Source organism: Ixodes scapularis, unplaced genomic scaffold (assembly GCF_016920785.2).
Source record: "Ixodes scapularis isolate PalLabHiFi unplaced genomic scaffold, ASM1692078v2 PGA_scaffold4__175_contigs__length_147842914, whole genome shotgun sequence".
Lineage (NCBI taxonomy): Eukaryota > Metazoa > Arthropoda > Arachnida > Ixodida > Ixodidae > Ixodes > Ixodes scapularis.
This window is the reverse complement of record NW_024609879.1, coordinates 115,806,437-115,878,525: the sequence shown is the minus strand read 5'-3', so window position 1 is coordinate 115,878,525 and position 72,089 is coordinate 115,806,437. Positions and strand designations below refer to the sequence as shown.

The 72,089-nt window shown below is 44.2% G+C and overlaps 3 protein-coding genes across 3 annotated transcripts; 2 read left to right on the top strand and 1 right to left on the bottom strand.

The window, feature by feature from the left end:
- Positions 1–23,417: 23,417 nt before the first annotated feature.
- On the bottom strand, positions 23,418–29,194 carry LOC115309289 (zinc finger protein 782-like; the record flags this gene model as incomplete). The annotated part of the gene is made up of 2 exons (XM_029967497.3): positions 23,418–26,703; positions 28,900–29,194. Coding segments are annotated over 2 exons (825 nt in total), but the record flags the coding sequence as incomplete, so codon positions are not given.
- Positions 29,195–37,985: 8,791 nt separating this feature from the next.
- LOC115327644 (DNA repair protein RAD51 homolog 4) lies at positions 37,986–39,614 on the top strand. Its single transcript, XM_029988681.3, has one exon. The coding sequence runs from the start codon at positions 37,989–37,991 to the stop codon at positions 39,162–39,164; it is 1,176 nt and encodes a 391-aa protein (XP_029844541.2). The 5' UTR covers positions 37,986–37,988; the 3' UTR covers positions 39,165–39,614.
- A 22,375-nt stretch (positions 39,615–61,989) lies between these two features.
- LOC121045658 lies at positions 61,990–62,821 on the top strand. The gene has a single exon (XM_040498702.2). The coding sequence runs from the start codon at positions 62,060–62,062 to the stop codon at positions 62,819–62,821; it is 762 nt and encodes a 253-aa protein (XP_040354636.2). The 5' UTR covers positions 61,990–62,059.
- The last annotated feature ends 9,268 nt before the right edge of the window (positions 62,822–72,089 follow it).

Sequence of the window (72,089 nt, the reverse complement as noted above, 5' to 3'; positions counted from 1 at the left end):
ATTTTTTTAGCGACTGCCCATTGCCTAGAAAGAAAAACTAAGTCAAGTTTATTCAGTTATTAACGTTAGTGAGTGATTTTAAGTAGTAATTGGCGAAGGTACAAAAATCGTTTCGTGGCTCCTTTGATGGTGATATTTATTTTATATTTTTTTGAAGGCGAGAATCCCGAGCTTTAAGCTTTATTTTTGGCAGTTGCTCCTGTTGATCGAGAGATCGCGCAACCGAGATGCATCCCTCAACGAATAGCTCGCTCTTGCATATTTCTCGAATTTTTTTAGCGACTGCCCATTGCCTAGAAAGAAAAACTAAGTCAAGTTTATTCAGTTATTAACGTTAGTGAGTGATTTTAAGTAGTAATTGGCGAAGGTACAAAAATCGTTTCGTGGCTCCTTTGATGGTGATATTTATTTTATATTTTTTTGAAGGCGAGAATCCCGAGCTTTAAGCTTTATTTTTGGCAGTTGCTCCTGTTGATCGAGAGATCGCGCAACCGAGATGCATCCCTCAACGAATAGCTCGCTCTTGCATATTTCTCGAATTTTTTTAGCGACTGCCCATTGCCTAGAAAGAAAAACTAAGTCAAGTTTATTCAGTTATTAACGTTAGTGAGTGATTTTAAGTAGTAATTGGCGAAGGTACAAAAATCGTTTCGTGGCTCCTTTGATGGTGATATTTATTTTATATTTTTTTGAAGGCGAGAATCCCGAGCTTTTAGCTTTATTTTTGGCAGTTGCTCCTGTTGATCGAGAGATCGCGCAACCGAGATGCATCCCTCAACGAATAGCTCGCTCTTGCATATTTCTCGAATTTTTTTAGCGACTGCCCATTGCCTAGAAAGAAAAACTAAGTCAAGTTTATTCAGTTATTAACGTTAGTGAGTGATTTTAAGTAGTAATTGGCGAAGGTACAAAAATCGTTTCGTGGCTCCTTTGATGGTGATATTTATTTTATATTTTTTTGAAGGCGAGAATCCCGAGCTTTAAGCTTTATTTTTGGCAGTTGCTCCTGTTGATCGAGAGATCGCGCAACCGAGATGCATCCCTCAACGAATAGCTCGCTCTTGCATATTTCTCGAATTTTTTTAGCGACTGCCCATTGCCTAGAAAGAAAAACTAAGTCAAGTTTATTCAGTTATTAACGTTAGTGAGTGATTTTAAGTAGTAATTGGCGAAGGTACAAAAATCGTTTCGTGGCTCCTTTGATGGTGATATTTATTTTATATTTTTTTGAAGGCGAGAATCCCGAGCTTTAAGCTTTATTTTTGGCAGTTGCTCCTGTTGATCGAGAGATCGCGCAACCGAGATGCATCCCTCAACGAATAGCTCGCTCTTGCATATTTCTCGAATTTTTTTAGCGACTGCCCATTGCCTAGAAAGAAAAACTAAGTCAAGTTTATTCAGTTATTAACGTTAGTGAGTGATTTTAAGTAGTAATTGGCGAAGGTACAAAAATCGTTTCGTGGCTCCTTTGATGGTGATATTTATTTTATATTTTTTTGAAGGCGAGAATCCCGAGCTTTAAGCTTTATTTTTGGCAGTTGCTCCTGTTGATCGAGAGATCGCGCAACCGAGATGCATCCCTCAACGAATAGCTCGCTCTTGCATATTTCTCGAATTTTTTTAGCGACTGCCCATTGCCTAGAAAGAAAAACTAAGTCAAGTTTATTCAGTTATTAACGTTAGTGAGTGATTTTAAGTAGTAATTGGCGAAGGTACAAAAATCGTTTCGTGGCTCCTTTGATGGTGATATTTATTTTATATTTTTTTGAAGGCGAGAATCCCGAGCTTTAAGCTTTATTTTTGGCAGTTGCTCCTGTTGATCGAGAGATCGCGCAACCGAGATGCATCCCTCAACGAATAGCTCGCTCTTGCATTACAAAAAGCTGGAAAGCAAAAAATAAAACAATACAAAGGGCAAATGAACACGGATAAGTTTAAACTATGTGGATACGTTAAAAGAGCAGAGGTACTTTTCGAGCAAAAATGAATCGACGACACGAGATCACTACGGCGCATGCCATGTCTAGCGGTCGAGACATTGGAACCGCGGGACTCGAAGCTGATAGCCTGCGGGCCGCGTGTTTGAAACCCCTGGCTTAGAACGAATCCCTGCACGTTTATGACCAATAAAACACGCGTTCGTCTTGCTCCGCACGAAATGAACGTCGCAGAAAAAAAAAAAAAAAAAAAACAGCGTTTATTCTTTTAACTCGCAGTCAGAACAAGCGGCCGAGTGATCTGGAGTCGATGATATGCCGCCAGTGTGGATCATAGCCACACGCTGAGGTAAAGCACAGGACACGCGCCGAGTTTCAGACATTATTTGGGTTCGGCGTCGTGATTGCCGCGATCGGACACACGAGCCACTATACCCGAATGCTTGTCGAGCTATCGATTATCACGAGTCCAAATCGAGTGCTCACGCGATGCTCGGGTTCAATCTATGAGCCGCATTTAAATATTATCACTAGGGGACTATACCAACACTGCGACCCCCACGCACGTCATCAAGTTTTGCGAAGGATAGACTGAAAGATCACGCTCGCTTTTATCCTTGAAATTACACTGCAAGAAAGAGGTTTCTCGGTCAGTGGTGTTGCGTGCGAGTATACATGGGTCCCACGAGCGCCAGTAAACTCGTGTAAAGTGAAACACATTCCAACTGAATATCCTTGCACCGCCCATTTGTAGGGGTAGTGCAACAATTTTAGTGTTAAAAAAATTGTCAGTTTTTTTTTTTTGCATCGCCAATCACTACGAATGACATGTAACAGAACGACGAATAACTGAGGAAAGTGAGACGTTTAACAAAACGAATTTGTACAAATCCACGATCGCGGCACGTCGCAGAACAAAGTTGTTTTTCCTGTCTCAAAAAAAAAAAAAAAAAAGAGAGATGCTTTTGATGGCATTGCGGCCATCTTAGTGGCATTTACAGTCAGTGCCTCCATCACGCGCTCTTTGTCTTTCGCAGCGCTTTGGCTAGAGTGTATTTTGGCTGCGTGTATAGGGAGTATTCACTGTCGGCCATAGCTGTGTGCGCGAATGCTGAGCGCGTGCTGATGCCGAGCTTCCACAGTTCTTTTGCAACGTGCATTCCGCACCATCAAGAGTGCCGGTCTTAGCAACCTATTGATGTGAGCTCGTTCTGAGCTTGCGCTCTAAACAGCACCCACAAATATGGCGTCCAGTGAATACTTCTTACAGCTGCGTGAGCACTCTTCCGCTTTCAAGACGAGAAAGCTCGCGCTGGAGGCGGAGCTTCGACTGCGCTCTTCGCCTGTCACCACGACTATTCGCCCCGAGATTCGATCGACACGGCTCATACGGTAAAAATCGGAACTATGCTTTGTTTTACACTTACTTGGAGCAAAAGGAATGCTACGCACGTGAGGCCGAACCCATGGGAGACGCCAATGCAGCGCTCGCGCACTGGGATCAAGTGCTAAGAGCTCGTGCTCTGTACCCTTGCCCGTGCTCTGTGCCGCTGGTGTGGATGCTTTGTCTCCACCCGCATTGTGGACAAATGGAATCACCACATGCCTCATAGAGAACCATAGATAAACAAAAGCACGCTTCCATACAATCCAATCTGGGTCTCGAGGCCAATAATGTTTGTTTTGTGCGCCATAAAGAGAGCAAGACGCGTTATCGGAACTGTCTTCTGACGCCTATAAACGAGACAAAATGCCTTTATATAAAATCGGCTTCGATACTTAGAGTGATGACATAACGAGGAAAGGATCATGCCGGCGGCATTGCTTCTTTCGCCTATTGTTCGTGATAGCCTAGATCAGGGGTCTCAAACACGCGGACCGCATGCGCCCGCGACTCGCCGAGACGCAGCCCGCAGGCAACCGGCTACGAGTCCCGGTTCCCATGTCTCAAGTACTAGAAATGGCCTGCGCCATCGTGATCTCATCTCGCCTATTCATTTTCGCTCGGAAATTGGCCCTCTTTTATCAACTTTTTCACATCGTTTTTACATACCGTATTTGTGTTCATTTGCCCTTTGTTTCGCTTTATGTTTTGCTTCCCAGTTTTTTGTAATGTACAACAATTCCGCGACTAGGCTGCAAGCGTGAACTCTTTCTTGAAAAATGCATCTCGGAGAACTCTCGATCAGCAGGAGCAATTGCTGCCTAAGATAAAACTACAAGCCCGGAATTCTCGCCTTAAAAAAAAAAAAAATATATATATATATATATATATATATATATTTATCGCCATGAAAAGACAAGTACATGGGTGTTGCAATGAAAATCTTCGGGAAAGCAAGAACTGCCAAATTAACTGATTCTTTCATAGAGACATATCGAGCTTGGTTAATTCGCGAGTGAATTGAGCAACGGGAACGACAGTGTACTTGCTCTCCTATTTTAAAAATGCGAGCACGTTGGCGGGGCGGTGTCATTTTAATTATCATTATCACATCAAGTCAGGGCCCAGAGTAGTCATATAAACAAATGAAATCTAAAAACGTCCCTCGGAAAACTGAGTTTACCTAGATTGTAGCCTAGATTGTAGAGAGGGTCCAACTCAAACTGTGGGGAGCGTTTGCCGTTTGAAAGCGGACGCTTCTATCGGAGATTGGTCGCAAGTGTATCTTGTTAGCTCCATAACCTAAAGGTGTACTTTCTGTTTGCAAGTAGAAAAATGCTCATGCACTCTTTGGTGTAGTGTCCTTAGGTATGGTGTAACTCTATTTTTTAACTGCTTTCGACAATGGCACGCCAGAAGTGATAGCATTCTGAGGGGGATGTTGAAAAGTGTTACTTCAACACCTCAGGTGATAACTTATTTAGTTTACTCAAATTGTCTTGTTTCTATTCGTTATTTATTCAGGCGGTTGATTTTTGTCACTTTCGATGCAGTGATTTTAAAACAGAGTTTGGCCCCACGTATATTTAGAACACTACTCGGCTTTGAAATTCCTCGTATCTATACTCATTATGGTGAAAGCATTAGGTAATTTTACGTGCCGAAGATTTTTAATGAGCTACCAGATAACTTATTCTAACCATGGGTTCAAAAAGAGTGAAAAAATTTATTACATGATATCACCAAGTGATAAATCTACAGTTAATATTTAGTGAGTTATGTTGCTACCTGCTATTTCTGCAAGGAATGGGCTGTACCGCAAGGTCATGCAACATAAGCCTCCCTTGGCTCACGCAGACCTGTATTTGTATTTGTTTATTGCTATGAATAAAAATGTATAATTATTATATTATTAATAGTATTATTACTAGTATTATTAAGTGCGCATGCACTGCGTTATCGCGTGACTATACCCTGTCTCACTAAAACTGTGCAGTACAGCCAAAGCTACAGGAGAGAGTGTACCCCTGACCTGTTCAAGAGGAGGGAAAGGGGGGAGGAGGGAATCCCGTTCCCCCGTTCCCTCCTCGTGAACAGGTTAGCACATGCTCTCTCCCCTGTAACTTTGGCTGTACTGCACGGTTTTAGTGAAATGGAGTATAGACACTTTTCACAAGGGCGCCCCAGTATCGACGAAAACGTTGTTTTGCCGTCGCTACGCCAATATAATATATTTAGGATATAAGTGGTAGCCGTCACACATTCTCGTTTTGCCGTCCCTCTATTTATTTATTTTTATTACTATTTACAGGTTGAAGCGTTTTATTATTTTTTCGTCGCCCATACACAAATATGCGGATGGCTCCGGTCAGCTGTGCCCGGAAGCAAAGCGAGAGGCGCCTTGGGGTCGCCAACGTGGCCTTCAACGAAGGATTATTGAGTTGACTGACGAAGTTCGTCCCGAGAGCCTTGGAGAGATTCCGCCTTCTCCTAGCTTCTGGCGCGTTTGTGGGATTATCCCTTACCGCATGGATTATCCTCTTCCTCCGTCCGGACTTCGATGGCGACACAGCGACGAAGGACGTCTGGCCCCTCGGCGCGGGTGTGGTTAACGCGAATGGCGGTGTTTGAGGGAGAAGGAAAGGCATAGCTGTACGTTGAGACAATGGCCCTATCGCTTTGGCCGGGGCATTGTCCATCGGGATTCCCTGCTAGCGATATGGAGAAATGTGACGTTATAAAAGGAGCGGCAGGCGGCTGCTAGCGTGGGTGCGATTGCGCTATGAGCAAAAAGTTTCCATATGCCGCCAACGAAGTTTTGACGCAAAAAAACCATCCTGTCGGCAAAAAAAAGCCGCTTGTAGTAAAACATTTACGATCTCGCGAAGTACTGGTAAGCAAAGTAAGGTTACCGTCATAATCTAAACCCTGAAAAAAGGAGAAAAAAAAATACTGAACAAGACGACTCTCCTTGTATCAAGGTTTAAATTATATTTTCTAAACAGCTCACGTGCACACTTTCGCTCCTTGCCAAGGTTATCGTGTCGCAGACGGCACAAGCCGATGCCCCGGCGGCGGCGTCTCTGTGAGCGTGCACACGGCGGCGCCGCTGACCGATCGCCGTCTGGCCGGGCAAACAGCCCAAATGTGCGCTTGAAGCGTGGAAACGGCGTGATGAAACGAAAGGCCAAGGGTATCCACAGGACGAACGGAGAAAGCAGAGGCAAAGGTGTGCACCAACGTAAACAACGGTAGAAAAGTGCGGTCGCTCGCCGCTATGAAATCCGTCCGCAAACTCAGTAATGCGCGCCCGCATTCCTTTCCTGCTGCTCGTACTTTTTCTCACTTGATGATTACTCTGTCGCGGGGCATGCCGACGAAACGCTGGGCGGGGCACTTAGCAATTGCTACAACCGAGCGCGGCGCAGTTTACCAAGGCTCTTGCCGCGAATCACCATCGACTCAACCACCAGCATGGGTACCTGTTACCGGTGTTCAACGTCGTCATGTGACGTAGGTTCAAGGCATGTATACAAATGACGAAGCAGATTCCACTGGAACAAAATGGCGCCATTCCGTTCAGTCTTCTGCTGTGCGCCGCCATTCGCTTCCTTAAAACTGCACCGTCAAGCAGTCGGCGCTTCAAAGAATGTCGCAGCTTGTAAGAGTTGCTCGTATGTAGGGACTTTGTAATACCGCGATGTCTTCTGCTCTGCGCGCGGTCAAGTAGTGCCAGGAGCACGTTGACAGGTGCTTTGGAAGCAAAAAACAAAACACGAAAAACCTCAATAAATTTTATAACTGAGCTCTAATAAACGGACGATGACGAGGCTTGTATTGGTGGGGAACACGTATCTAAGCACCACCGCGAAAAAAGAAAAAAAATTTCCAATCGGGCATTGTGGCGTGGGAGCCAGTTTTTCGCGCAGTGCAGCTGTTCCTTTATTTTTATTGTTTTCGCCTGGCAGCAGTTGCTACACTGCGAAGTTTGAAATGCTTGGATGATAGCTGCTCCGGTTTCTATTTCCGTGCTCGCTCGATTGGTTGATCCAGAGCCTTTTATACTGGGTTGATCACCTACACAAGTGGAAATATTTGTACTGTATTTTTTTTTTTCAGGTTATTGATACACTGAGTGAGAAGTTGTTTGATGGTGGGCGAGAGATGTGAACTAATTGTGCAGTCCAAAAAATTGAATATATGTAAAATTCTTTAACCCAGTCCCTGCTGCTTTGCGCCGTAGTGCCTTTTGGCTTGCTCGCTCCAATTTTGAGTCACAATACCCGTGCACAAACTAACAAACCTACGAAAAGAAAAAGAAATTTGTGAAAAGAAAGCAGGAATATCTGATAAGGAAATTCATTTCCCTTCGCAATTTACAAGCATTGCTTTTTCATGCAAAAATAACAACTTTATTACCGTTCGAGAGTTATTTCTGTTCCTCGCTTTCATCTCCGTTAATGCGAGGTCATGTACCCAGTGCGTTGTCTTTGTTTGTCTTGAGCCTTTCAGCTAGCAGACTGCTAGAAGAAAAGCAGTATTGATGCGACAACCAATGACCTAAAAATAGACGTCAAACTGTCTATCAATCAGGCATTGTTTTACGTATTCCGAATTACTTTCACAAGACCTCACTGCCATCACTTTTCAAATGTGTACACTCAAAAGCGCTAAAGAGCCCCGTCATCTGCAGTTTAAAAGCGCGCAGAAAAGTGAGCGCGAGTTCATCAAGTGACCTGCGCCATAAGCGCGCCCAGAGAGCGACGACGCGCGACCGAGCGCAGACCCGTCAAAAGCAAGCGAAACACGGCGGCGGGCCGCAAGAGCCGTCACGACAGCACGCCGGCGTCGCTAGTGCGACCGTGCGCCCGTTTCACCGCGTAGCGCAAAGGCGCACAACCGTCACGAGCGCATGGATGGATGGATGGATGAATACGGCTGAGCCCTTTGGATCGGGCGGTAGCTTACGCCACCTAGCCATTTTGTTTTACCATTTAAGCTTAGAATATTTAAATGTGAAATCTATATTCACTCCGCAGAGCAAAGAAAGTGAGGCTATGAAACCCCCTTGCCATCAGTGAATAAGAAAATACCTAGTTTTCTCTCGATTTCTGCCACCATTCACTTAATCTTTGCTTGGTAATCTCTACAGTCTTGAAATCCACTCTCCCTTCGCTGTCTCTAAAACCCAATGACTTTATTAAATCTATGTTGTCTTCGGTAGGCATAGGGTGAAGCCCTTTACAGTAGAGTATCAAGTGCTCAGCCGTCTCGTCCTCCTCTCCACAAGCAGTGCACACTGTATCAATTTCCTGGTACTTCACTCTGTATGTTCTGGTTCGCAGAACACCCGTTCTTGCCTCAAACAGCAATGAGCTTCCCCTAGAATTGTCATAAATGCTTTCTTTGGCAATAACTCTTTTGTTTAATCTATAGCTTTCCAGAGCAGTCTTTGTCTGCATTCCCTCTAGCCACCGATCTCTTTCTGTGGCCTTAACTTTCTTCTTAACTGAGACTTGCTCTTCCGTATCTTTGCTATAGCCCAAAAACTTTCCTCTTAATTTCCTAGTGCACTGTCTCCACTTTGTGTCTACACTCCTCATGTATAAATAGCTGAAAACCTTTCGTGCCCATTGCTCCCCATCCATCAGCCTCAACCTATCCTCAAATTCTACCTTGCTCACCGCTTCCCTGCTCTCAAATGATGCCCATCCCATGTCTCCTTGTACTCCCTGGTTTGGCGTTTTGCAATGCGCCCCCAAAGCCAGTCTACCTACTCCGCGCTGTTTTATTTCTAGTTTCGCATGCACTTCGGATTTCATGCATAGCACCGCGTTTCCAAAAGTCAAGCCAGGCACCATGACCCCTTTCCAAATCTCTCTCACCACCTCATACCTGTTGTAATTCCAAAGTGCTCTATTTTTCATTACAGCTGCATTTCTGTTGCCCTTACCTATTATATACTTTTCATGGTCTCTGAGATATTCTGCACCATCACATATCCATACTCCTAGATACTTGTATTTACTAGCTCTCTCAACTGTAATATTCTGTATCTTCAGCCTCTCAACTTCATCCTCGTTAAAAATCATGACTGCCGACTTTTCGCTACTGAATTCTAAACCTAATTCCTCTCCTTCCCTACCACAGATGCTCACTAATTCCTGCAACTCTGTCCTGTTGTTAGCCATTAGTACAATATCATCCGCATACATCAATCCCGGTAAGGATTGCTGAATTTTTTGGCCTAGCTTACTGTAAGAAAGGTTGAACCCAAGCCCACTCTTCTCTAGTCTATCCTCCAATCCTCTCAGATACAACATAAACAGCAAAGGCGATAACGGGCACCCCTGCCTAAGGCCTCGTCTTATCTCTATTTTCCCTGTCGCCTTTCCTTCCCATGTTATAATCACCTTGTTATCTTTGTAAATGTTCCTTAATAGTGCTGTTAGTCCTTCATCTAGGTTTAAGTTCTCCATTATGTCCCACAGGTTTCTTTGGTTCACATTGTCATAGGCACCCTTGATATCCAGAAATGCCAGCCAGAGCTGTCTGTTTTCTTTTTGCGCTATTTCTATACACTGTGTTAGAGAAAATAAGTTGTCCTCCAACCTTCTTTGTTTTCGAAACCCGTTCTGTAACTCGCCCAGTATGCCCTCGCAATCTACCCATTCCTCCAGTCTGTTCTTTATAATCTGCATTACCAACCTGTAAATAACCGGTGTCACGGTTATAGGACGATAATTCCTAATATCAGACTTATCTCCCTTTCCCTTATATATCATACTCATCCTACTAAGCCTCCATTCATCTGGAATATTTCCTTTTGTTATCATGGTACTCACTACCTCCCTTAGTTTTGCCTTAGATTTAGGACCCAAATTCTTCACCAGCTTGATAGGGATACCATCTGTGCCTGTCGACGTGCCACTAGGGACTCTTCGTTCCGCCTTTTCCCATTCTCTTTGTCCAAAATCCGCGATGTCACAAACTGGACTGCTACTTCCTTCGGTTCTCCTATCTTCCACATGTACCCGTTCCCGAAATTTCTCCTCCATCACTGCTCCTATATATTGTATCGCATCATCTCCCTCTAATTGATCTCCCTGATGCGAGAGTATGAACCTCTGTCTAGCTTGCGTTGTTTCACCGAGTGAGTTCAAGTGCTCCCAAAACTTCTTGGCAGCATTTCTATCTTTCTTACTTACATTACTCATCCATTCCTCACCCTTTCTCTGAATTTTCGCATTGATCAAACTGGATGCCTCTCGGCGACATGTTACAAAATTGTCCCATTTTCTTTTTACTTCCGTTTCGGACTCCCCACTACGCTTGGAATACCTGTGTTCTCTAGAGGCTTCCTGACGTTTTTGTATTGCTTGCTTCACTTCTTTGTCCCACCAACTTTTTGGTCTATGTCCTTGCTTCCCCTTTCGTTTACTCTTAACTTTGTCTAGTTCTAGAGAAAAAAGCCTAGTTAGGCTCTCATAGGTCCAATCTGTATGCCGTTGCCCTGAAACTGCTGCCTCTATTCTTTCAACAACTATTTCCAACTCTTTGTCGCTGCAGAAAGTTTGCTTTGAATTATGTTGTCTAGTTTCAGCATTTACTTCTCTGGCAAAATTCAGCTTAATACGTTTGTGATCACTACCAAGACTTTTGGAACCTTCTTCATCTATTTTCATTACTTGTAACTTACCATATATTTTGTGTGACATGAGTACGTAATCTATAGCGCACTGCGCCGCTCGTAGCGCCATCTGTACTCTGACAAAGCAACTCAAAGAGGTGTCCGCGTCCTTGGTGCGCCCGTCTGCCCCGTCTTCCCCACTCCACGCGACAGCGCGCTCGTAGCGCCATCTGTACTCCGACAAAGCAACTGAAATAGGAGCCCGCAGCGCCCGTGCCTGCTTCCCGGCGCGCGCCCCTCCGCGCACCTCGCCATTGGCGCTCCGCAATAGCCCCTCCTCCTCCCCTCTCCCAGGCTCCTCCCCTCTTCTTAGGCCACGCCAGCGGCAGACCAGCGACATCTTTACCCAAAGAACAATCTTAACCTGAAATACTACTTTCTGTACAAACACAAGATACCCACGATATTACACGATAAATAGCCGCCAAAATTAACGTACCAATTAGGCAGTGCTGTTCGTAAGTCGCGTAAATCGCCGAAGTCACGGAACGTTCACGAAGCAAAACGGCCATCTTGGAAAAATCAAAATAGTGATGGTGATAGCGATGGGTCTTCTGTAAAAACTCCAAGGACAAATGTAATCAGCGTTTTTTTTTTTTTCGTTTTAATGTAAGGAACACGTATTCACCTTAGCAGAAACTTAAAATTATGGCAACAAAATGGCCTTAAGTTTGAACATTTAGTTGTGCCGAAATACACTTGGTAATGTTTCAAATCTGCAGAACGCAGATTTGAAAGCCCTTGCCGATTGCCTTTCCGTGAGCGTGTGAATGGTCAAAAGCCGATGCAATGATAGGCTGAAATACTCCGGAGATGGCATGCTTAAAGTGGTCAGAAATATTAAACGGGGTATATCTATTGTCTTTCCATCGAACTTTTCGGAGCTTAATCTTCTCAATAATTACCTTCTCGCATGTTTCACAGTAATCCGTGGCATGGATTCACCACACTATTTTTGTCAAGTGTGGCAAGAGGTATGCACCACAGTCAGAAAACAATATGAGAATTTATTTAATTACGACAGGAAGCCACGAAAGGGGAAGATGGCAAGACCCGATCCACCAAAAAGGAGTGGGCCTAAGAGTGCAGTCTTGGTCCATGATTCACGACGGTAACCTATGATGAATGCAGAGAACAAAGGAGTCCATCAGGTCAACAGGAACCAATATCTGACCCGAACATGCAAGGAAAACGCTCAGTTGGAAAACTCACTCTTAGAACCAGGACCGCTGGCGTCCACCGAGACCAAACTAAATACAATAACAGCGCCACCCTTCTGCGACGAATTAAAACATGCAAGTTATTTTATTTAGCTACTGCAAAATGGCCCTGTGAGATGGCGCCACGTAGAGTTCCTGTATAGGCTCTTTACAGGAGCCATAGTTGCATGACTGTTTTCCACGTACCGCCGCACCGCTACTCACCGAGATGCGACCATGTGAGGAGCAGACTCAAATGCCGTGCACGAAAGTACACATTGTACGCACCCTGGCATACGTTCCCGTTTTTGAGCGCACCGTGCTGCCATTCGCCGGCTCCTTATACCGTGCAGGAAAGACGGCGCTACGGGGATGAACACGCAATTCTGGCTCCCGTAGGGAGCCTATACAGAAGAGTCAGCGCCACTGACTCTTCAGCGACTCGACGGAACCACTAAGTGTAGCCGTGTAGTTTCCTTAGTGGCTGATGTGGGAGAAATGGCGGCGTTGCAATAGACTTCTTCCAAACCGACGCGCCCCATCGCGGCGAAATACCACGCAGTGCCCTCTGGGAACTTGTTGGCCACTTAGTTTCGGTTTCTACTGAGCAGCTTCATCTCATGCTATCACGCCGCGACCGAATACGCTGCTCATGTTTTCGATTATCTGACTTTTTTTACGAATGTACAATACACTCATTCTCGAGCGATACAAAACGAAGACCGGGGCACTTTCCTTGGTTCCAGAAACACCGGATATTATGCGTGCGTATGCAAACGTAGTAAGACGTGGCTTAGTCACCTCACCCCACGAGTGCATCTTTGAGCTCAGTGTCAGTAATCCCGTCCAGTACAAGTGAAGTACAACTGAAATTTGGTCACCTTGAGCCCAACACGTATTTTGTTTGCCAAACGTACGCTTCTTGTTACTTCTTTGGGCGAAAAGCAAGCCACATCCTCACAGGAGTATCAAAGTTAAGCCCAGCATTGGCACATTAACTTTTAAGGAAACAATAAATTCAACCTCACTACTGCACAAAAGTTACTGTGATGTCTTCCTCATGTCATCACATATCTCACACTCAAATTTTATGCAGATAGAAGATTAAGTTTTCGCAAACGCTAAGATCGGCTAGCTACGACGGAGGCCCTAACAAGCGTCCCCAACTCCTCCTCAGCCTTTTTGGACGAGCTTTTACTGACGCCCAAGATCTGTGCCTGAATGGTGTGTCTGAAATTATCTCGGCATACTCAGTCAGAAAGAAAGCAAACACATAACAAATATTATGGCCATTAGCAACCGTCAAATGCGCTTTGAATAATTTCGTTCGTTCAACACACCGCAGAATTCATGCCTGTCCAGTACACTTCCAGCGAACGGTGCGACATTGTTCACACAAGTGCTCGACTTCTGCTTTCTTTTTTTGTATGTGCGAATGTACCTATATTATTGCAGGATAACTTTATGCGCATACGTGATGTTGAATATTAGTGGAAGGCAAGCGGGTGGGGACTTCACTTTGTGCAGTGCTGCGGGGCAGTACAGATAAGAGATGAGAAGTGTGTTCGAATGGAGCTTTTCAATGGCACGTCAGAGTTTTACTTCGCATACTCAGGCGTATTAAGAAAAACAGTAATTGCAAAAAGTTATATTTCGTCTATGGACGCACGAAAAAAAAAGAAAAAACCAGAAAACTTCCTGCTCAGCAACACGGATGTAAAGGCGCGAGCTCGATGTATGCATACTCATTGGTTGCTACAGCTTGTTGATTCGTACAAAAGCAAGATCCCTGAGCTTCGCAGCGTCGACATTCCCAGCACTGGCTCGTCCACATACCTCGAACCGCTAACAAAAAGGCTCAAGTACAAAAATACAACAAGCATGAGTTAAGACAAGCTATACTTCTCGGGCTTGCGCTAAAGATTCGAGGTTTGGCCATTTAGGTTAGTTTAGAGACCACAAATGACGCTCTCGATACCAGAAAATATGAGATAACGGCCGTTTATGGTCCATGCTCTGTGTATCTCTTGTCGACGTGTCAATCGAAACCGAAACCATGCCACTCTCCTCCCTGGCTAACTAGTTCCCAGAGTGCAACGCGCGCCGTGTTGCATGCAGGAATTTATGGAAGTAGTCTATTGCGTTTAGTTCGGTTCTCGGGTATGGATGGAAGCCACTAATCATTTCTTCCTAACAAAAGCTGGCATATGTAGATTTTTCACTGAAAAAAGTTAACCTTGGGGGCTTTAGTCCCCCATCCTTAAAATCTGCCCATGACGCATGTGCCAAGAAAATGAGGGAGAAGAGTGGAAGAGAGCACGCAAGGACGTCAGGACACCCGAGCTCTGGTTAGAGGGATTGGTGGGTACACTTAAAGCTAGGTGCCTTTGTCTCCACTGCACTTGTCGAGGACGTTTCAATGCGAGAGTCAAACACTGGACGCCCGCGTTCTGCAGTCGAACGTGTTCAACGAGTGCAGCAGAAACAAAGGCTGCCTTTATCTCCACTGCACTCGTCGAACGCATTCGAATGTGAATGCGAAACGCTGGACACCGACGTTCTGCATGTGCAGTACAGACAAAGGCAGTTAGCTTTAGGTCTACCCACTAATCGCTCCAATCGGAGCTTTGCGTTTTGACATTCCTGCACTCTCATCCCCTCCTCTCTCTCAATTTCTCGGCACATAGAGTTCTGGAAGTTTAACAACAGTGGCTAGTGAAAAATCCAACAGACATGACATCCACAAAAAAAAAAAAAAAGCAGCTTTCTTTGGGATTTTTTTGAAGGTGTTCTAAAATGCACTGAGAACTCCAAGTCGAGTTACTCCGTTCGGAGCTGAGGGAGTTGATACTGAACGCACCATCACCACTACTGCAAGGGAGGTCACGTGGAAATATTGTGTCCCTGAACTGCTCCTGCCGCTTAAAACACCTTAGAGTTGTCGGAGCTGCTCATCGGTTTCAAGTCGTACCCAAAACCAGCAATGCGTGTTGCTGTGGAGGGGGGAATAACTCATCAGCTGCCCAAAAACTATATGAGTAACTTATCCCATGAGTAGCGGGCCTTATAGCAAGCTCGTTTCAAATGCACTGGCATTATGCGAGTCATCTCATAGAGTGCACCGCACTCGCGGAGTGCCGCACAAAGAACCGGTCTCAAACTAAATTACCGAGTGCAGCCTGATGCTGTCACCATCTGCATTGTAGTAAGAGTGCAGACCTCAAACTGAAATTAGCGCTACGCTGTTCGACATGACGGGGAGGAATGCGATTGAGAGTTGCTGCAACGTGTAGTTTATATCTGTGATGACTTCAAACAGCACGGCTGTAAGAGATATTTACAGATGGCATTAGTTCCTGTAACCTGCTCAGTACAAAACAGCTGTAACTTTTTGTTAAACGATACACTGGAAAAAACTGCGCAAAAGCTTGATCAGAGCAAACGCAAGAAATTTGAAGGCTAGGCACGCCTTGCGGAACACAAGGATGCCCACACGACTCTTTCTCTGAAGCGTGCTCCTTCTGTACGAACAGCCCAAGTTAATTTTAGGGTTAGAATATTTTTTGCCAGTTTCACGCTGTTTTGGATGGGTGCGAGGCGGGCTCACTCTCGTCGTAAAGCGGTACTCGGTCTTGTTGACTGATATTGCCGTTTCGTTTGACACTGCGATGTGCAACACTCTCGCCGCTTGTCCAGAAAGCTCTGTGACACTTTGTCGCCGCCAGATGACACTGTGCTCAACGTGCCGTTGCGCCCAACGGACAGGCCACGCGACACACCTTCGGCACTGGATTGGCTCCGATGGCTCGCAGCATTCAGAGTAAAGTGCGGTATTGCATTTTGCGCTCTAGTAACTCACCACTGCCGAGCTGCTACGCCAGAAGCACTCAGCAGACCCCACCAACTCACCTCTACATTGACAAGGCGGTAGGAGCCATGTGGTTGGTGGGCCAAGCTTTTATTGCCTCATGTCCGACCTGCAGATCTGTATGAGAAAGGGGCATGATAAGTGACGCAAGACTGACAATCGGCTGGTTCACCGAGCATGTAGCCTCCAGTGCCCTGTGAGTTAAGGGGTGAATGAAGTCTAAAGTTGGTATATAACAGCCGTCTACTGTCCCACTCTCAGGCACGCCACCCATGACCAGTCCAGTCATTGATCTTTAAAGGGGTTATGACACGAAAATTAAACGGATAAACTATTCTTGAAATGGAATGCTCATAGGCTACTTAGTATATAAACCAAGTTATTCAATTTTTAGAGCTCTAATAATTGCAATATTCAATTTACGAATTTTTATAATTTTCATTTGGCAACCAGGCAACACTGCTCAACTTAGTCACACCATGGTGTCCATAAACCACGTGACCATGAACACTCTCTCATTCTAGGCACCCCCATGATCGCCCAAGCTCTTCTCGTCGCGGTACGACACTCAAACAGCTCGGTAAACTGAAAGCTATTCTCACTCTCGCCCCCCGGCCGGTTGACCTTCCACCCTGCATGCGCCTGCGAGACATTCCCGGACGACGGTGACCACGGCGAACTCGTCGTCGCTGGAGCTCGTCGCCAGCGGGTCGCAGTCAAAATGAACAGCTTCCAACATCTCTTGATAGCAATCACTCTCATCGCTGCTTCGATCAATGTTGAACACTTCGACAAGGCGATCGATGCCGTAGACGTAATCGTCACAGACCGGATGCTGGAAACGTGGAAGGTAAACGAGGAAGCTGAGGCTCGATACGCCAAGAGAGCCAAGTCTGTGAGTGCGTGCAAGTAGACACCACGCTGGAGGCTGGTGTCTACTTGCAGCCTCCAGGTCCGCCCGGATCTGAGGGGCCCGCATATAAATTGATTTATCCACGAAATTATCGCGCCTTTTTCAAAACAAATTTAGCAGGATTATAGGAACATACAATGGGTCCTAGCAGTATAGTTATGTAATATTTTATTTTTGGCGTTTCATAACCCCTTTAAGCAAGGTTAAGCAATGACTGCCTTGTGCCACCACACATGAAGGTGTCCACGGAACAAAGCCGCATTGGTCCTGCCATAACCCACACCTTGTCGAGGCAGAAAACTTTCGGGCCCTTTATTTCCTGTGTTGTACAATACCCCAAGAGGTACCTCTGTTAAAACGGGACTATTTTGACCCCCTCGGTCAGAAACGAGGCCCCTTGCGGCCATTCAGCGCCGTCTACTCATTCATAGATGTTGCTCCTTTCGACAAAATGTCTGTGGCGACAGCTGGAGCTAGTGAAAAAGCGGACACCATAGCTCTTCCCAAAGCACCCTGTTCTTCCTCAAGAGCGGCTAGTTCATCCAGGAACAGTGCAATGGTGCTTGGTGGTCTATGATCGTAGACCACCGGTCATAGCCGCACCAACGGCGGCAGCGGCGGCAGCGGCGCCACCCCCCCAACTGACGTCACTCAGGTGACAAGCATTTCACTCGCATGACGTGACTCCAAGCCATACTCACTATGGCTGGCGACAACGCAAAAAAGGCATGCGCTGGCCCTTTGACCCATGCGGAGTGCAGTGCAGGAGGTGGAACGGCATCGGTGACCCAGTCGCTGCAGTTATCCAGAACTGTTTTACTGCTGTCTCGGCGAAGGTGCAGGCCCGCTGTTTGATGCACGTAGGTAGAAGCCATCAGCCGCAAGCATCGGACACCTGGGGTGGAAAATTTTGCACCCAACAAAACAATAACCATGAGAAGAGTGGTCTAGCCGGTGAATTGCAAAAACATAAAAAGCAGGCACATAAAGAAGTATTTCTGTTACCTTGTCTTGCAAAAACACAAAAAGCAGGTACATATAGAAGTATTTCTGTTACCTCGTCTCATGCTCAAGCATTATTTTGGATAGTATACATCAATAATACCTGTCTCGCAGTGGCTTTCTGAACAAAATGTAGTAGAAAATACAACCAGTTGAATACCAAAGGAGAAGTAGAACAGAGAGGCACTTATTTGTTGTCACTTTAACATGCACACTATGGAAGAGCACAACTCTTCGCCATTAAACCGTAGCAGAATCGCTTAGCAGTTCTGCTGCAGGTGTGAATGTACCACGAGGCAGAATACAGTATTTGTGCAGAAAACACCATCGCAGGCCTACCAGGACGAACAGCAACATATTTACCCGCCACAAATTCAACGCGCCGTGAGGGCCATTCGCGAAGCCTGATCTGTTTGTAAATCCCGTCTTTCGACAGAACGCTTTTGTGACTGCACGAGCTCGTCAAAAGCTGACATTCCCAACATGCAAATGCGGCGCAGGCGGCACTTGGGAACCACATGCCACTCCCGTTGATTATCTTCTTTGTCCCCGACGCTGCGTGAGGTAGCCAAGCGCTATCAAATTCCACCACAGCGGTGTCGAATCGACGATCGAACGCCACCAGTAGGTAAATTCCACTCACCTTTTACTTTCCGAACAAGCGTCCCACGGGCCTCCATGTGGTGATACGGGGCCTGTTGCTGGCTTGCATGAATGCGCTGAATGCGCTGTGGACTTCACTGCCGACGCTCGTTCCCAAGCATTGAATGTCACGACCAACTCCACTCAGCAATACCGCGGCACATAACACGACAATGTATAATACAAGAAAGACCGCTGGAACCACTGATATGGAACCGACGCGACAGCTCCGAAAAGCGCCCAACAAACACTTGGAGGAACGAAAAGTAAAAACAAAACGTAAAATTGAAAGAAGCAAAAACAAACAAAACAAAAATTTTCGTCACTTCCTGTTTGTGCTGTTTTGCTTGTTTTTGCTTTTTCTCTCAGCCAATAGGCGTTGCAACCTTACTGCGGCGAAACGCTCGTGTCTGGTAGAGCACTATAGCTCCTACGGAGCAGAGTAGCGCAATCCTTTGATCCGCGTGTTTCGTCGACAAGATGACCGACTGAGCAGCTCGGCGCGGGTCACGTGGTAATCAGGGTTTCAGGAGGCGGCCCACCCTATGGTCGTCGTATTTTAATAACCTATGGGAGAATACATGGAGATCGATTCAACACGGCTGATTAAAACATAAACGCCAAGTTCACACTTTTCGAAACTAGTCTGTCGTGAACTTGGTAAAGCACTAAACACTTTATCAAAATTTAAATAATATTGGATGTGTGTGAAAATTGTGAGAAGGCAATTTCCAAGGAAATGGCGTTTGAAGCAGACGATTATTTTGCGTAGCGGAGATGGGCTTTCTGGGGTTGGCCGGAGCGGGTCACGTGAACGGTGTGACGTCGCCGCGTCGTCTGCTAGGAGGCGGCCCACCCTATGGTCGTCGTATTTTAATAGCCTATGGGAGAATACATGGAGATCGATTCAACATGGCTGATTAAAACATAAACGCCAAGTTCACACTTTTCGAAACTAGTCTGTCGTGAACTTGGTAAAGCACTAAACACTTTATCAAAGTTTAAATAATATTGGATGTGTGAAAATTGTGAGAAGGCAATTTCCAAGGAAATGGCGTTTGAAGCAGACGATTCTTTTGCGTAGCGGAGAAGGGCTTTTTGGGGGTGGCCGGAGCGGGTCACGTGAACGGTGTGACGTCGCCGCGTCGTCTGCTACATGATGCCGCTCAGGCAATTTTTTTAAAAAAGTTACGTCCTTACGTGGCACAGAACTTAGCGTAAATTATTCTAAAATGTTCCATTATTATGTCAAAAAAGTGAAAGCCGTTTACAACTCCCTGTAATGCACAGCTCTTGAGGAGGAGGAGGGAAGGGTACTGAGGGCCACGTGTTGTCGGGGGGGGGGGGGGGTGTCACGTGAGATGAAGGAAAGGATCACGTGACCCCCCCCCCCCCCCGGTCACGTGACCAAAATTTCCCCGCTAGATGTAGCGGGGAAATTTTTTCCGCTAGATTTAGCGAGGAAAGTTTTCCGCTAGATCTAGAGAGGAAATTTTTCCGCTAAATTTAGCGGGGTCATTTTTCCGCCAGATTTAGCGGAAGAATTTTTCCGATAGATTTAGCGGGGATTTTTTTTCCGGTAGATTTAGCGGGGAAATTTTTCCGCTAGATCTAGCGGGGAAAATTTCCGCTAAATTTAGCGGAGAAATTTTTCCGCTAGATTTAGCGGGGAAATTTTTCCGCTAGATTTAGCGGGGAAGTTTTTCCGCTAGATTTAGCGGGGAAATTTTGCCACTAAATTTAGTGGGGAAATTTTTCCGTTAAATTTACAGGGAAATTTTTCCGCTAGATTTAGCGGGGAAATTTTTTCGCTCGATTTAGCGGGGAAATTTTCCGCTAGATTTAGCGGAAACATTTTTCCGGTAGATTTAGCAGGGAAATTTTTCCGCTAAATTTAGCGGGGAATTTTTTTTCCGGTAGGTTTAGCGGGGAAATTTTTCCGCTAGATCTAGCGGGGAAATTTTCAGCTAACTTTAGCGGAGAAATTTTTCCACTAGATTTAGCGGGAAAATTTTTCCACTAGATTTAGCGGAGAAGTTTTTCCGCTAGATTTAGCGGGGAAATTTTGCCACTAAATTTAGTGGGGAAATTTTTCCGCTAAATTTACAGGGAAATTTTTCCGCTAGATTTAGCGGAGAAATTTTTTCTGCTAGATTAAGCGGGGAAATTTTTCCGCTACATTTAGCGGGGAAATTTTTTCGCTCGATTTAGCGGGGAAATTTTTACGGTAGATTTAGCGGGGAAAATTTTCCGCTAGATTTAGCGGAAACATTTTTCCGCTAGATTTAGCAGGGAAATTTTTCCGCTAAATTTAGCGGGGAAATTTACCCATAATGCACCGCGCAGTTGCGCCGACGCCGCTCAAGCCGGAAACGGCCGCCTAAGAGCTGCGCTCTAAAACTATTCTCGTTCCGTACGTCCCCACAATATTGAAGAAACAGTGATTTTCCCACGTTCCCCATGCACTTCCGACCGGAGTTGGAACCTCCAGGAGTTCGCCGCTAGTCGCCGAGAGATAGCGTTCTAGGTTGCGGTACTCTGCTCCGAAGGAGCTATATAGTGCTCTAGTTCGCTGCAGCGCGAGTGAAGCCACCGGACGGCCATCTTGCTCGAGTAGGATTTGTGGTTTTGTCATTCGTCGTCATTCGCCGAAGTCGTCATTCGCCAGTGGGCTCAGGCGTGTATATTTGTCAACCTCGTTGATATTTGTTTTGATTTGTTTATGTATTATCTATGTGTTTTGTGTTAATGACGTAGCACTGGCGCAGCTTTTAAATAAGGTTGCTGGCGTTTTTTTTTGTTTTTTTTTCTTTCTTTTGTTTGCCAAGTTGAGTGGAAGCAAGGGTTATCAGGGTGAGCTATTAATAGCCAAATTGGGCTACTTTGTACTTCATTTGGCGTCGAAATTTAGCGGTGGGCTATGTAGCTATTTTTGGGCTATTTCAATTCCTAAAACAACAATTTTTTTTTTTTTTAGAGTAGTTGTATGAAAGCAACACACGAAAGACACTTTAACATGGACACAAAGCGAAAGCGACAGTCCACTCTTTGGATCCCCGATTTCAGGGATTTTCTGTGTGAAGATGCGTGGGCGTGATGCTAGATCCTATTAGGGAATTTTCGTAGACCGGTTTAATCCCAAAGAGGCTAATTTTTTTAACTAATTTGTCATGGGGTGCCCGGTCAAACGGTTTCGAGATGCATAAATATTACGTCAACATGTGTTCGTTCATAGCCAATGCAAACTCGTGAGTGCACTCTATTAGTTGCGCGACTGTCGATAGACCACGCCGATACCCCATGCTCCTGTTTATACAGTATTTATTTATATATGTTTAGAAATTATGTGTTCTAAAAGTCTGCAGCGCATGTCGTTGTTAAAGATAGAGGGCAATAATTTTGAAGGTCCATCTTATTTCCAGACTTGCAAATGGGCACAATTTTCCCACGTAGCCAGTCTTCTGGTAACTTGCTCTGAAAGATGGACGCTTGAAAAATTAAATACAAGTACCGCGACACCCACTCGGCGCATCTTCATAGAAATGCATTGGGGATATTGTCTGGTCCAGATGCTTGTTTATTGTTTATAGTTAAAAGTAAATTAAAAGCGTACCACTTCCTGACAAACCCAACTCTGGCATTTGGGAATCGTTGGGTTCGTTGACAAGGCCTACCGGCGGGTCACGACACCGTAATGACAGTCTGGAAGTATTTGTTGAATTCTTCCACAATTCTAAAAGGACATGAGACGACTTCAGTATTAATTAACACTCGATAAGCTCTTTCCTTCGGAGTCGAAAAGAAATGCCAAAAGTTCTGTGGGGCTTCAATCAAAAACCGCGAGAACACATTACCACAGTAGCTTTCCTTTGCTTGCATCACGAGATCTTTTAAAGGTCGTCCTTAATTAACAATCTAAGTTGTTTTTGTAACTTCCTTTTTCCTTTGGCGTTTCATCTTTTGCTTCTGTCGTAGAATTGCCTTCGTTATCCTCACTTTTTTCTTTTCGGATTCCCGATTTCAGGGATTTTCTGTGTGAAGATGCTCTCACTTTCCTAGGAGGAACAAAATAACATACACAGTGGGACACACTGTCTTTAAACTTCCTCCACTGCTCGCCGATATCGGATAGATGACTGAAATAATTAAAATGCTCTTCTACATAGTCAAGAATAGACACATCGTCATTACATTGATAGATTTTCAAATCACGAGTTAAATCAAAGTTTCCTGTATGTCCCACCTGGTAAAAAGGCTTTTCAAGAGAGATACACACAACTATAGACGCATACGCACTAGATCATATCAACAATTGTTGACCTTCTCTTGTCTTACCGAGTCACTGAAACGGGCGTTGACGAGCCTCCACAAAAGCCAATGCTGGGGAGAAGGACAGAGTAGAATCTTAAATGGCAATAACCTGGCCTGCTGTGGTAATGATCAAGTGAACTGAACGGAATAAGGGGAGACAAAAACTGGAGGTCGGTCATGGCGGCACCCGCGCACAGCTGCTTAGAAGCGTCTATGCCAGCTCAGCTTTTTTCTTTCAAGTTCTACACTCCTTTAGTCCTAAAATAAGGTGTTGTTGCATGTAATAACTTTCATTTTTGAAGAGTGCAAAAATGGTGTGGAAAAGGATGCTGGTGAAGTCAGGTAAACATCCTCGTCGAAAAGAGTTTCCAGCACTGATACCCGCTTCATACAGCTTTCGCGGAGGCATGTTTTGGCAACTATGTCTCAAAAGTTTTGAAAATGATTCATCAAGATACACACAAAAGCCCTTCACCAAATGTTTATTTACAGTATATATACACCATTTTGAAACGGTAGTGATGATAGTTTGTGATCACTACGATATAATACACTAATGGGTCCCATTACAACTTTGGCGTGATTCTTTGCTAAAGTTAAATCTATACATATAATGCTTTTAAAGCAGTGACATCACCCGACTCAAGCAGGAGAAGGCTCATTGTTCTCCGACATATCTCATTTATTACACGTTCCAACATCTTTCCTTATCGAAATGTATATCGAGGTGACAGGGTGTATATGCATTTCCATACAATGGAGCGCTCTTACATGCGATTTTGTTTCTGCACATGAATACCAAAAATGCATAAAACCCTAGCCATTTACAGCTTCGCTGTAAAAGGTCCAGACGCAGCCGATGCTACGATGGTAATAGGACCAACCAAGCAGCGTCAAAAGCCCAAGTCACTAGACCTTCCATGTTTATGATTGGTTCAACGATGATAGAACAGAAACATGACCATGATGGTGCGCTTTTGACACTATCTGATTGGTCCCATCAGCTCGTAGCATCGTCTGTGTTTGGATACGCGGTGTTGAGCAAATGCACACACCCCCAACCCCCTCCCCAATCAAGTTTTATCATCCTCAAGGTGGCGCAGCATACACCGAAGGCGACGCGCTTTAGTGTTACTGCTCGTACTGTTTGCAATAGCCATTTCTTGTGATGTAGCACTTGCTACAATTTTTTTTAATCAAAATCACTCCCAACTATGTTACGTCAGAAAAATTTAAAATGTAAAATATTTTAGTTCATTAGCAAAGCAACCAACTAATATTGCCTTTCTTCTAGTGGTCCCTAACTTATATCCTTATTTGTAGATATACTAAAGGATGGTGCTGCAAAACGAGGGTTCAGAGTTTTCGGTTTAAACCGATAAAAGTACACCGAATCCATTTTCGGAAATTCAGTTTTAACCGAAAAAGGCCACTTTGACCTTCCCGTCATACAGTAGAGCCCTGGCGAAAAAGTGGAATGACAGCGTCTATCAAAACATGTCTGAATGTATGGGATACACAGGTGCCATCACGAGGTTATGGTTTAATGTGCGCATCATCAAGTGGAACGTGAAGTCCGAAATGCTTCACGACTTCACAATGTACGAGCCTGTTTTCAAACTCGCTGTAAGGGAGACTGACTTGATGCAAGCTCTGCAGCCAGAGTTTAGTGAGTACACGAAATATGTTTTGCTTCAAAAAGTCGCACCGTGTCTCTTTTGGCGGTCAGATTTGGTTCAGTGGCAGATTTTGGCTCAGGCAGCGCTTCACCTTCTCAGCCTGCTAGTGTCCAGTGTTATTCTCGGAGCTCGGGGTCATATTAGTTGGAAAGAGTGCGGATCAACGAGAACTTTGGAAAGTACATGTGTGTTTACTATAATAAGGTCACGTAATCCTGATGTACAGAAGGTGAAGCTCAATGTTTTTGGGCGTAGGCTTCATATCTGACTCGTCTGTACTTCTGTTGTGTTTTTTCTTGTGTCTTTTACAGCTGCACAGATCTGCCAAAAGTGTCCATTTCTTTTTCAACGTATCTGTGCCGTTTGTCTTTGAGTGATCACAAATATCAAAGCACAAGGGTTATCTGATCCGGTGTCCGTTGGTGCTTATTTCAAATTCACCGAAAAAACACGGCAAACTTTTGTGGGCATAAATATACACCGTAAAAAACAGAAAATTGAATTTTAGAATAAACACCGAAAACAGTACGCCGAATTTTGAAAAAATAAAAACTGAAAACGCAGAACCCTATGCATAACCAAGAAAAAAAAATTGGAAAGCGTAATGAATGACGCTGAAGTTTGCCAGTTTCTTCAAGAAACAACGCTCAACACCAGCAGTCCAAAACCCTGACGCTACTTAAACATATTTCGTTTCATTTATTTTTAAGACGGTTGGAAAGTGTTCAGAATATAGACAAGGTACTTTTTTCCCCAATATAGAGTGATTAGGCAACAGAGATGCTTTCAGAGCTTATGCAGGCCAACACCACCTAGATAAGCAGAAGGCCCATGCACCATGATCACAGTCAGATCGATCGAGGCTTGAGATTGGGCACAAGTGCTGCATCAGTGTTCGGCCGGGGCTTGTGTTCAATCAGCGCGTCGAAGGTCAGGTTGGGCCCAATAGCCAAGTTGGCGCGATCTGACAGTGATGATGTTTCAAGAAGGGAGAGGAGGCGATGCGGAGGCTTCGATTATTCTAGATGTTGTGCAGGCTCCGCAGTGATGGTAGTTTGTGTTTGAAAAGAGCAGAATGCTTTTGAGTGGATTCTAGAGTAGATGCAAGGATTGAAGTTTATGATGGACTGAAGTTTTGAAAAGTTGGTCTAAAAAACAGAGCATAAAAAAAATTTACTTTGAGATGGCCTGATAAGCGATCAGCATGGTAAGTGACATATTTATTTATTTAGTTAACCTGTAGCGCCTAGAGGAAAATATTGCAAGTGGTAACAGCGCAGACATACCACTATATGCAAACCCGGATATCTCAGGAGAGGATATCGACAACTTGCCACACTTAGATATTTGCAGAAAACAGAAAGCAAGGTAGACTTGTGATACAGTAGTAAGAACAAGAATCATTTTAACTACAACATATAATCTATACTTTTCACAATTTGAGGACAGATGGGCCTTCAGAAAGTTTATCAGAATGTGCCAAAACTAGCCGAAGCTTCAAACAGGGTCATTGTGTAACTCATCTACGTGGATCACGATATGTATCCCTCACGTGTGCCTGCATCCTTGATGCCGACGTAACATAGGTTCCTGCGAGAACGGTTTTCCACAGGCGTCGCAAACGTGTGGCTGCTCCCCCGTGTGAGTTTTCTTGTGGCATATCAAGCTGGATTTCCGTGCAAAAGCACTCCCGCATGTGCCACATTCGTACGGCTTTTCCCCTGTGTGGGTCAGTTTGTGACGCACCAAGCTGCCACTCTTTGCAAATGCCTGCTGGCAGACCTGGCAACTGAAAGGCCTTTCACCCGTGTGCGTCATTTGGTGAGTCACTAGGTGATGCTTCTTTGAGAACGCCTTCTGACAGACATGACAACTGAAGGGCCTCTCTTTCATGTGCGTCCTTTGGTGAGAAGTAATATTACATACACAACTGCCGGAGCAAGGGCACAGGTTGCTTTGGCGATTTCCCTCTATGTCCGTCTTCTGTTGGTACACGACCAACTGATCGCTTTGGTAAGGGAAGTCACTGCTGCTGTCAAGGCTCACGCTTTCATAGCCCCAATCTGTCTTGGCCAAATCTGTTGGAATGACATGACAGTGAAAAGTAATGTTTTCCCACTTCAACTAGCTAGACATGGTGAAAAGTACCCAAGGCTGGCATTACTTGGGGGAAAACACAGACAGACATCTCAATCGAGACGTCTACACATTGATGTCCCCAAGTCACATGTCTCAATGCTTGTTTGACCTCAACTACTTCACTTGAGAACCAAACATATAACAAAGTTCTATGAGAAGTTCCAGCTCAAGGTCACAAAGGGATACTACAACAAAATTTTGATGTTTATTTTTTGGTCTATTCGTGTTCAAGGGAGCAGTATCACATCAGGCACACCAATCTCTTGTTAAAAAAAATATAAAAAGGAATTTTAAAACAAATTAAATTAACAAAGAGCACCTTGTGGATGTTGCTAAAGCCTCGTTTGTAATGCCCATTTAGGAACATCGACAGGTAGTGACGATGCCTGTCTCGCCTCTGGTCACCACGAGAGAAGAGGGGAAGGAGGAACTCCCCTCTCTCACCAGGACTCTCTTTTGCGTGCCCCAGGTCCCTCTACAAGATTATAGAAGATTAACCCAGCACTCAAAATTTGTACAAGAGCAGCTTTGGGGTTAGTTGCGGTGACCTGAACGGCTAGGACATCCTGTTGACGTCAGCCTCGCCACAGCTCTGCTCGTCGCGAGATGATCTAAGTCATGATTGCACCGGATTTCACGTGCTCTCTGCTAGCTGCTCTTCCGAGTGCTTGCCAGAGTGGGCCATTTATAATGAAAAATACAGCCAGCAGGCTCAAAATACAAATGTGCGATCGTTATTTATGGATATCATGGATCATATTCAGACCATTTCTAAATACGACAGGTATATTTCAAATTTCGTTGAAGTATCTCCTTAAAGCGCTGTTCACACTCTTGCGACCGAGTAAGACCGAGATAGACCAGACCAGTTTTTAAGCCTTTTGCAACTTCTTCGGACCGGATGCGATGCAGCGGAGCTGGTCCTAAGAGATCGCAAGAGGCTTGAAAACCGGTCTGGTCTCTCTCGGTCTTACTCGGTCGCAAGAGTGTGAACGGGCCTTAAGAGTAAAAATGCAAGTGAAAAAGTCCCTTTAGACCTTGATAAGGTGGAGATATGGCTTGAATTCTTGTCCTTGAAAATAAATTTTGATATAGACCACTTGCCATCTTCATCTGCAGTAATGGTGTTGTGACTCAGAATATACAAACTTGCTCAGCCTAGTTAAACTGCAACACACTTGCTTTCTGGCATGGCATAAATCACAAGTGAAGCTTATGTCATTGGCCAGAATAATAAAAAATTGAGAGGCAGGTGAACAGAGCACAATGAGAGAAATGCAATTCAACATTATGCAGCGTTCTCAATCGACATTCGAGGAACAAACAAAATAAAGGATTATTTATACATTGTGTAAAGTATAGAGACAATACTTTTATGCCACAATATCCTGCATAGAAATGTCCAAAACTCTTTTCACCCAATCTGTCATTTAAGGGCAATAAGGATCTTGAAAAAAAAAAATCAGTTGATCCCACAGCAAATGAACCTCCTAGAACTGCAGGCTGTCATGTGCAGTGGCAACAACTGGTTATTACTCTCAAGTTCCTCTTGGAGTGCTAACTGAAGAAGGTAGCCTCTGTTCAAAACAAAAATTACCATGTTTTCACTTATACTGCATATGTATAAAAACTGAAATGTTTCACTGGCAGTTTCTTTCAGTGTTTGGCAAATTTGTGTAAGCAATACTTAGAACAGTTTACAAAAATAAAAAGGTGTCCTACTTTTGAGAGTAAATTCTTTAAAGCACAACAAACATCTCAATAAAATAATCATATATGTAGCACATTATAGTCCGATCGCTGGTGGGAATACACTGCAAGACATTAGAGTAGTGTTCAGTGAAAACCCTATCAGAGGTGCCACACGGCAGGCCTCCCTTACGTGTGCCTTCTCCTCCGATGCTCGTTCATATTACATCTCTTAGAGAAGAACCTGCCACAGACCTCGCACTGATATGGTTGATCTCCACTGTGAACTCTTTCGTGACAAACTAGGGTGTAACTCTGCGCAAAGTCGGCCCCACATGTCCGGCACTTGAATGGTCTTTCCCCCGTGTGAGTCTTCTCGTGGGAAGTCAGGTGGTCCCGCTTTGCAAATTTTTGCTGGCAAACCTGGCATGTGAAGGGCTTCTCACCAGTGTGGGTCTTTTCATGAGCTCGCAAGTTAGACCTGTGCGCAAATGTTTTCCAACAAACAAGACAGCTGAAAGGCTTCTCTCCCGTGTGCGTTCTTTCGTGAGCAGCAACTGCTTGTGTAGAAGGGCTCGAGTAAGGGCAAAACCGGCAGTGGTATTCGCCATCCCGTCGTGACTGCGTTGTGCGCCATTGCTCGTGCAACCCATCTCCTTCGGAAGAGAGCCAGCTGTGGCTGCTTTCGTAGTGGACAATCCTCCCTTTGTCGTCTGGGTCTGTCTTGGTCAGCTCTGTTGGGGAGACACATCAAGTCAGGTCCAATCACCCCTTCAAGTGCCTTGGACGAGCTGAGTTTGTCAGCCACTTTCTGGTTAAAAATGCCATGGACGAGCTCAGCTTATCCAGTGGTTTTCCGGTAGCTTTCAATGCCACGGATGGGCTAGGCTCGTCCGAGTAGTTTGCATAGCTGATTATAAATGGCGGCACTCGTTTCAGTTGGCGCCTTTTTTTTTCAGTCTCTGATTTTTGCGTAATTAACTTCTAAAATTTTATCTCTTATACTAGAGGACTAAAACTCTTTAATAAAAATACATGGCATTTTTAGGTTGCTTTAAAAAAAAGTGGCACTTAAGGAGTTAAGTGATTTCCTCCACCTTAGAGTAGCTTCTCAACAATCGCATAAATGAAAGCGCAAGGTCACGTCGACCAGGGTCGAAAATAACTTAGTGAGTTACTTAATAAAGCACAATTATCAACCCTTAGCATGAGAAATACTATTAACAGATTGAAACTGCTCTTCCAGATAATTCAAGGCATGATTAACATCAATCGGGACAAGTATATATCATTTTCTGCATGCTCCAATACACATAGCCAACATCTGTATTACATCATTGAGCCGTTACCGTGAAATAATGCTTTTCAATACTCATTTTTTCCTCGCACTTTCAAAGATTGGAATAACTTACCCACTGAAATAATGAGGTCTAGTTCCCTAATTTTATTTCTTGATTCTGTACGAAATCATTTCAATGTTGAGTGAAGATTTTGCTTGTATTTGCTTGCATGTTTTTCCTTTTGTGACATATTAGTGTCATTTGGTTCTTGTTTGTTTGATGGCTATTTTGTAACCTCATGAATGTAACCATTCCTACAATGGTCCCGAACAAGAACCAGTAGTATAAATAAATAAATAAAAACCTACAGATCCAGTGGTTCCACTCATAAGCTAGTACACACCATTCTATAAGAGGACATGAGTGTCTTACCATCCGCATACACTCTGCCTGTCTAGAGTGCTATTGAGAAAGCAGTGACTGCTGCTATAGTACGGTGCTCTCAAGTACGAAAAGCACACATACACCATCTCAGCTTAAAAAAAATTATTTCTATGTAGATAAATATATATATATATATATATATATATATATATATATATATATATATATATATATATACTTTTAATAGCTCATTACATTACTACCTTGAGTGTTCAAGCACATAAACGTTCAAAGTCCCCTAAAATTTGTAAATCTTCAACTTTCGGATATTTAAACTTCCAAGTTATACTCCAGTGCCCCTAAGCTGACAGTGTGGTGGAGCCCATGTGCTCTTTGAACAACTCATGCATCTATCATTCACCACATGATCATCCCACCCACACCCGTGTGCTGAAAGCATGGTCAGGCGATGAAAGGGAGGAGGTTGATTGGTCCGGCAAACGCGGAGCTCCCACTGCACCATCAGCTTAAAACGGAGTATAGTCCTCATTGTCACTTGATCGCATCAGACTAAAGACGGCTTCAAAATAAATGGACTGTGCATTTCCAGAACACCACAAGCACCCACAAGGGTCCAGTCCTGCATCCACTCTAAAAGCCAGAAAAACACTGAGTCAGTAAACTGAATGGCACGAGAGAAAAGGCGTTCCAGCATTAGATTGTGTTCCGAGGCGATGCAAATAGAATGAACCTGCCTGTCCTTTACAGGTCACATCCAGGGTGTAAGATAGACAGGTGGGGAAACAGCCCATAGAAGCCTACCGCAGCGCCGTGACCGGATTGTGTACTCGTCTGCTTGCGGGTACCCCCGATTTGCGACAGATGGCGCTGCGGCGAGAGGAAAAAAAGTCGGAATCGGATTTGCGTGGAACTCTATGGAAGAGTGCGCAGAATAAACCGAGAGAACGAGTCCTCCATTGAAAATCCACGAGAAATTATCTCAGTCAGTTTAGCCGGTCTCCGCCGGTCCCCCACCTGGAGTGAGAGTTCGCGGTGCTCCACATAGATGGCGCCACAGAAAAAGAGAAACCCGAGGGGGACACAATCCGGTCGCTCATTTGGCTCTCATTTCCCCACCTGTCTATCTTACACCCTGGTTACATCTATGCACACAAATACACCGTAATATCCTGATACCTCTGAAAGATAACCCACCTCTATTTTTGGCTTGATTTTATATTATTTTTTTTTAGAAACACAAAAAGATAGTCTGTTTCTAGCAACTAGAGGGCCAATGGTAACCTCAGCGGAAATTGTGTTACTTAGCCTTGACGGGAGATGAGCGAACATTGCCGACCAGAAAGGAGTCGTCTTTGGTGCATTGCCCCTCCCCGCAACAGGCACATACCCAGTGGGAGGGGGGGAGGCCATGGGACCAGCCCCGCCCCCAAAATCTTCGATTCTGCTAATGCCTCCTCTCCCCCCTCTGCCTCATAGAGCATTTTGTAATGAACAACAGCAGCCCCCCCCCCCCAAACAAAGTCCTGCCTTCAAAGCATTTTGCTAAATGTGGCACTGCAGCACTGCTGCTTGACAGCTACTAAATTTGCCCTATCAGTCAGTCACGAGCATGTCCCCCAAAGTGACTCTTTCGATCGGCAGCAAACGCACAATTCCACAATGTTACAAATTAAACACCACTTCTAAAGAAACAACATGGTCAGAGTATGAGAGTCTGCTCTTCCCAGACATAAGAGGTGATACAATATACCACTCACTTTTAGAAGAATGCCACAGAAGTGAGAATTAGGTGAGGGGGGATAGTGAGGGTAGGGCAAGCCAAGGAGTGTGGTTTCAATACACAACTGGTGAAGACAATAGAATATTCAATATCAATTGGTACTGTTGCATTTCTGAAAACTAGTACACTTTCTGGAGACTGTAGGAACCTTTAAAGTTGGGTGAGTCAATATTTGGTACAAGTATAAAAAAAACCGTGAAAAAAACACTGGGACAAGAACACATACACAACGCCAACTCATGACCCTCTTTCTTCCAACTTCTATACATGAAAATAAAAGCACAGAAAATACAGAGGCAGGAAACCATGCTACCCCAAAACCATGCTACCCCAAAACGTGCAGCCTATATCATCAAAGGAGAATTTGACTTTGTTACAGGGCTGAAGCTATTTATGTGATTAATTATGCCCCAGCTTAAAGGGGTCCTGCAATCCTATTTAAGCAGCTACCTTTTTTTGTGGTTTGGCAACCCAGTGGGCATGGAGAGAGTAACTAAATATCAGTGTGTCATATTTTAATCGGACGACGCGGAAGCCTATTCCACCTATGGAGGCACCCCATGGTACCGAACGCGTGCGGCATGTGACGACATTGTGATGTTGGCCAGCTCCTGCCTTACGACTGGTCAGAGCCACTAAAAGCTTCTTTTTAGTCTAAATACAAAATATAAGTGGCGTGAACCATTTCAATTGTTATGAAAATAGTTTTTGTTCTATATTTTAGATCAGAAAAGGAACAAATGCAGTTTATAAAGTATGGAAAAAAATTATCAGTCGACATACCCGCCACCAAGCGGTGGAAAAGGCGGCGCATACTAGAAAGGGGTAGTGGGATCGGGCGCCAACGAGCGGCGAGTGTAGAAAGGTCCCAGATGTATGCGGCAGTGCTGCGGTCACATGGGCCCGAGGATCCGACCGGTTCCAAGCGTTCCGAAGGCCTTCGGCGAGCAGGTTTGGCTTGCGGTTTGGTCGTTTGGCAGTTTGGCAGCGCGAAGTGACTCCTAATCTGAACTTATATTTACCCCGTGTTTTGCCGAATTAGTGTTTACTCGGGCAGCAAATGCAATTCGAGCTGCCCACTTCACCCAGCCTATCCAGCACACTGGATAGGCTGGGAACATACTTTAGTGGCGCCCTCTCAAGCCGTCATCATGGAGTGCGGCAGCCGTGAGCGCTCGCTGAGCTCACTACCCCTCTAGTTCACGGCCGCCCAAGGCAGGACCAGGGACATCATGAAGGAGGCTATTTTTTGCATGTTTTTGTCATTTTAGTTTGCCTATAACTTTTAAAATAAAGCAAGATTCAAGAGAAGAAAAGCTTCATTAAGTTACTGCATTCAGTGCACTCAGGTTCGGTGCAAATTAAAAACCAGTCAAAAAGTCATTGCAGGGCCCCTTCAAGGGGTGGTATGGCAAAGATCTGTTCTTTCTCAGTTCCCTCTGTGCCCTCTTTTATGACACTCTTTTATTTTAGTGTTTGCAGAAGTAAAAAGAATGAGGCTTGTGAGTTAGCACTGTGTGTATGTGCTCTTTTTCTGCCAGTCCCTGTGCGTGTTGTGCTAATTTCTAATAATAATGAAGAACGCTCAAAGCCAAAAGTTGTCTTCGTGGTTGAAGGATGCCTCTCCAAGCCAAAAATATTTCATTTACCGTGCTCTCTTTCGAAAAATTCCCGGAGTTTGACCTGCAAGATTTAAAAGAGTGTGAATGAAGAGATAGTCAACAGCATGAGGCAACCACATGATTGCTTGCAGATCCTGGTAGATACATCTAATGTAGATACACTGGCACACAAAGTCACTTTAAAGACCACACTAATCATGAAAGCATTAAAAGAATAAAATCAGCCCTATACATACTTATACAGTTATGTCCGACTCATCCCAACTACTTGTATCCTATAGAAACTGAGTAGACAAAGTAATCAAATTTGATTTTTGCTTCAGCCCTTTATCGTTATCACCATCAGTTTTCTTTGTATGATAATGAGCAGCAATATTGACTTGATTATGATGCACAGAGAAAGAGTTACACATTCAAAGATGCTGATGCCTATGCAATGATGTCCTTATACAGAATCCTATGTGGGTTATGAAACTAGCTAAGATGGTGTAATTAACATAGGCATTAACAACTTTATAGTCCGAGTTAAATCTTCAATTAAAATAGGTGACACACTTGGGCTGGCTGGTTTATACTCTGTAAAAAAAGGACACTAGAGGACCTGCAAAGACCACTATAATAAAAATACTCAATTCTGACTTTCAGCTGACCATACTTGACATAGCATGCATTGTGTATGGTGCCTTCCAGGTGAAATCATTTTTCTAAAAGGATCATGAACCCTTCACCCCCGACTTTACTAAATACTGTTTTAATGTAATTCAAAATGTTTTACAGTGTTTCACTGAAGGCCAGTCAAAATTTTTTTGTGGAAACCATGCATTGCAAAAAAACATCTTGATGCCATATTGGTCACCAGTGAGTAACCTACCAAGGTAGGTAGATTTTCATTTGTAAAAATAAATGCATAGCTCTAATTAGTCACTTGCCAAGTGTCATCTAAAGTAATTATTACTAAACCAGTAAATTTCAGAAAGACTTGAAGCTTCTCTAAAGCGACGGTGGTGTGTAAAAGGTGCCGCTCTGCTATAGGAGCGAGGTTGGCAGAGAGGAAGTTTTGATAAGAAATGAAAAAAAAAAGTGTGGGCGTGCCAAAGTTGGATGCATTTTCAGGGCCCAGAAAAACAAGGCACATGCTCCGAAGCTTTTAAAAATATTCTACTGATTAAATGCCGACGCAGAATTCGTGCTCTCCACTAACGACCGCCTTCTCCTTTCCTATATCCTCTCCACCTTTATACCTTGCCCCAACTTGGCTCCCCCTCGCAGCTTAGGAGAGGGGTGCGCTAAGAGGATTATCTTCCCTGCAGAAAACCGAGGTTGTATGTCGGCCTTTAAGCGGTTTTCGACGACGCCCAGCAAGTGCGTAACTTGAACAACTGTTGAATTCCGAGCATGCGCCCATGTCACAAAAAACACTTGCCCGCTACTTTTGAAATGTCAGAAGAACGAGCAAAGGACCTATCAAGTGCCTAATCCAGACTTCTGAGCCCACATGGCTAACTGATTTGCTCCTATGCGTCAGCTGCTTTACCAGGCACGCTGGTGCAATGCAGTGCCGGTACTGCAATCAGCCTGAAACATAAGCATAGCAACCGTTGCCAGGAATTCTACCGTAGCCTACTGAGTAACAAGCAAAGATGCTAACCACTTGGCCGCACATAACCGTAGGCAGAAAACCTGCAAAATAAAAACAGTTTCAATCAAGCAATCTCTTTTTCTTTTTAAACAATTCGGATGCATTGATAGTAACATCTCCTTATATATATATATATATATATATATATATATATATATATATATATATATATATATATATATATATATATATATATACGTTGAAGCAGTATTGTTTTAGAGTCTCTTTAACGGCAATTTCTGCATGGCAATTTTCGGGTAAAAATAGGAAGGCTGCCGTTGCGACAGTAATGGTTGTTCAAGCCTAGGTCACTGAAAGCGGAGGTTTTGCTCCGGTTCTGGCCTGCTTTGGTACATTCTTCTCTTGCGGGGGGGGGGGGGGGGGAAAGAGGGGGGAAGGAGGGAAGCTTTTTCCCCCTCTAGCATCGTTGGAACGAGGCTAGGGGCGTTCTCATCACGTGTGATCCGCCAGCCACTCACATGCTCTGCTGGCGGTCGCCATCTCCCGAAAAAAAGGAAACGAAAGCGTTGCGGTCTGCATGGTACACGTCATCGTTAAAAACGGACGTGCGTGCCCAAACTTTTTCAGAAGCACAAACATTTTTCTCTCGCCATGCGTGGCGTCTGGTGCTTTTTGTTTCGACAGCCCTTTTGGCTCATCTCAAGTAGAGCAACATTCCCAGCAGTTTTTGGGGTCACTGGTCAATTTCTCTCTTAATCGATTGTTCCACCGTAATATAAATTTCTGGGATCGGGTCTGGCTCAAAACGGGCTGAGCAACTCTAACGACGTGGGAGATGTTTGAAGTTGCAGCAGCCAATCAGGGACGTGACGTTCACACGTGAGCTCCCCGTGGTGGTGATGACAACTGAACACGGGATTGAACTTGGGTCTGGATGGAAGATAATCGCTTTCACGACTAAATGGCCTCAGGGATATCAGTTTATATTCTTAATGCCATTTAAAGATATAAAAACAGATCATTCAAGCATAGTTCTATCGAAATAGTGCAAGAAAGTTACAATTTTAACGATGATGTCTGAACGTAGCAATTCGAGATTCAGCAGTTACGGCGTGTGAACACAGGTGGCCGACACTGCTGATGTTGCAACCATGGTGCCTTAAAAAAAAAGTGTCTTCGACTGGCGTATTTACCGTCTTATCCTGTCCGTACATCAAAGTGGTCCCGAATCAGCAACAAATAAACCCTTTTCAATATTTCGAAATGATGCGTAGATAATGAGCGGCCGTCATCAGTCATGCACTGTGAGTACGCATTGGACACGAGAGCTTCCTGAGCACTCGGGGTGTACTCAGGTTGAAACACATTCCACACAGGTGCTGCGTCAGTGCTCATTGTGAACTCAGAACTAATCAACGAATTTCACGCCGGAAGCGATCAGACGTGCTAATGGGGCTGCACATAGTCTATGCATCATTTCACAATTTTGAAAAGGGTCTATAACATCACAGAAGCCAGCGTGTTACGTTGTTGGATGTCGCGATGCTGGCAGTTGGAGTTAGTGTCGCTGTAGCTGCAACGTCCCAACCCCTTTCTGCTTAAGCTTCCGTGGAATGTCAAGCTGCAGAGCGACCTGCAGCAGGACAAGCGTCTGCAACGTAAAGCACTGCTGCTTTAACGCCGCCAGGATCGCGACCGGCGGAAACTTCCTACGCGAAAAAAAAAACAACCAAGAGACCACTTTTTAAGTCATAGTATAAGCCCACAAGTCCCCACAGTTGCAACGTCAAGACGCCGGGAAGAAATGCTACGTCTGTAGGGGGCTACTGTCAATTCTACAGGGCTGTTTTGGTCTGCAAATATCAAAGCAGAAATGGTCCAAGCTTCGACGCAAATGAGGGGACAATTACTTCCCGATTTCAAACTAAAAACGGACCCAGAGGCCAGATTAAAGCTTGCAAGCGATTTTTGTTGGGTCATTGACGGACACTTTTGTTGTGCTCATGACCACAGCACTGTCTATGCACATTCATTCCTTCTTTGCGTACTGAAGATAAAAGACAGGCGCTCATGTCACTAATATTCACGGCACGAGTTTTCCTTTGGTAATGACAGCGAGCAATTACACCGGTCGTTCACTCACCTATTGCCGACCGCACTCACGTCCTGCCAATCGTCGTTTGCGAGTGTGTGATGACCTGTAATAATCAGTACTGCCAAATGAACGTCGCCAAAGCCAGGCGCACTGCACCGGCAAAGTCATATTTTCTACCGCGACCTCTCTCGAGCGGACCCAGGGGACGCTGCACTAGCAGACAGGTCATCTTTACTGCTTTCTTCCATCCCAGTTCTCGCAGAAACAAGTAACCTTCCGCGGAAAATCGCTGCGGCATGAGAACAATTAACAGACCGAGCTCCGCGAACCCCCAGCATCAACAAGCAGCCAAAACAAAAGTTGGCTTATCTTGGATTGGCTACTCTAACTGTAAAAATACCAACCTCGTTAAAAAATACAAAAAAAAAAAAAAAAACACGTTAGAGTATTTACATTAAACTGTCAAACTAAGTTATGGAGAGTTGTTTTTGGGCGATGTAGTTCCACAGAAAGCGTAATAAAAATTAAAAATGTTCAGAGGTCTCAATGGAAATTTAAATCACCATGAACGCTCTCGAGATTTCTAACCATTGTGATTAAAGTAGGCAATTAACCGACTAATATAACTGTACGCTATATATTTTTTAACTTGATTTGAATTTACCCAGAGTTTACAGCGTGCCTAACTATGATATTTCTAATTAATCTGTTAGCTGTAATTAGAGCCGAGTGGTAACGTGCACTAGGCGGTGCATGTTACCGTCTAATAGTAAAGCTACTGGTACACTACGAAAGTTTTTCGTTCATCCAGTGTTCAATGACGTTTCCATATTGCTTGAGGGCGGCAAATACCGGCGAGTCCTGACCAGCTTGACTTGTCGCTCAGTCTGTGGTGGTGCATTCTGTGGTACGTTTGCTGTTCTTTCTTTTCTAACACAGGGCAAAGCTTGGACTGTTCTATTTCATGCCATGACGCAACTTTACATAGGCCTCTGCCCCGAACTAACCGCACCACTAGTGGAAAAATTTCGCGATGCCGGCATCCGGACCGTCGTCGACTTGCTGAACTGCGAACGCGAAGACCTTGCCGGGAGGACCGGCCTTCCGTACAGTGACGTCATCAGAATCCGGCGGTCCCTCGTCGCCCTCTTCGCTCCGACGCCCCAAGACGGCGCCAGTCTCTACGACAAGTTCTTGGCAACCACGGCGGTGTTCAGCACCGGAAGCCGCAAGGTAGATGACGTCATTGGAGGCGGAGTCTTCACTGGGCAAATCACGGAGATTGTTGGCGCCAGCACGTCGGGCAAGACGCAGCTGTGCCACAGTTTGACCGCCCACGCCGTGATTGACAGCCATTTTGGGGTCTTGTACGTCGACACGCTGAGTTGCTTCTCTGCCGAGCGGATTCGTCAGATACTCTCCTCCGCCCAGCAGTCCGCGAAGCCGGATCAGCTGATGCAGAGGGTCTGTCACATCGGCATCCGGGACATTGGGGAACTCGTGCAGCTGGTCGACCAAATCCGCAACTCACTGGAACGTCGAACGAATTCGGAGCTGGCCAGCATCAAGATGATCGTCGTAGATTCGCTGAAGGCTGCCGTTTCACCGGTTCTGACCGGTGACCAGTACGTCGAAGGACTGGGGCTCCTGGCACACCTTGCCATTGCGTTCCAGTACATAGCAGCCCGTTTCAGGGTGGCGGTGGTCGTGACCAATGACGTTGTGACGGGACCCAACGGAATGATGAAGCCTGCGCTGGGGAAGTACTGGGCCGACGTGCCTTCTCTATCTCTCGAAGTGAGCCTGGTAGATGACTTATACAGCGACTTGCGGCGGCTGCTAGTTGCCAAGAGCTCGAGGGCGGTGCTTGGCAGCTCGGTGAAGTTCCGAATTGTCAACAAGGGCGTGACGTCAGCAGGGATTTCCTGAAAGAAATGCAGTAAAGAGCCTGACACTCACACCTGCGATCGCACTAGTGCCTCCGACTGCTGACTTTCGTCTCGACAAGATGGAGTATTTCATTTGTTCTCCTTGACAGTCGGCACCTTGTTTGATTGTTTCAGGTCTAGACAGGCTGCCGCTGTTATGTCACGTGACAAGGTATCTCGACTCCCTTGCTAATTGGCGTGCAACTAGAATCTGCTCGACACTTTCATGTTGAACCAGTTGGATAGAACTGCCAATCATTTGTAATGTTCTGAAATTTTCGCTTTCACCTGTATACATCAGAAGCTCGAGAAGATGCATTTTACTGTCGTCGTACCGTATGATTTACTTTTGATATTGTGTGCAGAAAACTTTTGTACACTGTCAAAACCGAGAAAAACTTTGATGGCCTGCAAGTTTTTCAGGAAGCAATAAACGGGTGGCAAAGATGTAGGACTCGTGCGCTCAATTCCATTCTTCGGCGGTGTTTCTATGAGGGAGAAACCAGACACATTTCTTTGCGGAGCGTGCATCATGTGACGAAAATGTCCCACTTTCGCGATGCTACGCGGTAATGTTGGCCCTGCGACGGACAGGTGGAGGAGACGTGCGGGTGGTGCAAAAAATCCCCAGTTTTACAGCGGTTTAGTTTGCTTATAAGAATATTTCATCATTCAAAGCAGCGGTGTTTAGTGTAGAAAATTTGTCTGCAGTGGTGTCGAGGGCAGAAACCGCTCAATTCGGCTGCCAACGTTGGCATTCCCCTCACAGGAACCTTGCCTGTGTGAACAGCAAAGACAAGAAAGGATTTGTGCTGGCTCTTGACGTTACGCACATTTGTCCTCATATTTTTCGTTCTTCTGAAAACCGCTTTATCGACAGCGATTCCAAGATGGTGCACTCGTAAAATTATGATTGTTTTGTTGCATTTTTTTTAACGTAGCGTAAATTGAATTGTATGGTATGCTAGAAACCTCCTAAGAACTGCCGATCCACATTCTTAAACATAGCATGCATCACCCATCCTACTGTGCCAAAAGCTCTGGCATTTTGGGTGCGAGACTGGAAAAAGTGTTGGAAAAGCGTTTCTTTGGGTGCATGGGAAACTTGTCGGCAAGTGTTGAAAAAGCATTTTTTTTTGGTGCATGGGAAACTTGTTGGAGGCTCGCGTAATCAACATACCTGGAACAAAACATCTGGCTGCTGTGGTGAGCCATCAGGTTCCCTGCTCCTTATGGCAGCTATCCAAACTTCTCTCTTCACGAAATCTAGCCTGGACGAGGAAGTCTAAAAGGGAAACTTGGCGTTCCCTTCGCCACAAAAATAAGCGGGACACGATGCAGCAACAAACAGAGCAACTTGCAACGCAGTTTTTGCTTCTGCAGCAGTCTAGGAATGGTGAGCACAACCATCAGCCTTTCAACCAGGCAGGGGGCACTAGCAATGCACTCTTGCAATTGATGAATTTGGAGTCTTTCCCCCCCCTTAAATCTTTGGCTGAAGGAAGGAATGGCCCTTTGCTTCAAGTAATGTGGCACTTTGTCCTCTACCGCTAGTTAATTAAGGCTTATTATCAGCTTGTTTTTATCATTGCTGCGATATGTCACTGCAGGAAAGTCACAAAGGAAGATGCAACTATAATACGAGACATACGCATACAGTGGAATCTTGTTAATTTGAACCCGATGGGAAATAAAACTTTGTTTAAATAATGCAAAATTTGAATTACCGGAGTTTTCTTCCTAGAAATACATCGGACGGGACCGGCGTGTTAGTTTGAATTATCTGCGAGTTTCAATTAAGAGAGTTAGAATTAACGAGATTCCAGTGTAGATGTGCTAATTGACTAACTTTGTTGTATAGCTCACAAAAGGAGGGTTGCGTCTGCATAGACTGGCCTCTTGTCGAAAACACCCTCGAACAAGTTACTAATGCAAGGTGGGTCTAGGGGCACAATGCTTGAAGAAAGGTGAAGCTAGATCAGGGTGTAGGAGCTACTTGCACATAATTTCCTAGTCAGTGGCATCACCAGTGGAGGGGGGGGGGGATTGTCATGGCAGACCACAGCCTCAGGTGCCGCTGACTCTAGTGACGCCACTGATCCCAGTTTTGTTTCGAAACGGGATAATGACCTAGCATCATCAAATTGGGTTGTGTGTGTGTTTATACAGCCTAGAACTTGGTCTGCCTCACAGGGGCGATGAGTCTCCCAGCTGTAGATGAGAAATTTAGCCAGTGCGGTACAGCCGCTAGCCTGGGGTCTTTAACGTGCATCACGCAGTAGTGGTACACAACCACACGCCGGTACGATTCTCATCCAGATCGAAACGGGCAGGGGTGGGGCTCGAACCCAGGATCCCTGGGCTCTGCAGCGCGAGCTTTCGCTCCACGTGCTCCGAGCTGGTGTGCGCTAGACCACTTGGCCACCGATCCCACCTAGCATCATCTTCCTGCTTGCCATTCATATTAAAAATAGCGCAAAAGAGATGGGACAAAAAGACGACGAAGCACACAGGACAAACGCTAAGCTTTTAGCTTTTACAATACATGCATTCCTGCTTGCGACTGTACTCCATTCACTCTTAAGCTGACACTGCAGCCAACGCTACAAGCATGAGGTAGCCCATGCTTCTGGCTTTGAGGTGTGCTTTTCTAGTGCGAGTGCTCGTTCTGTCGAAGAACGTTTCAAGGCTGCGACCTTATGCTCTCGTGCTGGTGTCGTTGGTTACTATCTCAGCTGGAGGGTGAACGGGGTACTATAGAAATTACAAGGTCAAAGTTTACACTCGAAAACATTGCCAGGTATTTTATGAGTTTGGTTAAGTCTGCCGGAATCATGACTCAACGAAACCTCGCCTTCCGCCTTCGCCAGTGCCAATTATAAAATACCTATGTGACGCATATTCCATTATATTCCATAAAAGAAATGGCTCATTTCTTTTTTTTTTTTTAACTTCTTTGTAGAAGCATTTAGCAATACAGAGGGACATGGTAAGTGCTGCAATAAGCACTTATCTTGGGGGATCGGTGGCCGAGTGGGCTAGCGCACACCAGCTTGGAGCACGTAAACCTGAAGCTCGCACTGCTGAACCCAGGGATCCTGGGTTCAATCCCCACCCCTGCCCGTTTCGATCTGGATGACTATCGTACCAGTGTGTGATCATGTATCACTACTGTGTGGTGCACATTAAAGACCTGAGGCTAGCACTAGCGGTTGTACTACACTGGCTAAATTGCTTATCTACAGCTGATAGACAAGCTGCCCGTTGAGGCAGACTAACTTCAGGCTGTATAAGCATACCTACACCCCAAATTTTTTTAAGCATTTATTTTTATTCTCTGTTTTTGGGCCTTTGATTATCTTGTGCTATGACAATTGGGTCCTGAGGATGAAGAAAATTGACAGTGAAAACCACACTCCCCAATGTGGCTAATAGCCAAGCCAGAAGTGACTTGGCTAATTACCAAGTAGCCAACCTGAGCTCTGACTGAGAAGCTCTAAGTCAATGTGCACTGAATGTAGCAATAAATGCTTTCAGATGCCCTTTTAACTGACATTTCTCGTCGGCATATCTAGGCAAATCCCTCAATGAAAGCAAGATTGCAGTTGTTAATTTCCCCCTTATGACCGCTTACCAGAATCATTGGGATATTTATTTATTTTTATTTACCTCAATACCTTCATTGCCCAGAGGGCATCACACAAGGAAGTAAGAAAGCACCAAAAAGACTACATAAAACCAGTGAAGAATATAACAAATGGAGCTTAGTGGGACAGAAAATAATCTTAAATGGCTGTTGTGCAAGCAGATGTGTCGGTTACTTTGATGTTGAGGTAGGCAAGGGTTTTAATTTGGTGCTAATCTTTGGAATAAATAAATTAAAAAAAGTGCGAAAGTGAGGAGAGCCTGCCTCATGATGCTGGTCTTTATGTGATGAAAGATATATATTGGGGGACAGCTCAGATAGGAGGCTCACATTACCGCAGTGGATTATATTAATCAATTTCATGAAAGGTGTCTAGTCGCAACACTTTTCCGCATAGGAAAAGATGTGGAAGGTTTGATAGATTTTCTTTAATGTCGATTATATATACTTGATAAATGAGAATAGATACAGAAAATAAAACTTCTATGATTTCGTTTCGATTGCAGGTTATTCTAGGCCTGGATCCCATACCGTACATGCCTGCTCAACTTCAGATCGGACAAGAAATCTCGTAGAGTAGAAGTTTTAAATATTGAAGCACCGCAGCGAAGTTACGACGAAATTAACCAAGCTCGTGATTAGCTTTTCTGACTAAGTTATACAATTGACGTCTTTGACAGGAGAGGTTAGTGGTTCATGACATCTGTTCTTATACAGGTGTTCCGTTCGTGTTAAAACTGCGGCTGTACTGTCGATGAACGATTTCTTTAGTTACTTCTATGTTTCGTATCCTCTACCGACAACTTTCTGGTACGTAAAACTTCTTGCGCAAGTGAATAAACTTCTTCCCGTCTCGGCCGCTCCTGGGCCGTGGCTTCTCCGCAGCGCAGAGCAGCACGCAGGGAAACGCAACGCTCCCAAAATGTGAACATAAAAAAAAAAAAAAAAACGCATTTGTTTGTTTGTTAACGACGCCGCGGTTATTGCATAGAAATTTACGATCAGGATTACGGAACGCCTTATGGGCCCCATGACGATCGTTTCCGTCTTGTGGCGCCAGCTAACGGCGACAAGCGATTAAAAGAAGAAAAAAAAAAAAAAAATCCGCCTGGCTTTTTTCAGCTTATTTAAAACGTGGGAGGCAGCGTATTCGTTGTTTGCCTCGTATATTCTGGCTTCTATTCCGAAGTGTCGGCTACCGTAGTAATCGCACGGGCGAATCGACTGATGCTTACCGTAGATTTAACGGACGCCCTGCCACTTTCTTTGATCCAGCTCGTGGAAATTGGTGTTGCCGCAAAAACTCAACTTTGTATCTATTTTTTTTTTTTTTTTAATTACAAAGTCGGCGATTATTACAGCCAAAATCTAAAATATGTATGGTATATTATTTTGACTGTCGCCAAACGAGAGGCAACCCTTCTCGATAATAAATGATGGGAACGGCGTAAATCTCTGTATACACCCATTGACTTTAATAATAATAAAAATCGTCCATGACTTCGTTTTCTACTTTTTTTTAACAGATGACCAGGTGCACACTACGTGCTGAGTGACGCTGAGAAAGCTTTTCCTTCTGATGAACAGCAAAAGTTAGTAATTTACTTTTAGGCTTTAAAGATTTGTTTAAAAAAAAAAACAGTGAAAGCAACACTAATGAGTTTTGTGTAGGTTAGCTATACGGCCAAAGGGACATAATATAGGGAGTCATACGTCACGATAAGTCATTTGACAACCTATACTTTGGTTATCGACTTTTTACTTGGTGAAAATAAACATATATATATGGTTCCCAATAGAAACTTGCTGAGTGTCATCGAAAATCACCAAATAAAAACATTTTTAGAAACATTTTGAGCGCTTGCGAAGCGCGGTAGAGCGCCAAAATCCCCACTCTTGCAGCAGGCGCAAAGCTTGGGCGCGAAAACGCGGATGATTAGAGACGGAGAACCCCCGCGCCAATTTGCGCAGGTTAAATCCCCATCGCTCTCCACGTTTTTTTTTTTGGCGCGGGCGACCACCCTCCCTATGCCACCCAAGGCGACATTTTTGTTATGACAAAAACAAACAAAAAACAACGACAACATACACCAGATTGTTTTTAGAAAGAATGCTTATAGTGTTTGATGCAGTGACAAGTATTAGGTTAACCAAATATATCTGCAACGTTTCGCCGCTGACGTCAGAGGCCAGATTCACGAAACGACCTTACGCCAAAAATGTGCGTAAGACAAAACTCGAGAACAAATTCGTATTCACAAAACGAAATTATCTTAAGTTTTGCGCTGGTTACGACGAAATCCTACGACAGTTCCGGAGCTGTCTTACGCACTTTTTGCGATCAAATCAGCATGGCCGACAGCGTCGCTCAGTCACTTGGTCGCGAGGAACAACGAACGTTTATTTTTCTACGTGTTCTTCTCGCGCGTCCCGACTTCAAGCAGCAAGAAACAAGTAAAAAGTGCTTGAAACAGACCACGACGAACAAGAACGCTGAATTTACAAACACCCGAGAAAAGCTACAACAGCCACAAATCCACCGACTCTGACCAAGCGAGCTCGGCAGAAGATAGGCCTAGCAGGTACTAGCAGGCGTGCTAAAGGGAATATGCCCGCGCGACCCTTGTGGACTCTTCCCATATTATAGTTTGCCTGCTGACCTCAACTTTAGATTAAGAGGTCAATCTCTTTCCTTCTCATCTCCTTGTATTCCGAGGCAGCGGTGACGAATAACGCTGTTATTGAAAAGAGACTCTCATCGATTCTATCTCCTTGTTGTTGTGTGACATAGAGCTCAAATAGACACTGTATGTACACTTTGTTATTAGTATGCCATTTTGATTCTGACACGACTGCACGTCACTGTCGAGCTCTAACAGTTCGTGGGAGCTACGCAATGCCGGTCCAACCTTTCTTTGCCGAGTGTCACGTCAGTATCCAGTTGTAATCGTAAAAGATCGATCCCGAAGCGCATACCAATTCGCGGTCCAACAGCGCAAATACAGCACTTCGATCAAACGCGCGCGTCCGCTCCGAGTGTGAGCGGGTATTTGCGTGGCTCTTGCTGACACTGTCGTAGTTCAAACGTATCTTTTTTAACGTCGGCTCGCTCCTGCATTTCCGAGGCCGCGAAAAACGCCGTGGCAATTTGTTTCCATCTACGTCGCTTTGCAAACGACTGACACGGGCTATCTTTTACCAACGATGACAGTTGGGTTGACTATATCGTAGCGATCGAGTTCGTAGCAGTCAACAGAGGCGGTTACGCATCCCGGCCTCGGCATTCGGGTGCGTTTAAATCGTGTTAGCGTCGGCGTCGGCATATCATTGCACGGACATGAACCCCAGACAAGCGGTGGCGGAAAGGACGCTTGTGTAATTGTTATTAAAATTCCACGTTCTCTGAACTGCTGCGAACCATGCCGGGCCCTCCAATTGGTTGTTCCTGCTGCCGAAGACGCCGTCGCCATAGCAACAACACTGGTAATTTCTAGTTTTTCCGTACGAGAACGTCGCTTTCCTCCTCTCACTTAAGAACGCGTTCGGGAATATCGATCTCTCCTCGTCTGACGATGTTCTTAACTTACGAAAACTAAGAAGCTCTTCGTGAATCTGGCCTCTCTCTACAGATCCTCCCCCCCCCCTCCCCCCCCCCGTGATTTATACAGACCCCCACCCCCCAAAGTTGAGCCCGACCCCCCCCCCCCCCCCCCCCTCAAGAATGTTTCGCGCAAAGCACATACAAGGCTACATCCCCCTTCCCCACACACCCCTACAGCCACCCCAAAAATTTGTGACCCCGGCCCCCTTCATAAATCCGCCCATGGTAATGATGATGATGTGCTGGCTGAGTGTCGCTCAATAAATCAACGTCATATTCAAATGGTAACCCACTGTGCAATAACCTTTCCGTCGTCGCCGGTCGATTATAGGCAGTGCCGCGACTACGACGTGTTCACGACTCGCCCCGAATAGCGTCCACGTGCGCGTCCAAAAATATCGACATTTTTTTTTTTTTTTTTTTTAATTTGTGGCATTACGCAGTCTCGAAATACTTCCATCGACCTGTTTACCAACCTTCTGCCGTATCGGTGCCTTCACTTAGCAAACCTTAGAGTTGTATTTCTCTCCGGGAACTTCAAAGGCCTCCCTCCGACAACGCAAACATAAATAACCTTTTTTTTTTAATGGGAACCATACTTTGTTTCATCACAAGCCAGAGCGCTCATCATCGTTGAGAGCTTGCTATCGCTAATTAATTCAATCGCACGCAAAAAAAAAAAAAATAAAGAAAAGAAAAAGCGCAGATTTAAGTTGCATTTCCTGTGCGTTATAATTAGCATTCCGTGGTTTTGGAGTTCATTTGTCGTGAAATTCGGAGCGTGTTTTGTGGAGTTTATTTTTCATTGTAAATTCGGGGCTTATCGGAGTTTATTTATTTATTTTTTTTTATTCCCAATTCTCCGAAATTCGGAGTTTATTTGACTGTGTTGCTAATTTTTACAAATTCAAAAACAAAATAAAGCTTAAAGTAATATATATATATATATATATGTATTAGTTAGAGATATTAAAGGAAACTGAAGTGGCATCTCCTCAGGACCACTGACCCTGTGCTCTTACGAAGGTTATTTATTAAAACACCGTCTTTATTGGTGTTTATTTGATCGTTGTTACCTCGAAATTCGGAGGTTTTCGGATAAATCCTAAACAACAGCAGTTGACCAACAAATGTTTTTTTGGATTTTTTTTTTTCAGAATGATCTGAAAACACGGAATTTTAGTCATTATCTAAACCCTGAGACTCGGAGAAAATAAAATAATGGACAAGACGCGACACAACGTCTCTAACGCAGCTCGGTTTATTCGCGAGGGAACAGATACAGAGTATATATATCTAGCCGTCCACATGGACAGGAAAGAGAAAAGGCGATATGCCGCCGCAAAGATTTGACAGCCAACTCCCAACGACGACGAGAACCATGACGATGCAGTTTTGGTGCTGCTCGATTGATCCCGTGGAGTCGCGGCAGCATCGGCTGCGCTCTGCAGCTAAAGCAGCAATCACACTCGGCGAATATACATGGAACCATACCCTCCTCTATACTAACAAAACCTAAAAGTTCGACGACGGAGCCATAGAGTGCCCAGTCGGAAATTAGGAGCGCGAGGATCTGGTAGCACAGAGCATCAAAGAGCCATTTCTCGGGGAACCTGGACGTCAGCGCACAGCTTTTGCAGCGGCGATGACCCCGAAACACACTTGTCCGCTCGGGAAAGGTGTGTTTCGGCTTCTCGCCGCAGCGGGGCGCCAGTCACGTGGCTCTCCTCTCATCCGTTCTCTGCCGCTCCACCTTTTTTTTTCTATTTCGGCGGCCTCTTCTCGTGGCGACCTGGGGTTCTAAACTCGTCAAACACAAAGTTGTAGCCAAAAGTTCGCGGAGCGCGCCGATTGGACGTGGGCGCGAAAAACGCCAAGTCATCGTCGTGATTGTTCAATCGGCGCGCTTTGTCAACTTCGGCTCCAACTTTGCGTTTGACGAGTTTAGAGCCCCTGCCAGGCTGGAACAAAAGACACACTGCGGACGCTGTCCGAAGCGTGTTTCTTCCTTGCGTACGGTGGCTCTTTAACGTTGGCCGCACAAAAAAGACTGTCTGCAGTCATGTTCATACATGGTATGAGGCGAACATATACTTCTACCATAACTGAGGCTTGTTCGCAGACAACTCTGTTATCATGCCTGCAGAGAATTCCATGTTGTATTTTTTTATGTATGATCTGGGGGGGGGGGGGGGGGGGGGTAAACAGTGTCACTGTCATTAAAAAAAATATTTGTATTTAGAACTATAGCTTTTTACTACGAAGCTGTGTATGACTCACAGGTCGAATTTCTAGAATTCCTTCGTGTCAACGTCCTCACGAAAAAAAAAAAAAAAAAAACAAAAAAAAAAAACAGAAGAAAAGCCTTTAGTGATAAGCGAAAAGTGCATATCACGTGTACGATATACAGCACAGCATTCGTTTCAATAAAGAACCATCACAGAACAAGCATCCGAACCACATAATTGATGATAAGGCGCTCCTGATGACTTTGCGAAGCATCTAGTGCTCACCGCATAAGGCTCTCGGTAAAGATTGACGCGACGACGGCAGCTTGCGACGTGGGGAGTGACGTCACTAGCCTTTTATATATAAAAAAAGTTTTTTTACAGTATATTTACTTTTCTTTCGTTGTTCCAGTGGTATCACAGCTTCGCTGGCCAACCACCTTTATAGCTTAAATTAGAGCCCTTACTTTTTTTTTTTTTACTTTTGCAGGCAAGACGCCGGTCGATTACCCGCTCCTCTTGGCTTCCCTCATTTTTTGTTCCCCTGTCACGTGCGATGAAGTCACGGAACTTGGTATATTTTAGGAGTAGAGTGATGAGCTTGGAGGCAGCTCTTCGTTGGTAAAAATATTCCGAGGTCTAACCAACGCATCTTTTTTTAATGATAACTAAAACCTAAAATTGTGCTTTGATTATACAGATATATATGGGTGATTTCATGTCAAATCGGGCAGGCTAAAAGGGTCTAATTTTTAATTTTCACGAAAAAAATATATGTTTTGGGGGTATTTCTCAAATGAAGAAGGGCGCAAACCGCATGTTCTCCCGATTTTTTGTTCTCGAGTTACGAGCCGTAGAAGCCGCAGTGGCAGAAACCTAGTGTTTTTGCCTGCCGTCGCAGGTCGCGTGTTTGACACCCTCTGCTGACGCTATTGTTTTCTCTACAGCCTTTCAAATGTTCCCCCTAATTTAATAGGTATTATAAAGATACCTTGATGTATTCAAATATTTTTAGAAATTTGATTGTTTTCTAAAACACATGTTAAACTCGTCACTCCGGTCGCTTTTCGGTCAAATTTGACAGGTCATTACTTTGTCTGCACTTAAGGTAAATTTTTTTTCTTTGGCTCTACAGAAAGCCCAAAGCAAGCCCATTATAGATATTATAATATGATTATGATCTGTCGACTAGCCGCTCCGCTACCTTCGCGTAAACGTTGTAAGAAATAACAAATGTTGAAAGTTTGAGGTCGGTTTTCCCAAAAACCCCATTTTTGTAAATTTTTATTTTTTAAATTCTTTTAAACATATTAGTCGACTACAAGAAAAAACAGTCTAGAAATGTAATATTTTGGTTGTATGTCCTCTGTTTGAGCCGCAATCGCGTGAAATATGTGAACAGTCATTATTTTTCACAACGTTTACGTGAAGGTAGCGGGGCGTCTACTCGGCAGATAATAATGATATTATTATATCTATAATGGGCTTGCTTTGGGCTTTCTGTAGAGCCAAATAAAGAAAATTTACCTTAAGTACAGACAAAGTAATGGCCTGTCAAATTTGACCGAAAAGCGACCGGAGTGACGAGTTAGACATGTTTTTTTTTAGAAAACAATCAAATTCCTCAAACTATTTGAATACATCAAGGTATCTTTATAATACCTATTAAATGAGGGGGAAAAGTTAAAGGGTGTAGAGAAAACAATAGCTTCAGCAGAGGGTGTCAAACACGCGACTTTCAGAGTACCGCATTCCTTTTCTTTCGCATTTTGCCGACAATACAGTCGCTCTAGTCGACAATATTCTGGTTCGCTGCGGCATCATTGGACAGCGGCAGTCACGTGAGTCGCTATCATCATCATCGCGTTTTCACAACACCACCATCATGGGTCCAGCGATCCGCAGCCTACTGCTGTTTTACAGTTTACTGCGCGCGTACGCTGAAGTCCGTCGCTCAGCATGCATTTTTTTCTTTTCTTCTTACGTCGAGATACGAACAACACGACCTTGATTCGCTGCCACAGCTGCGGCTACGGCAGCTGGCGCAGGCGACGGCTACAGCTCGGCTTGGCTCAGCTACAGGCGCCCCTCCATCTGCGCGTGGACCCAAGATGGCGGCGCCTGACACGCTTCAGACGCACGCGCACGCGACCTGTGGTCTGGGCGACGCGGGCTTGTTTGTAGACAGTGCGTTTGTGTATAGCGGCTAATCGCTGCGACGATACACTGACAAGGCTTAGGAAACAGCGCCGAGGAACAACATTTATGTACCTGGGATAATAATCAACATCGCTACTACTATCATTATAACCATCACCATCGTCAGAGTGCTAACTACGGTCGTTGACAAAAATAAACTAGGACGTGCCAACGTCTTCGCCTGGCTTGTTTATCACGCGTGAACTCTTTGTACACGAGGACAATACACTGATATTCGGTAAGTTGCCAGTCGATGCGCCACCAGGGCTACAGATCGTCATTGCCATTGCTGCTCTATCCAGAATCGCATTGGCCTTGCGTTCATAAAATAAAACATCGAAACGTCCAATAATAATAAAAGAACAAGGGATAAGACGTCGCAACTACGTGGAGGCGAGCCTGCATTTGGTTCATCTAATTTGGGAATCGGTTCGCCAGCTAAAAGGTCTTCTCTCGCGAGTATAATAAGACGGCCTTGGGGAGGCATCCCTAATGTTGACCTCGGGCTCTAAGAAAAATAATAAAGGAACAAAAGCAAATGGTTCCGAGCTATATACGCAGACGACGGTCATCCTTCGCCGCCGTCCCCCCCGACCAGCCCACGCGGGCATGTATCATGCCTGCCGGCTTCCTTCTCGGCGTTACTATAAATAGCCGTGCTTTCGCAGGCCGCTTGGCTTCGATCGCTCGCCGAGCTCGTCTCCCATTGGCTGCGACCGCCGCCGCCGCCGACGCGACGTCACTTCCGAGGGAAAGAAAAAAAGGGAGAGGAGGTTCGAAATAGGGAAGGCGGCGGGGAATTGTTACGCTCTCGCTACAACTCCCGTTCATGCGTCGCAGAAAGCGTCCCGTCGTGCATTGCGGCCGCTCGCCGCGGGTATAAAAGGCTGATTGCCGGTTTCCTGGAGCGCATTCTCTTGGTGGAGCTGAGATCGTGTGTTCGTTTGCTCGCGGACTGGACTGCTTAGTCTTTCCTCGCGCTTCTCCACCGAGTTTGGTATCTTGTGCTCCCACGGACCAGGAGCGTCATCGCCTGTCAGAGGTAAGGCTGGACTATTTCATACTTTGTTGTTGACATTCAAGCTCGGTTTATGAGCTCACGTGAAGTGGCAACCACGCGAGTATGTCACATTGACTGCTTGATTTTAGTGGAAGAAAGACGACACGTCAAGAACGCGTATTGGCGGGTGTTACAATACAGAGAGAGAGAGAGAGAGGGAGGAATCGGGCGATTGATAAAGTTTCAGTGGCTCAATTTTTTGTTTACGTCTTACTCGGTTGTGCCCTAATTTTATGTCTACGGCATCGTTCAACCTTTATAGCCTTATTCAGTGATCGTTCAAAGAGCAAGGCAGATATTCAAGAGAGACAGGCTCTGCGATTCAAAGCGCCACATTTTAAGAACGGCACAACTCGGGAATATCGTGTCGTTTTACTGGTAGACAAAATGAATATCTAAGATATTTTCCTAGGGATGTATGGTTTGGCGTTGTTCTGTCGCTTCGAACCTCCGAAGCCTCTCCTCCACTTGTGGCGCCCTTTGTGAGATCTGCCGCAGGGAGCCAAATGCCACAGGTCAACAGTTCAGTTTCGGTTTTACTCCAAGATGGCGGCGTGAGCCGCGTTTCCGTCGTAACTAGAGCAATCAGTTTTGCTCCGACTAGAGATCAGTAAGCGAACTGATTTTGAGGTGCTATAGAAAGTTGCGACGAAATACAGTACGTTAGCAGTTTGTATCTATAAATAAAGTCGACGCAATTCCCTTTTATTTTAAAATAGCTTAAGTCTCCGCCTCTCACGCGGGAGCAGATAGAGGTACTTTTTTTCTTTTTTCAAAATTTTAGCGTGAACTTAAAAATTGTTTAATATACAAGGTAAATTTTTAAGTCCTGCTCAGTTCTATGACAACATTTCGAGACACTTGGTGGCGCAAGTTACCACCCGATATAAATGGTACAGCCATTGCCATTCATCTGTTCGTTCTGTTGTGGTGTCTGATTGGGACCGCGACTCTCTTTAGCGTGACTATCAAATAATGTCGGGCTCGAGTTTACAATAGTCGGCGACGAGTTAACAATTAAGCGGATGCTCCGTCAGCGGCACGCACACTCACTGCCTTTCGCCGGGTTTTATCTGCGCTTGCAACGAAGTGATATCAATGGCAGATAGCTCGCGCTCAACTCTGAGCGCATCTACTTGGTTCTTAACCTGCCACCGACTATAAATGCGTCCGGTCAGTGATCATAAGACATTGATATAGAAAGTCAGTACCTTGATTTCCGAAAGTATGAGCAAACTAATTCATATACACAAAAAAAACACACACACACACACACACAGGGAACGGTGAATTTTTTTTATTTTTTTTGTCACCTATCGAGGTTTAGCGCAGGTCAGATATCGCTAGGCTCGACCGGAACTCGCTTTCAGATAAGTCAGAACACACTCTACTGGTTGTCGAACAAAAAGAGAAGTACTTTTTGCGCGTTATTTATACGCTGCGTGAAGTAGTTCTGACAAGATTTGGTTGTCGCAGGAAAGATCTATGATTTTAGATTTTGAAACGTATACGGTCTTGAGAACATAACATACAGCTAACCTAATCATCTTAGATTAGAAAATGCGCCTAATGCATTTAAAATCAACGCAGGAATGAAATTAGTAACGTTCCGGGCGATGAGCCGCACTTTTTTTACTACGGTTCTTGGCATGAGCACGAGAATAGAGGTTTCCAAAAATCGCCTTCTCTGCTCTGTTATCTTTGTCTTGCGTCCACAGCTCAGTGACTCAGCATTTTTTTTTGCACAGGAGTTATTAGTCTTCTTTATCTTGCCTTGTGATGATCGATCAGATTTACCCAATTGACGTAAATATTATTAATTATAACGTAACGTGTCTTTATTAAAAAAATATTGCTGTGACATTTATGCTTTTACTTTTACATTTTATGTGTCTAATAGTACTCTACCCATCGTTATTTTTATTATTTCCAAGTGACCCTGATTTATTCCGTGTGGCACGGAAACACTTGAAGTGACATTCGGTGTGTTGGAGTGCACTAAATTAGCCGTCTGACAGAGGTATTAGTGCAGCGGTTGAAATGGCCTGGAAGCTTGGAACACATGTCAGCAAAAATCGCGTCGCATAGCACCGCCGCGCGGCGTAACCATAGAAACCACCGATGAGAGCAACGGTTGCCATGGTTACGCCGCTCAGGGGCACGAAGCGAAGCACATTTTGGCTTATGTTGTTTAATAATCCTTCCCCCGAACACAGCACGAGCTATTGGGATTGTTAATAAACCCCGAAAGCTTACATTGTGATGAGCTATGGTTAATGATAGATTAAGAAATATAAAGGGCATGACAAGCCGCGAGCGTCTTGTTAACGCGCGGGAGCCAATTACATTGCGCTATTTACCGATGAAAATGTCGAAGACCTAATCACAAGGCATAATGCATCAACGCAATACGTCACACCATAAGTTTTAAAACGATGCTTGTTTTAAAGGCCATCGGGCGCCTGCATTCAATGATGGAGCTTATCGTTTTTCATAACGGTGTTCATAAGCATTTACATTAAAAGACGAAAGAATTAAATTTGAAGAACGTCTTTTAGTTATTACACAGGCATGCCGCAACATTGTCTATATTAAAAGCAAATGCAAGACATTTTTAATTGATACTTTTATTATTTTTATAGTGCCAGTGCTTATTACTACAGCCTGCAATCTTGATGGCGTTTTTTTTTTTCCCCACTAGGGTTTATAATGACATACTCGGAAAAAGCTAATTTGAATAATCAGACACAACTTTTTTCGCTCGCGTTTTTTTTTTTTTTTTTTTTTTTTTTTTTTGCATAGCATTACGTTTAGATTTCGATTAAACCCACACATAAAATTGTAGTTACGTAACCTCCAAAAAGCGTGTTATTAATATGCGGGATCCTTTACCCGTGTAAAAATTTGCATCATGTGTTTCATTAACGCTTCTTGGCCCATCAGCCCTAGTGCCCCCTCACATACTCAAGCCTAATTTGAATAACTCCGACGCGAACGTGAACTCTCATTTTTGCTTCCAGGGTAACGCGCCCATACTATACTCCGTCTCATCTTGCGATGGACCGCAACGGACGCAACGAACTAGCCAAGCCAATCCAGTGCCGTGCTAGTGTCACGTGACCTTTGGGACGGGCGCAGGGACGCGCGGGGTGTCCGATCACGTGATACGATGACAACAATGGACTGGCTGAAATCAGTGACGTTCCATGCCACGTCCAAGAATTCCTCGGAATTAAAAACAGCGCGAAAAGACGAGGACCAGACAAAAGAAGTGACACGGACGCAGCGCTGCGTCCATGTCACTTCTTTGTCTGGTCTTCGTCTTTTCGGGCTGTTTTTAATTCCGAAGTATGCACCAACTCCCTCAAGCCTCAACTTTAGCCAGGAATTCCCTTTTTTGGGTTCGAAAAGCACCTATTTGAGGTGTTTTTTTGTCCCTGCAAATTTTTGAATATCCCTACATATTTTCCTACTTTTTTTGTACCTTTATTTTTGACAGCAGCTTATTTCTGTGGTCATGCAGGCCAATTTAGGCGCATTTTTTCACAAAAGCCGCGTGAAATTGCATGTTTAAAGAGAAGAACATATCACTGGTCGTTCAGACACCACTTCTTCCTTCACAGTGACTTTCTCACTTCCTCTTTTTAAAACGTTTTATATCACAAAACGTTTCATTTAATATTTAGTTTTTTTTTCTAAAGTTCTTCTCGAATTCCTGCGTTAATCCTTAATATTCCCCGCATTCGCTTTAAAATTTCTATTTCCCTTTTCACCAAAATTTAGATAAAAAATTCCCTGAAAAAAGGAACATTCCCTGCATGGAACATCACTGGTTGAAATGACTCGTAGCGTCGGTTGTGGTCCATTGCAAGGTGAAACGGAATATATACAGAAACAACCTTTCTGACGCTGCTGGAGTAAAGAAATGCTGCGTTTGCAAAAGCACCTGACAAGGATTTCTTTTTTTTATGCTGCACTTTGTGTACCTATTAAGCGTCATCCGTGCAAGATGATATAGGTACTCGCCGCTGTGTATGAAACATATTGACTACCAAATTACTGAACTGACACATAAATTAGACATTAAGCTAAGTGATTGAGGAATAAAGTCACTCAATGAAAAAGCACTTGCAAGAAGAAAAAAAAAAACTTTCAGAAACCTCAAGAGGCAAAAAGGAGACAATTGTTCACTGGGGCAATGGCGACATTTACATTTTATTACATTTTGAGTAAGCGCTACCAAGAATTAGTGTGAGGGCCCCATACGCTCTTGTGTAATTTTTTGTAAAAAGGTTATTTTTCTCTGAGATGCCTGACAGCTTCATCATAGGTTTTTTTCGCTGTAAAACCCCCGCAGACAGACATCAAGGCGTAACACGCCCAAATGTTGGGACCCCTTTTGGAACTTCGATATTTAACCGCTCCGCAGCAAAAGCCAGTGGCGTACCAACTTGTTTTTCAGTGCGGAGGCAAACCAGACCCCCCCCCCCCCCCCCCCTTTTTTGGGCCGGGAGGCGGTGCTCTTGGTATCCCCTGGGCACCGCCGGCCTGTGTTTTCCCTGCCCAGTGGCGGCTGTTTCGGCGGTGGGGGCAAAACACATGCCTTGCCCCCCCCCCCCCCCCCCCCCCCCCCCCCACACACACACACACACACTCTGAGACCTGGGGAGGGGGCAAGCGCCCCTTGCCCCCCGGTTGGTACGCCCATGGAGAAAGCCATCCTTCCAGTTTGTGGTTGGTCAGAGGTCCTCCTTCCAAATGTTTACAATGCTAGCACTAGATGGCGCCACCGCGTCAAGGGCTCGTGAAATAACAAGTTAATACTAAACTTCTGTTTTGATACAGCACATTTACAAGGCTTAACCATAATTTTATTCTAGGAAACGTCCAGCTGTCAAAACAATAACAATAAAAGAGGTGGCAGGTGGCGCAAATGTTTACCTAATTCTAATGATTTACTGTATTAATTCACTCATATATCGCTAACAGCCTCAGGGGTGAGCTTAGAAATACACAGCGCTGTGCTCACTTGCATGGTGTCATTCGGGCGACAATAACAGGGGTGCTATACGCAAACCCGGAATTAACCATAATAAATATAACTAACTCTAGTGCGCATAAAAGCAAATACATACTAATCGCATACTCTTTTTTATCCACGCATAAAGGCACGAAGACAGGTGCAATAATTTATTTACAGACGTAGACAAGTACATGTGCCACATGCACGAATATAGGTGGCGCAAGCTACCGCCCATTATAAAATATACAGCGGTTAGCATCCATTCATACATCCAACACACTCATAGGATACGCAGGTGTGGAGGCAAGTGGAGATGCGGGCAAGACAATGATTAGGTGGTGGCCAACATAAACGAACAGCGGACGCGGGCGCAAATCAAAACCAGTTAGGTGATCTAGTTACGTAAACATACCTATCCAAGCGAATGGGAGGAAAAAGGAAAAGAAGTAACGCACTCATGCGAGGGATAAATTATTTAAATAAAATTCACATAAGAGATCCTTGGCCCCCAATTCTGGAAAACAAAAATCTCAGGTTGCATCATCATCCCAGTAGAATCAAATAAAAACAACAACGAATAATAACTAAATAAAGCTTAAAATATCGTGATTGTCTCCGCTTAATGTCACTCCGCATAATATGGTACACTCATCACGTTTATTGTAAAATTTCAGATACAGTGCCTGTCTCAAATATGATACATGGCGGGTATTGTCGGGCATTTGACTGAGCTTCTCTCGTATTAAGTAAATTATGAAAGGAAATGCATATACATTTATTTCTATCGACTCCCCTGTATAAAATAAGAATCGAATATGATATATCTCTTATACGCTATTTATGGTCTTTGATTAATTTTACTAAATTAACCGTAGTCCTTGTTCGCGCTTGCTAAGTTGGCCACAGAAATATATAAAACTAAAACCAAAGGCACCAGACACTTGTATCATACTATGTAGTTTTAAAAGTCCCAAGATGTTTAGATAAAATGATTTAATGGACTTTCCCGATTCACGTAAACTTAACAAACAACAAAAGGGTGTAGAGGTTTATTCAGGACACAGTACATCACTCCATCTACATGACTTGTCTCGGAAAGCTGTTTTTCTCTTGGAAAAAGGCAATAGATCCAACTGCGAAGGATTACGTCATTAAATATAATAGGTAAATGCCATTTCTATTAATTAATGTCGTTGAAGGGGATGATATGACTATAGTCAGTGACAAGTCAAGAACGAAATGGAAGCTCCTTACACCTCTTTCCACTTTAGTAGAGCGAACGCTGGAGAGGAGGCGACCTCCTCTCCACTGTTGGCTTCGCTGAAGTGGAAAGGGATGGGAGGAGCTTCCACTTCGTTCTTGACTTGTCACTGACCATAGTTATTAAATGAGTAAATAAGGGTCAGCCTTTCATGTTTTTTTTTTTTGTGTTTTGTTCGCTAAAGTTTAGGATATCGTGGAGTTGAAAGTTCACAAATAAACTTGCGTATATTTAATGTTTTTGCTTGTTTTTCTTTTATGAAGAGCAGTGACTGTTTCAATCGTCAATTCAATCATATATTTATACTATAGTAACTGAGTATTTTTGTTTACTTGTAGATACAGAAATACATAAACAGGTACGAAAAAAAAAAAGAAGAACGATGAGTATGCAGGTCGGATAATGTAAACGAATGAACCGTAAATTCAATGGAAATAAAAGTTAGAAGCCGCCGAAAGGACATCTTTGGTGGCACCGGGATTCAAACGCCGGGCCTCCTGATTCCGGTCAGGTATATGGTGATTAACATACGGTATATGGTGATTAGCATACGCTAATCAGGAGATCCGGAGTTTGAATCCCGGCGCCGCCAAAGATTTTGTCTTTCGGCGGCTTCGTAACATTGAATTTCATTCGATCAAGTACGGTACACTCATCTGCATATTTCGACTATTTCCTCTTCAGAGACCAGGCAACATGATATACAAAAAAGTGACCTGATATTATGTCCTCAATGGATACATTGGAATATAGGTGAAAAGATAGAGATATATCTTGATACAGTTATAGTTTGTAGATAGATTGTTAGATAGATGAATAAATATATAGAAATAGCTAGATATATACCTCCTTAGGGCAAAACAGAAACATCGATAATAATGTTAGAGTATAGTTATGCAAACCGATTGTTAGATACATAGTTAGATAGACAGATAAATATAGAGATTGATAGTTATATATATATACATTGTTAGAAAAATGGATGTACGCATATCTCCATTGAGTGATAGCTATATGTAAATAGATTGTGGAACACGTAACTAGAAATGCAAATGAATTAATATAAATATGGACAGTTAGGTACATACATTGTGACATAAATAAACGAATAGATGTGTACATCAAGCGATTTACCGAAGAAAAACAGATATTAACGGAGTGGTTTAGAATATGGCTGCCTGACGGATATGGCGTTCTGCACTATACGTTCTTTTTTTAGGCTGCACTCTGTTGTAATTGCATATATGTTTTTCTTTAAATATTTATTATCCGGTAAAAAAACGCTCAAGTTTCAGTCGTCACCGGGAACTAGCGCGTCCCCAGTTATCCGGGACTGGCCGTTGCCATGGCGACGTTTCAGGGCATCGCCCAATCAGGGGGCTGACTCCGCGACCGAGACTCCGAACGCTCGGCGGTCGCAGCGCAAACGGCGCACACACGCCGGCACGGAGTGCCAAGATGTAAGAGAGGAACCAACTCAAATCATGGGTGGGCGTTTGCAATTTAATGGTGGACGCAATCCAGAGGAAATCAGTCGCAAGCACAGCGTCGTCGCGTGGAGAGCGGGTGTATAGCGGCGGGGACGTTTTTGCAGACGGTGAACGTTTTCGTCGCGGCCCGAAATACACATGACCCCAACCGCCGCAACCAGTCGGAAACTCTCTGTAATCTGGGCACACTTCGCCGGTACAAAAGAGAAACGCCACCGAAAGAAACGGGTCAGCGTCGGAGAATAACAAAACAAACCAAAACATTCCCGGGCCTGCCTGTTTGCAGTATCGCTCTGAGAGCGCGTTCGCGAAGCGGTGGTCCTAGTTTTCCTCCTATATGTGTTCGAGCTGTGATTGTTCGCTCGACGTGTAAACTCCCCCGCGGTGTCATCTTGTTCGACGCGTCCACGGGCCGTAGACTTGGATTCTGTTCGGTAAGGTCGTTCTTGTTCCTTCGTTTTATGCCCCGTTTCGCGGGCATTTAATAGGCCTTCTGATACGAACTGCTTCAGAAGGTTGGCGGACCAGCGCGTGCCAACGGATATGGACAAAGAGTCCAGATCGCCAGCTGGTTTGCAGATTCTTTAGAGAAGTTCATTTTGAAGGTCTTTTATGTGACCGTAAAACAGGAGTAAAAGATTGAGGTCATATATTTTTTTTTTTAGTTGGAATATTCTTTGCTGGGAACCCGCAGCAAAATTGTGGCCGCGTTTTTGGTTTTTGTTTTGACGTGCTCGAGATTTTTATCGATCAAGGATCGGCGGAAAGGAGGTCAGCTGTATTGGATTAGATGTAAAATAAATGAATAACTCGGAAAAATGTGGAAACTTAGTTCAAATGAAAAGTACGTGTTTCGATCTCATTTTTTTTTCTCCTTAAGATGAATGATCTAATCTTGTTACTTACACATTTCACAATTTGTAGTCGCGCATCGCACAATGAATAGAAGCAGAAACAGACTGGGTTATAAATGTATACCTGTATCGTAATTTTTAGAGCGAAATAGTAAGTTTCAGGCGTTGTTAAGATATTGGTAAATGATGAAAACATGCGTGAAAAATGGTATTGAATGTGGTTCTGACCCAATTCTTGTCGCTTTGCGTTCTACGGCAATGAATAGCGGCACCGCTTTTGAATTAAATATTTATTTTTCCTAAACTGTTCCCTAGTTATTTTCCTATACTGAATATGAAGCTTGTCTTTTTTTAGCAACAGTTACACAATTCCAGTCTCGTGCATGTTATTCGAAGAAAAAAAATCGATTACAATTACAACTACGGTTGCTCAAGAGTATTTAGTTAGATTACTAGATTACTTGAGTAGAAATGTAATTGGCTGTTACTTGAAAAATTAACCGTTCCTTTTCCAATTAATTCACATTTTTAAATACTACAGATTCCTCTGCCGGTTTGGAAACATGTCTATTGTACCGTCCATCATTAATCAGATCACACATGCGATTACTTCCATATAAAATGTATTGAAATGATTACAAAGTCTAAAAAAAAATGTTTGATCGTAAGTAATTTGATAACTTGTAAAGAGTGCCGTACAAGTCTGCAGAATTCTCAAAGAAACCCTACAATTTTTTAGACCAAATTTGTGCCTTCTTGAAGTAAAAGCAAAAAAATGAAAGCTGTTTACAACTCCCAGTAACGCCGGATTAGAGCGCAGCTCTTAAGGAGGAGGATGGAAGGGTACGGAGGGATAGGCGACTCCCTGAGTTCACGTGACCTCGGGGGGGGGGGGGGGGGGGGGTCACATGACCTGTGGTGGGTCACGTGACCTTACGGTTACGCCGACGCCGCTCAAGCCGGAAGCGGGCGCCTAAGAGCTGCGCTCTAAAAAGCAGCTAGCTGAGCTGGTGCAAGTTGCCCCGCTTGACATCCGTCGTCCCCGGTTTTAATTGTGTGCTGTCACTGTTGCTGTCACTAATTTATTGCACTTTTTTCCACGTTAAGAGCCGTCCTTTTTATCTTGAAATGTTGCCACATTATAAGGTTGATCAGGCCATTGGCAATGAGATTGAACTCAGGAACCACGCCTCAGGTTCCTTAAAAGTCTCGCTACTTAAGCTATAACTGAACTAACGAGTCATGTTTGAACTGTTTTCGGTACATTCGACTATATTTGTATTCCCCTCAAAAATTACATTGAAAAAAGTCCAGCTCCTCGTGGTGCATCCCTAATTTACCTCTTTATTTGATGAATAGAGGTTATAGAGGTGCATTTTAGATTAGCTACGTTCCATCACGCTACAACCAAATATTTTAGGAACTATACTTAGCGCAGCGCATAAACGATGCGCCAAACTTGCTTTATTCTTGATTTTACGAGTATACATACGTCTTACAAAGAACTCCGTGTGGTATTTACTGCTTACAGGAAATGATGGACCTCATCTGCGCGCTGCTCAGCGCCGTGCTCACCACGACGACGTTGTCATTCGCCTACCCTAGCCCCGTCTACGGCCGCCTCCAGAGGAACGCCGTGCAGTACCCGGCGCAGTCCCAGTACCCCTACCTGGACGCCAACAACTACTACGCGGCGCTCAAGAACGCCGCGTTCGACCAGGCCGACTGGGCGCAGTTCCTACCCGCACCCGCCGGCTGGGCCGCCAGCGACGCCTACCCTGACATAGCGGCACCGCAGGGAACCCCGGACGAAGAATACCCCGAAGAGTACGACGCCACGGGCGCCGATCTTGGTGCCGCCGCCGCCGCGCTCGGGTACGGTTGGTACGGACCTCCGAGTCAACCCCAGGACATCAAGGAAGCCGCCGTCTTCAAGGACCTGCTCGCCAACTATATCACTAAGAAATCTGAACGCAATCCGGAGGCTCTGAGGCGAATGAAAGCAATGAGGAAGTTCGGCCAGCCGGCGGTCTTCTCGTCGGCTGTATCGACGACCGTTAGGCCTAACGTGGCGGCCGCTGCGGGGATGCAGACGGCGGACGTGACGTCGACGACGCCGGCGTCCACTCCGACGACGCCTGCGGTAGAGAAGAGCCAGGGATTGGATGGGCAAAAGGAGTTTGCCATGTTCAGACCCGTTGGACCATCTGAGAACAGGAAGCCAAGCTTTTGGTCCATAGGGCTGCGGCAGACGACGAATGGCCAGAGAGCTGAGGTGAGTCTCCTGGATTTGTAAAAAAAAAACAAAAAAACAAAAAAAAAAACGTTATCAAAACTTTATCGAGACCATGCCGGAGACTAGAATAATGACATGTCATAGCTATCATTATGTAATTATCATTTCAGTCTTATCATATTAAAGTATTATCTTGTTAGTCTTGTCATATCAAAGTCTTATTACATAAGGGTCTACGGTTAAATTGAATTCTTAATGGGGAGTTTTAGCAAGTCGTTTCCACACGAACGGTTCGCCGTCCAACGCATCGGCGACGCCACTGCGCATGCGCGCGTGAGTCGTTCATGGCATCGGGAGGCTCTTCTCGTTGTTTTCTCCCACTCCGGCCGCTGGAGTCGTCACCTCAACGCAGCCAGCACTGTTCACGACTCGGGTAAAAAAAAAAGATGGCGGTCGATTTGACGACTGACTTCGCCGACTCAGCCGAGCGTTAGGCTTAGGACAGCGGGAGGCGATTTGCCATCCTGTTGGTCTGCTTCATTTGAGAGGTCGAACCAAATAATTTAGGGGACTTTTCATAATGGTAAGAGATCGTGAATGCTGTAAACTGCGCATCTAGGAAACTTTTGCGATTTGCGGGCAAACTAGCTGCCGTGGCGACCGCGAGCAGACGAAATGATTTGGTTCGACGGCACACAACGTGAACGATCGTTCAAGTTCAAGATGACGGAGACACACCACATACCTTTACGGTCGTTCAGATACTTTTTACTCTATCTAGCTTCGCAGTTCTTGAAATTCCGACCTGCAAATGTTACGTCCGCCGTCTGTTTACATCAGTCGTACGCGGGAGGAAACACGAGCCGCCACGGACTTACACGCAGCAGAATGTTTCACGTGTTTACTAGAAGATGGCGCCACGGTCAAAGACAATCATCATCATCGTTTACAACGTTGCGCCAGTTTCAAGATTCGCTAACATAAGTCAAATTTCACGTACAGTTTCACGGAATGGACCAGCTGCACCGTTCGTGATTTCAGAATGGTGCGGTGAACTCCCTAATAGTTTTTCTTTTGCTATTGGGTTCTTGCGTGCGTCGATGCTATTTGGAGTTTCATACTGGTTACGTTTTGAACATGTAACTACACTGAGAGTCCTTCTCGCACTGATACTACATCGAGTTTCACTGGCAGCATTAATAATTGGTTTTTAATGCGAATGCATTAACTGTCTCATGAAGCGAGCTGACGTCATCAGTTTGAAGCGCGAAAACGGCTCCTAGTTTCCGCGATCGCCTTCGGTTCCATTGGCTAGCGCGTTGATGGGGCTCCCATTGGCCGCTGCGGCATGGCCTCCAAGATCCCGGAGCGCGCGCGCTAGTACGTAGCAGACGACAATTGGACCGGACGAGCAGACGACAAAGGAAGCGGACGAGCGGTTTGCATGTTTTTCGCATTCACAACTCATAAGAAATGCTTAGGTGTACCTCGAGCTTTTTTATTTATATAGCTTATTAGGTACTAAAAATGAATGGATTAGCGCTTCATAACCATGTGTCAGTTGTAAGACGAAGTCTAACCGTTATGGTTATAAAATTGCATGTCCTGAGTTGAAGCAGGCGAAACTTCTATCCTCGGTCATTCAGTTCAGTTACTTCCGATGTCACACTTATTGCTGCCATTAAAAATGTCAGTATGTTTCTCAGTTATTAGTAATGTAATACTATGGCACCTTAAACGAGCGAGATGTTTTATTTTTCTACACTGACAGTGGTAAATACCCCCTCCCCACAGAAAATGGCGCCTTACACGACCACGTAGCGTCTTGGAACAAACAAAAGATATCTCCATTTTTGCACATTGATTGGTTAAAAAAAAAAAAAGAACGTATTGAAATTTGCCACAAGACATCCATAAAAAAAAAAGAACATTCCGCGAAAGGGCTCCATTCCAAGAAGGGGTTCAACGCAGTCGGGTAAGAGCCAAATAGGTTTCGGATAAATATGCTAAAATAATTCACCTTAGACCTCTCTTCCAGTGTCTGCAAAATCAGCAAATAGACTTTTTTTTTGGCTGAGTAAAAATACTCTCACGGAAGTAGCAATTTTAAATTCGGATACATAAGAAATCAAACAAAACGATCGTAGTAACTTGCGTCGTCATTGTGCGCTTTCGGAAAAAAGGGCGAAAGGGTTATTATTAAAAAAAATATATATTTTCCAGACAAAATTTGTTGTGATCTATTGAGATGAGATTTCGCGAAAGGGTTCTAATTTAATAAAAACTATTGATTTATTAAGAAGGAAAATCGAGAGATTTACCAAGTTTTTTTTTTCAACTTCGGTTGATTCTAAGATTAGCATAAAAAGCGTACATCGGAAATTTCATAGACGCGCGCCATTTAATGATCCCAGGAGGTTGTCAACCCAAATCAGCATGCGGAAAAAAAAATTTTCAAACCAATGCATCCAGCCAAATGCTTCAGGGTTAACTAAACTTTTATTCAAACACCTGCCGGTGTATTTCAATAGAAACTGGCAGTTTGCCACCAGGCAGCACATACAAACTATTTTCTAGAGTCAGCGCGCCGCTTTTAACAATCATCTCGGCAGACTAATGACCTAAAACATAAATTTAGGCAAATCCTAACTATACTTCGTTTCATTCTACGATGGCCTAAAGGCCAAAACTACGGACCGCCAGATCCAATCACGGGCCAGTTGGAAATTGTGTGGTATTCCGCTTCCAAGCAAGTGTCGGTGCTTGCGTCTCGAACCACTGATGGGGATGGGCGGACAGGGGTTCGAGTCTAACAGCACTGAGTGACCCCTAAATCTTACATCCCAAAGAAAGCCACGACATACAGGCTCCTTGCAGTGTCGACGCCATAGAATAAATGCGGCGCTTTATGAATCAGTGCATTATTGTTCCATCCCTAATCAATGTTAAGCATGTCAGTGTTGAGCGTAGAACGTGATTGAAACTGTCAACCCGTGGCTTTAGCCTATAGTCTTTCGTAGGATATAACAAGGTATAGCTACACCATGGTGCTGAGGTTTCAGTCTGATTTCGCTGACCCACAAAATCCAAGAAAGAAAAAAAGTAAAAAAAAAAAGGGTCTTATGTTAGAAATACAGTGAAGCCGCTATTGGTTTCACTTTTTCATTGACGAGTTTTACCTTTTTGTTATTAAAAAAAAAACTTTAATATAAAATTAAAAACAAAAAATCATCCCTGCGCGAAAAAAGAGTGGTTGGTTATCGTGACCCCTTACCCCTGAAATACATTACGGCGATTTCAATTAAGCTTTTAAGAAGGCGGCATGCATGGAATAGAAACAACGTGATTATGAAATGAAATGAAATCTTTATTTCCAGACATTTACTCATGCGGGCCTCCAGACAAAAAGCTACCATATGGTAACTTTACTGGGTCTGGGGCCCTAAAGCAAAACAAACATAGCAATCTAGCCGAAAAGTGTTATACATTGAAAAGACTCGTTATACAGCATATAGAGTTTCTCTTACCAACTAGGCATGTACTTAAGTAACAATAAACAGAGTAAACCAGTGAGAGCGTAGGAGCGTTCGGCAGCAAGCATATTATGCAAAAGCGAGAAAAAAAATGTCATACAGAGACATCCGTGTTAGATAAAACACTGATACAATTAAGCTCTAGCCAGAGACTATATATCTATGTTTTCTAGATGGTACCTATTGAGTAGAGAAGGTAACATATGGCGAAGGGATTGTAATAAAATACATTATACTCAACGCAAAGCTATCTTAACATTTTTAGCGATGTATATTGCAAAAAAAAAAAAAAAAAAGATAAAGCAGGATATCTGAGATCCCTTTATGGAAACCACAAAGCTTAAGAGACAGGATGTAGTTTTCAACTCGAGTGAATTTCGGCGTAAATATAGCACAGCTTTTAAGCTATGTTTTTTATTGAACCAATATATATGGTAAACCAGAAAGAGCAGGATGCGAATATTCACACGTTTTTTTTTATACACTGAGATATGTAAAAGCTCCTCCTGTACGGCGGTGTGAGGTAAATACGTAAAAGTAAACGACGCGACGTGTTAATGTCGGCTTTCCCACATTATTACCCTTAGCGCGGAGAAACGACCTTTCCGTGAGCACTTGCAAATATTTTTGTTCTTCTTTTCTGCAAATTAGGTTAATTTAGGTTAGGTCGGAAAATTACGCTTCAGAGCAAGTAATCTAATAACGTACACGATTCCCATATAACTTCAGCTAACACTACCGAAAATACAAGTAAACCGTGGGCATATGAAAACAAAATATAGACCTAAATGTGCGAAACCAAGGAACAAAATTGAAATATTACGAGGCGACTACCCCTTTATAAATTTTATATGACTCAGCTAAATGGTTCTGATACAATCTGCCCTCCAGACACACTTAATCGCGAGCCGAATCCGATTTAAATCGAAAATACAATTACAAAACGCCAGTTACATCATTTCTATTTCAAGGTAGATGTTGTATCATCAGTCCTCAAAAAAGAAACACGCGTCAGACTGTAATTCCGAGGGAAAAAAAGAATGAAAAGAAAGAAAGTAAACAAGATGAAAGAAAAAAGCAAAATCGCCGCCGGATTGACGCCACTGCAGCACTCCAAATCTAGCAAACGAACCCTCCGTCCACGACGCCATCGCCGCGGTTCGTGCGTCACTCACCCACGTCACGCCGCGTTCGTCCAATCAGAGCGGAGCTCCATTCATGGTTTCCCCTTTCTCTCCCCTCTTTCTCTATTTTACTCCAGTGTGCGTGGGTTCGCGAACAAGCGTCGCATTGAATGAAGGTAGAGGGTCCAGGCTTTTTTTCGTTTTTTCGCTACGAAGTTTAGGGAAAAAGAAGCATATTTTCTCTTTGTCTGTTGCGTGCCTTTTGCCATAAATCTCAACGAGGGCGAGAGCAGCGTCGGTGCAAGTATAAATAAAACAAATAACACAACAAAATAAAGGAGGAGAAGGAGAAGACAGAGAGAGAGAGAGAGAGGGAAGGGTCCTGTCTCCCGAAATATCGAATGGGGAGTTCTATTTTTGGCAACCAACGGTTCGGTTCCGCGCTCCAAACTGAAAGGGTGTGCGTGTGCGATCGCGACCATTAGGTTGCGATAGTGCTCTCTCCGACAAGCGTCGGACCAATATCCTTGGTTCTGATCGCTTTTAGTGGACGTGAGGCAGGGATTGTAATGACTTTGGCTCCTTAACGTAGGCTGGCTGTATTTTTTGTTAGCTTTTTCCTCCCAAGACATACCCATCCAGCCTTTGTGTGTTTTCTTTTGATGGAGATGGCTTCTTGGCTTATCCGAGTGGCATGTTTTTGTGCGTGTCTGTTTGTGTGTGCCCGTATTCGTGTGTGTTTATGAACGTGTTTGCCTGTGTGAGTCTGTGTGCGTGTGTGTGCGGATTCTAGTGAATTTGGTTCCTTAAAGTGGGCGATGCTATATGTTTTTTTTTGTTCTTTGGTGTACAGGAGATAGTTTCATGTAACCATCGTATGCTTTGTTCCTTTTTTGCTGAAGTCGACTTCTTGGCTTATGCTTGTATGATGTTTTTATGCGTGTTTGTCTGCCCGTGTGGATGTTTGTGCGTGGGCGAGCGCGCGTTTGTATGTTTGTGTAGGTGGCAGATATCGCAAATTGTCTCTTGGCGTGACTTGCTTCACTGCCTGGGCGTTGAGAATGCCGTGCCGTGCGGTAGTTTGCACACCTACTTGATTCAGAACAAAAACAGCGCACATCGCTATATAAAAAAAGAAAAGAGGGGGGGGGGGGGGGGGACCCGTTGTAGTGACGTACTTGGGTTATCAGACTTGTTTATGAAAGCCCTTGGCATTGCGTGCCCTGGGCTAATAACGTTTGTTCGGCGAACGGAGTTGGCGGCGCAGGAAACGATATTTCCTTGTTGGGGAATTTTCTGGGCGTTCCGAGAGCGTGTTTTCAAAACGAAATGGTGGTTGCTACGTGCCGTCAGGTCACATTACTTCTTGCGTACCGAAATCGTTTAATTGGGCCGATATTCGCCTGCTTCAGTAAATCAATCAATGAATCAACCGATGAAACAATAAATAATTTATTTCCCATCAGGAACGAGAAGTCGAAATGTTTGACTTAACAAGGTATTGTGGTTCGTTATGATTCTTTTTGAAGTTTCTTCTTTTTTTGTGGCTAATAAATTTGTTAAGATTTATATAAATATATATTTTGTTTTCATCGAGCTGATTTTACACTTTGTATTAACAAATATTAGCCTGATAATTTCAGTTATCTTTTTTTAATAAAAAACAAAACAACAACGAATATTTAAAAAAATAAAGAACATTAACTGAAGTGGCAGTTATCTGGAACAACTATCGATTCAAGCGTGTCGAATAAAAGGCGTTGGTAGCCGAAGTGATGTACGGTAGTCAGTGACAGCTTTAGAAACCCGGGAAAATGGCTTATCATGTTAATGCATCCTGCTTTTTGATTGGTGGTTCGGCGTTCATATCGGCGAATGCCGCATTCTTATTGGCCGAGCAGCCTCAATGAGATGCTCAGAAACCGCCACACCCTGCGTTTCTTGAACTGTCTGCGTCTATAGCCAAATTAGTAGCTTCCTAAGAAAGCGTTCGCTATATTGCCACATTTGTAGATTTTTTATTGTCTTTATAATTAATGCTATCAGATAATTTGGTGAATTCATTCGCCATGTATTAAAATGACAGAAGACAAAAAAAAGAGGAGGGGAAGGGGGAGACCACGCATGGTTATGTTGACTGTGGCTATTTCCTAAGGCAGATGTAAACTGAGTGGTGCTAACAATAGCAAAAAGAAAACCAACAACGACAGTGGAATCGCGTTAAAGATCTTTTCTGCCGTTTATGTTTACCGATTTGATAAAGGTGTCTTGACTTATAAGTTTTCTTTTTTCTTCTCTACAACCACAGCCTGACGCTGCACGTCCACGGTTCGGAAGGTTTGCAGACGACAATTTGACCGAAGAACTCGACAAGCTCAAAGGACAGTAAGCATCAAGGGGCAGCCGTCTTAACCTTGACACAGAGAGGATCCAGTCTTTTGATTGGGCGCCATCGGACACCTTCACGAAACCCTGGCCAAGAAAGCGGGCGAAGATTGAGACGTCTGCGTACCCACGGTCGTCTGCTACCACGAGCCCGATCCGAATCCACTCGTCTCCCCCGGCCCCGTCGCAGCGGAACCCAACATCGTCGTCTGCGATGCCTGGAAAAAGAACCCATCCTACCTCCTAAACGCGTGTAAGGTGTTTTCAAGTCACGTGTCAGTGAGCGGCACTGTGCCCTTCCCGGTAACCTAGAGCCGCCCTACGGTTCTAGCTCAAGATCTCGAGTGATGTGTGTTCATCTTGTCGTCTGCTTATGTTCGGCGGAGGGTCCGATTTGTAACTCTGTACACACGTGGCCTAAGCGATACTATTCAAAAGCATAACAAGATTTTTTCCCCTCGTTTTACCATGAGTAAGAGCGCAGTTCAAGCCTAAAAGACATACAGACACGGATACACGTGGTTCAGCCGGTCATGGCAAGCGGACAACAATATGACGAATGCCATTCGCCTCATCGGCTCATGGCGGCCACTGCACTTTAACTCAAGTACGGGAGTTTGTTCCCTCCTCCCACTTTGGGGGAGAGGGTGTGGCAGGTTATTACTTTTTGTTTTTAGGTGCCCTCGAAGTTTGGGAAAAAGGGAGCTGAGAGGATCGCCTGCATTACAGAAAGTCGAGGTTGCGCGTGTCCGACTGTAATATTATCCGCCTATTGTGCCATTTGTTCAGGACCACGCGCTTCAACGCAAGAATCAGTGTAGTTGTTTCAGTGTAATTTTGTAATATAAGGGTATGTATTGGTGCTACATGACGTCTGAATCGAGTGAATCAACATAAAAGAATGAATTAGTTATCGTACTTTGAATGAATACTGACACATGGCAGATTTGTTTTATTTTTGCCTCGATACCACAGTGTTGCCACGTGACACGAGGCTTGCAAGCACCAGATACGGGTACCCGTGATAATTCCGTGTTCCCCGAATAGTGAAGCCACGTTGTCCAGTTTTCTGCACGGTTGTGATTTTGTTGGTTGTTGACGTTCTAGGGGTTAACCTTTTTGAGGAGCTGCTTCTTGTAGGTCCTTGAGAGTGTTTCCTAATCACAGTTCCTTGGATGCTGAAGCAGTTACAGCCACGTATGCTTGTTTTTATTTACGTTGGAGTTTACGTTTCAAACGATACGCCTTTCTGGGGAGTTGTTTTTGCAGACCCTTCACGCGTGCTTCCTGATTACATATTTTCTTGAATGCTAATACACAGCAAAGTATGCTCTGTTTTATTTACTGCGTTTCTTCTTAAGCACTATATTTTAACTAAAGTTAAAATGCACATCTTAAAGGTAACCAAAAGCTTAACGATTGAAGTGGAAATGCTCGCGCAACACTGTGTGTAAAACATTGATTCTTGGGTAATTGAAATTGCACTATATTTATATCCCAATGTCAAATTATAATCTGACATAGCAAGAAAGCATAAGAACTGGAGTTGCCACTCAATAAAAATAATATAGTGACAAGGGTAATGAATTTACTTGGAATCATATAGAACTGGAAGGTTGACTACACATTATACCAAAACGTTCTGCTGGTAAAAGGTGTGCTTCTAACTTTGGTTTACATTTTTTTTAAAGGAAGGTTACCCAGTACAAAAAATCGTCTATGTTTTTGTTGGCAAATTTTTTTCCTGGAGTGAAAGTGTTTTTCATACTAGAGCAAAACCAAACCATACTATTCGTGTATGTCCCGTTAGTGCGTGTAAATATCCCCTCAGAAAATCCCTGTTAGTAGTAATGCACTGCACGTTTGAAGATGACAAATCTATACACAATTGAGTATATACTTGTAGGATGGTAATACTTAATCGGAATTTCCCTTTTGGGCTAGATTTCTTTATCAATTTTGCTATTTTAAAATGAAAACAAATGTTTCCCTCCATCGATACATTTTATTAACTCCCATGCGAAATTACCCACAAAGTAAACAGTTCATATATCAGTAATGAGCATGGCTAGAAGTATACGTATTTATTAAAAGAAACACTCAAATACTGGGCGTTGTAGAGTTTTGATAGAGTCAGCTGAATATATATTTTAGAATTCATGAAAGTAGCTTTTTTATTGGCGTAATCATTTCTGTACTCCTTCGCCATAAGCATGTATCCAGCATGAAAGCGGGAGTGTACACAGATTGTAATTACTTACCCCTCTCAAATGACCTCAAACAATA

Excerpts from the sequence above, each read along its gene's own strand:
- LOC115327644 (XM_029988681.3), top strand. The coding sequence starts at position 37,989 with ATGTTACCGTCTAATAGTAAAGCTACTGGTACACTACGAAAGTTTTTC.
- LOC121045658 (XM_040498702.2), top strand. The coding sequence starts at position 62,060 with ATGATGGACCTCATCTGCGCGCTGCTCAGCGCCGTGCTCACCACGACG.